General features: G+C 43.6%; 1 protein-coding gene across 1 annotated transcript; it reads right to left on the bottom strand.

Moving 5' to 3' along the window:
• Positions 1–40,743: 40,743 nt before the first annotated feature.
• On the bottom strand, positions 40,744–66,727 carry LOC145820835 (uncharacterized). The gene is made up of 4 exons (XM_082917378.1): positions 66,470–66,727; positions 66,289–66,387; positions 65,732–66,079; positions 40,744–40,779 (listed from the first exon to the last, which is right to left on the bottom strand). The coding sequence occupies exons 1-4, from the start codon at positions 66,725–66,727 to the stop codon at positions 40,744–40,746; spliced, it is 741 nt and encodes a 246-aa protein (XP_082773504.1).
• Positions 66,728–72,089: the final 5,362 nt, after the last annotated feature.

The following is a 72,089-nucleotide window of genomic DNA, read 5'->3' as shown; positions in this document are numbered from 1 at the left end:
TGATAGATACAATGTGGCAGCTAGGAAGTGAAGGTACCTCACAGGGGCAATTGGTGATGACTCACCTTAGCAATGTCTCACCTCATGCTGATGTGGGAATCTTCCCCTTCTTCTCGGTTGAACCACAGGTACTACTTTTCTCCCTGGTTATGGTCGCAGCTTTCTCTATTCTTCAACAGGGTGACAGACTAGGTTGGTTCTGTATCCAGAATTGAGGCGCATACCCAAGGATACACCCTTGGGTATTTAAACCAGACTTTAGTCCCGGAAATCCCAAACCTTTGCGTTCTAGGCATCGGCCATTCGAACTCTAGTTTCCACCGTCTCAGTTGATCTCTTAGGAACTCATCGAAAACATAGGCAGGTGGCTATACCAGACCACCGGAAGTCGTTCAGGCACGACAAACACCAAAGGAATTGCACCTTTGGAGGATTTAAGGTCTCCTAGACCAGAGAGTGCACAAGACAGTGTGAGTGGAGATGCAGGATTTAAGGTCTCCTAGATGAGAGGATTTAAGGTCTCCCAGACCAGAGAGCGCACAAGACAGTGCGAGTGATACAAAAATACAATGTGCACAAGACAGCGTGATGCAGAATGAATGCACAAAACAGTGCTAAGAAGATGCACAAAACAGTGCGATGCAGGTTGAAATGCACAAGACAGTGCTAACAAGATGCACAAAACAGTGCAATGCAAGAGTGCATGCACAAAACAACGCTATACAGGTGCACAAGACAGTGCGATGTGGATTAAATGCACAAAACAGTGCGATGCAATGCACTAACAAGTACAGGTAATGTGCGTAAGATCGTGCGATGCAATGCACTAACAAGTGCAGGTAAGGTATGCAAGATAGCGCGATGCAATGCACTAACAAGTGCAGGTAAGGTGCGCCAGATAACGAGGAATGCACTAACAAGTCCAGGTAAGGTGCGCAAGATAGCGCGATGCAATGCACTAACAAGTGTGGGTAAGGTGCGCAAGATAGCACGATGAAATGCACTAACAAGTGCGGGTAAGGTGCGCGAAACAGCGCGAGCAATGCACTGACAAGTGCAGGTAACGTGTGCAATACAGCGCGATGCAAGTTCAATGCAAAAGATACAAGCATTTTCTATGCGAGATGAGAGCATGTAATGATATGCACAAGATAGTGCGATGCGCGAGAAAGCGCGAGTGTAAACTGCACAAAAGAGTGTGATACGCCAAAAAGCGCGAGGGTAAACTGCACAGAACAGTGCGATGCGCAAGAAAGTGCGAGTGTAAACTGCATGAAAGAGTGCGATGCGCCAGAAAGTGCGAGGGTAAACTGCACAAGAAAGTGTGATGCACAAGAAAGCGCGAGTGTAAAATGCACTAGAAAGCATGAGTGTAAAGTGCACAAAACAGGGCGATGCGCAAGAAAGCGTGAGTGCAAACTGCACAAGAAAGTGCGATGGAATGCATGTTTTATGCAAGTAAGGTGCACAAAAAAGTGTGATGAAATACATTTTCTATGCAAGTGAGGTGCACAAAAAAGTGCGATAAAATGCATTTTCAATGCAAGTAAGGTGCACAAAAAAGTGAGATAAAATGCATTTTTTATGCAACTGAAGTGCATTTTCTATGCGAAAGATACGAGCATTTTCGATGCAAATATGGGGGCGTTTTCTATGCATGAAACAAGAGCATATTCTATGCAACGTAGAAAACATATTCTATGCATGAGGCAAGCATATTCTATGCAAGAATCATAAACGATGCGCCGCATGCAACAAAAGCATATATGAAAGTGCAAATTCTATGCAATAGAGGGGCATCAAATATGTACTTTGGTGCCTCCGACTTACCTCTCAGAGGACTTGGCAACACGCTCAGCTCAAAAGGGTACACCCTGTTCATATTGGCGAGAGATAACATTTGCATGTGAAAACCACGAATGCCGCTTTTCTTCTCGATCATATTCACAACTTTCCCTATTCTCCAACGGGGTGGCAGACTAGGTTGGTTCAGTATCCAAAATTGAGGCGCATACCCGCTACCTCAACCTATGGGGCTTCCATACAGATTTCAAGCCAGGGATACATCCCTAGGTATTTAAACCAAACTCTAGTCTCGGAAATCCCGAACCTTTGCATTCTAGGCATTAGCCATTCGAACTCTAGTTTCCACCGTCGCAGTTGGTCTCCTAGGAACTCATTGCAAACACAGCCAAGATGCCTCTGGCAGGGAATGGTACTCAGGGAGAGCACTTTGATTGCCGTTCTGGCTTTGAAACTGGCTTAAGCTTGAGCTTGAGGTAGAGGCACACTCATACTTCGGAGCATTGACAAGGCCTGAAGAGGTACATATGGAATGCAATCTTAGAATTTTCTGAAGTTGAAACAAACTCAGATTCTCCAATTTTTCCTCTTTTCTTTTTCTTAGCAGTCCGAAACCTATATAGCTTCAGATAGGTCCTAGTTTTACTGTTCTCACATTACCTAGGTTGAACCCTGCAGTTTTATGAAAGAACAAATCCTGTTTTGTACATATGTGGAGAATGGCACAGCACTCTGAGCACAAAACGATTTATTTTCGAAATTGAAATTGCGAATGAGTTTTTGATAGGGTACTGAGCCTACGACTAACCACAACAAAAACAACTTAACAACGAAAAACGAAGGTAAAACAACCTAAACACATCTATTGACACTCGAAACGACTCAAAACAAGAAGCGAGACATACAGAAAAGAAACACAGCAAAACACACAAGACTCAAATGTGCACAGGGAGCCTATTTCCCTGGGTATTGTTTGCCACCCTTTCTCACTTGTGATTCTCACATCACTTGGCACTTAATCTCTTTTTCTCTAAAAAAGCCATTTTCTCACTTTTTCTCTTAGCGCACATCTCTCTATTCTATAATCTCTCTTCTCTTTTATCCCTCCCCTGGGTGGTTGATGGATAAATAGGAAGTTGTGGGCCTTTGCCCCTAATATTCTACAAGATGCTCTTTCTTTCGCTCACAACTAGTGAGTTCTCCCACAGAGGGGTTGTGATGCGACTGCATGTACAGTAGATCTGCACTTGACATCGGTTGACAACATCCCTAGCTTAGCATGATCGACCCACTGGCCAGGTATATAATTGATTGGCCTCACACATTGCATTTTCTACGTCCCCATTTCGGGTCAGACGCCAATTTTTTGATTTGATCATCCAGATGAGGGAACCGGATATCCTGCTTCAGTTCCAGTTCATGCTTCACACTTGGCTTGATACCTCGCTACTTGAAGGATGAGAGAGCTTTCGGCCCTTTGCTGACAGCTTCAGTTGTGCCCTTTCTGGCAAGTATGGTGCCCTTTCTGGTGAATGCATTGATAAAAGGGGAAAAGACAGAAAATCTGACTCGACTGTGCCCCTAGTTCATCATTTTGACCATTTTTGTTTTTGAGCTTTCTACTAAAACAATTCTGATCAATATGAGAGTTAGATTAACATACTTGTTCGATTTTCTGATTCAAAATCATGCAAGTCAGGCTATGAGCACTGAAAATTTTCCTTTTTTGGGTCCAAGATATGGTCTAGTTTTGGAAAAATGAAGCAAATTTTTGAGAAAATTAGTCAACTTCATTAAAAATTCTCAAAACTTGTTTTTACAAATGGTCACTGATCAACAAACACAAAATTTACTCTTGAGACGCACAACCTTAGATCCAAAACAATGGAAAACTGCCCCTTGTCTAAATGGCACTGCACGACAACGGAAAGTTGCCCCTTGTTTGAATGGCAACTCACAGCAACGAAAAGTTGCCTCTTGTCTGAATAGCGCCGCAGCATACTGTAACCAGTCCTCATAGTGACAATCACCATTGAACACTCAGATAGAGCGAAGAGAAAGATGACCCATTCAATCTCATGGACAGGACAGTTGAATTTGAAGTGTTTATGGCTGGACTTTAGAATGAAGTTGCCTGCGTATCTCGAAGATGGGAATCAAGCCTTACGTAGTTCGGTTAAGGTACACTCAGGTATTAACCTCTCCTTTTGCGCTCTGAGTTTTGCCCAGGCCGCCCTTCTGGGTTTTCAACCTTACGAGTTCTGTTTTTCTTTTCATTTCATTTCATTTCTTTTTCTTCTTTTCTTTTCTGTTCTTTTCCTTTTCATTTTTTCATTTTCTTTATTTTTTTATTTTTGTTCTTTTCTCTGCTCTAACGTTTGCCTGGGTCGCCCTTCCGGGTTTTGACCCAGCGAACCTCTCAAGGATAAAAAGGTTTAACTTTGTCCATGTTGATTGGTTTGAGATCTTGAAGCCATCTGAATCCAGGAGAATGGCTGCTGTTCACTGATGATGTAGAAGTCCATCCAATGCGGGCTGAATTGCCCCTAGTGTTGTGGATAGGAACTCGATTGTCCTTCAACAATAAACTTTCTTCTTCCAGCTACTGGAATTTGGCTTTCTTTCCAGTCTTCAATGGTTTGCGGAATGACTCATCTTTTGAATCTTTTGAGCACATCTGACATTTTTGCCCCTAGTTCAAGGGCTACTTCTGATCTAACTTTGCAAGCTTCCTTTGATAACATCTGATCTTCTTGATTTGACTTTCTTGCCCCTAGTTCAAGGGTTTCTTCAAATCTAGCCTAGTGGGCCTCCTTTAATGTCATACAACCTTATTGCCCCTAGTTCATGGGCTGCTTCAAATCTGGCCATGCAAGCCTTACATTATGGTTGACCGTTGAACATTCTGAATCCAAGTTCAAGGTTTGAAAGCAAGAGGGGTTGAGTCTCGAGGCTGAGAGCGATCCCATACTGCACAATCGCAAGAGTGATTCCACACAGGTCTTCGCAAGACTACGCAAAACATTTTTTGAAATCTTTTAAGAAAACGACTAGTCGCTCGCGCTGAAGACAATGTAGAACCAATCTAGATCAAGCCAGAATCCTTCTCAGTACTCACATTAACAGACATGATTTCATTCATTAAGGGCTTAGCATGCCTTTCTTTCTCTCCATTGATCAAATTTTTGCAAATCCCGAGGAATTCCTTCCTCTTTTTTTTCATCACAATGTTCAAAAAGTTTTGAAAAACTTAGGTCAATGCAATGATTTAAAGGCACAAAAAAGTAGGTGAAAATCTCTGCCGTTTCATTCAAATCTTCTGGCACAACTGGGTTTAAAGGCAGAAGAGAAGTAGGTGAAAAGCCCTATCTTTCAATTCAGATCTTCTGGCACAACTGGCTTCATGGCAGAAACAAACTCAAAAGAAAGAGTGCAAAAGACAAACACAAAACAACATAGTGATGTCTGAGATAACACCCCCGAAATCACCTGACTCCAACACAACCGGACTGACTCGATACAACAAGATAGACTCGAAACAAAATGACAAGACTCAATATAATACAACACAACAAAATTGACACAATACCCAAGTCAGAAAAGAAAGTGAACAACATTCGCAAATGCTCAAAATAGTGCTTGCCATCCCCATATCTAGAGTAAATTGAACGCCATCCGTAGGTGGTTCATCCCCCGTTCACATAGTCATATTATCCCCCAAGTTCACTGATCCAGTGTCGATAAACTTTGCAGAGCCTGGTGCGACGATGACCTTGTTGTCAATCAGATCTTGTATTTCGTAGCAAAGATGAAAACACATGTCAGTGTCATAACCAGTTTGTTGATGGAAGGCACAGTACTTGGCGGCATCATATGAGAGAGGGAGGTTGTTTGATAATGGTCGCGGCTCCAGGGGCTTGAGATGGCCTTGTCCTATAAGGATTTGGAAAGCTTTGGAGAAAGTCATATAGAGGGGATTGAAGGCCATCTGGCCTCGGGGCGGGTACTTCGAGGTTTGTGGAGTTTTGCGGGATGCACCAGCAAAGGGATTGGTAGGCACTGACTGGGTATGCTGATCTCTTTCGAGTGCAGGATTAGAGCTGAAAGGAAAGTTCCTGGTATGACAGCCCTTCTCCCGGCTTGCTCCGTGATTCAAAGTACCCTCATTTGGAGTGGCAAAAGTGCTGTCCACAATCTTTGCAACAGCTGCAATCACTTGCTGTTTGTTCAACCGTACGGCTGTCAAAGCCTCAACCGCCAACCAAAGGTGTTCATGGGGACCAATGCCTACCCCCACCTTGTTCTTACCACTTGCCTCCACTCTGCCAAGGGATTGGCCTTCTTCAAATGCGACCCGTCCCAAGATTGGGGAGCCTGTTGGCGTGAAACTTCTAGCATGTGATGTGGTCGATGATGGAGCCAATATCCCAGAGGCCAGATCTGCCACAGTTCTCTGAAGATCTTCAACCATTCTCGTCAGCTCAGAAGTGGTGGGATCATGGGTTTGAGATGATTGGGACTCGAGTGCATCCATCATGCACAATTCTGTGCTTTGTGCAATGAACACCTCAGGCTTAGGTAAATGGGCTGGGGTGATGTATGTGCTGGGGTTGTAGGTGGATGGCAGTATATGGATTAGATTGAGGTGTGCGGCAGATATTTGGTCATTGGGGTCTGGAGGTAGAGCTATCGTCCGGTTGTCGATGAGATTCAGGTCCTCATGACGAAGGCGGTAGCAACGATCGGTGCCATGATCGCGTTACTGATGATACACGCAGTATTTAGTGGGGTTATGAGTGGGTCAGGCAGAGGTTGAGGGTCGAGGGGTTTGAGATACCCTCTTTCCATCGAGACTTTTAGTGTGCTAGTCAGGCTCATATAGAGGGGGGTGAAAGTTTTTCCCTGAGCTCGGGCTAGGCCGGCTGTTTGTGGCTTGGATTGGCAAAAGGGTCAGCTGTGGCGACTGTATTGATTTCGGTGGGTTTGGGAATAACAGTACTTCCAGCATTGATACTCCCTGAAATCAACCTCCTTGTCGGTTCACTTGTTCTGGGAATGATCCCACTGTTGAACGCATTCTCGATCTGAACCCCCAGTGCATGCAAACTCTTGAAAGTGGATAGTGGAATGACTATCAACTTTTGCAACATCTCATGCTCGAGGTTTCGCACCACTATTCGCACTTGAGCCCTCTCAGAAGGCTGATTTGTCATCTGTGTTGCCTTTGTTCTCCACCTTGCAACAAATTCCATGAAAGATTCTGCAGGATTTTGGTGGGTTGCTTCAAGCTCTTAGGTGGTCATTTCAACTTGCGTATTGTAAGAATACTGAACAATAAATGCCTCAGCCAATTCTTTCCAGTTCAGCTTCACTGAATCCTCCAACTTGGCATACCAAGTGGTTGCTATACCCGACAGGGTTCTTCCCTGCAAAGAGAGTTTCTGCGGCTTAGTCAGATCCATTAGTTTCAGAACATCCAAGAAAAGTCGGATATGTACCATAGGATCTCCAGACCCGTCGAAACAGTCAATACGTGGCATTTTGAAATTGTTTAGGAGTCATATGGCAGACTCGGGGTACCCATCCTTAATGTCGGGAATAGAGTTAAGGCCCTGGGCCTTTTTGAATTGCTTCTCAAGGTTCGCAATTTTCACTGCGGTCGGATCGAGATCATTAGCATCAAGGGGATAAAGCCTCTCATTAGGCTGCACCAGGGGTCTAAGAACTCGAGCTTAAGCTAACCCTTCTTGGGGATCGGGACCCTGCAAATCTTCAGCTGGTGGAAGTGGGTCAAAGTTTGGCTGGGGTCCCGAGACTGGATATATGGTAGACGCCCAAGATGGGCGTTGCGTTTTGGCATTCGTCTTATCCTGCTTGGTGATTCCCTGGTTTAATGCTACTATCACAGCAACAACTTCTTCCGAACTCTGTGCCATCACGGGTCTGCTGAGTTTGAATAGAGGTGATGTGACTGGTGACTATCGGATCGGTTGTACCGGTCAGCCCTGACTGGCTTTTCTTTGCCTTGCCTTAGTGAAGGAAACACTGGTTGCCCTTGAATTGAATCTATGACCTGACAAAGTCTATCAACACAAGTCCAATGTACCAGGGGGATATCGGAGCCTTCTGAAGCTATAATTCCAGGACTACGTTGCAAAAGAGAAAACATGCAGTATCTCAGCCCAACTTCACCAGAACAAATTTGAGCATAGCTGAATGACTGTGCTCTCTACTGAATTCTGCCCCAAAATCAGATACCAAACTCGCAACTGATATGCACATCCCTGTGCAATTTCACTGTAAAGCACATACCAGTTAATTGAGAGCCAAAACACCCCTATGATGGGGTAGGGTTTCCCTGTCCTATCTTGTCAGGAGCTAGGGTTTCACTATGCACACAGCGGTTTCAAACAACCTACATTCAGGTAAGCAACCTGTCCTAGTTTGGAATGGTCTCTATGGCTTCCGATATGCAACTAGGTCGAATGGTCAAAAAGAGTGCCTCGGCAAAATCGAGGTTTGTGTTTCCATCGTGGCAGAGCCCGTAACCGGTCAGCCTTATGACATGCTTTTCGAAGCAAGCCTCCGGCAAACCGTTCATGAATAGCGGACGGCAAACACGGTGTCCTAGGCGCACCAATGCAAATGTAATGCAGAGAAACACATAAGTGTAAACAAAACAACATATCATTATGTTCGAGTCAAGTTCTTTAAATCCCTAGCAGAGTCGCCAGAAACTATAGGACGCCCGAACTCGCTCCGCGCGACCCCCTTTCGGAGAAGGCGTGGATTGGGTTCAAGCTACTACAGTTCAGACTCCTGTCACGGTTCTGTATCTAATCTCACAAAGTGTAATGTAAGACTTATAAATCACCAAAGAGTCAAAATCCGACAAATCATTTTGAAAAATCGATTTTAATCAAAAAGCGCCAAAGATGGACTGCTTTGCCAAATTACAGAGTCGCCACCTAAATATTTTGTTTTTGGGAAATTTAGGAAACCCTGACTCGTGCCAAAGGCCACGTGTCCGTCATCACCAAAGTTGCCTCGGCTCGGGAAGTTGGGTACGAGAGGGGAAGGTCCGGAAATGAGCACCCCCGCTCGCGCGATCAGAGGATCGGCCTCTACTAAGCATGATATGTTGTTTTATAAACTTCAAGTGTTCTTGTTCCGGTTATTTAGCTAACTTATTACGTGATGCGCACAACATACAAATATAGACTCAATTATTCAAGTTGGAGCAAAACATCTCATGTTTGTTTTTCGAAAAGTGGTTTGAAGTTGCTACCCTCAATTAGGCTAAAGTGCGGATTTGCCACCCTCAAGTGGGCTTAAAACTCACATTTTGATAAATTGTTCCAATTCAAGCAATGAAGCCTTCATCCACAGGCATTCATCCAGTTATAGCAATTAAGCAAATAGCCTCATGGCAAGCATGCTATCATGGCAATATGCAATCACACTCATGCAATATGCTAAAGCGTAAACACTTACAGTGTACTCCGAGCCAAAACAAAAGCTAGTTAGTAATCATGCATGATCTTAGCTATGTTAAGATGCCTAATGCAACGCATGCAAAATGCAACTAGATAGGCTCGGCTATCTAATCATGGCATATGAATGCAACACTTTGATACATGTATTCAAATAAGTATTGAAATAAAATGCAGTTTGTATGATGCGCCGAGCCCGGTACATGCAAGACCGATGAATGATGCACGCATGCAAGCATAAGGTATGCTAATCGAGATATCCCCTAAACTAACCATCAAAAGCTGATATGTTAAAGGGAGAAAGAAGAGGGGGTTGGAAGACATGCACACACGCACGCACCCTTATTACAACAACATGCCCTCTCGACGGAGGGTCCGAATGAAAGAGAGCTAACTAGCTACGCTAATTATGGTAACTATTACAAACCAACTAATTAACTAACTATTCTAGCTAATTAATTACAACACAGTCGAATAACTAGCTAATCTAAGCTAATTAGTTACAAACCGAATTAATCAATTAGCTAATCTAAGCTAATTAGAATATTACAAAATGAATTAAGCTAAATTAATTACAGCACATATAATTAACTACAACTAGGTAATAAAGCGATAAAACAGTCTTGCAGACGAAGGAAGCATGCGTGCTTAGTCGTGGCCTCTCGGAAATCCACTACCTTGCCTCTAAATGCCTCTGTTTGCACGCTTTTGAACTTCTGAAAATTGTGCCCACTTCCAGATTACTTCTGTTTAATCCCAGGAACATGCTGATGAACTGATCGGCTAGAAGTGATGGCCATCGGCCAGTACTAATGGCCGGTCGGTTGCTTTGGTGGCCAGTCAGCTACACCGATAACCGGTCAGCCACTGCTTCCCTGAAATTCCTCCTTTTGCTGCAACAGAGAGCAAAGAGAGGCATGGCAGTGTATTTGCAAGGAAATGTGTGTACTATTGCACTCCTTATCATGTCTCAAACTCAAAGGAGTGTAGCACTTGGCTCTCAAGCCACCAACCAACCACTATCAATGCATGGTGGCCAAAGAACCAAGCTTATTCAAGCTTTAGTGAATGCATAAGCAAGACTCGATGAACCTCCACCCTATCATGCACGATCAAGGTGTCGGTGACTAAGAAATGAGGCACGATTCATCACTTCAAGTATGAAACATCTCTCATTTCTTGTGTTTGGATTAATGTCTGATCCAAACACATGCAATGCAACACAAACATGTTATCTTGGCATGTTTTACTTTGATTCATTTTGTTTACTCATTTTAGATTACCGATAAGTCCTTTAATCGGCTAAGTCCAAAAGTGAGAGTCCTCTAATTTTGAAAGAGGATTTAAGCCAGAAGCACCTTGAGCATGGAAGAAGCCTTATGCTTTTGGTTAGTAGAAACCCTCAAGAGAAGGCTAAAACCATTAGGCATGAGAGCCTCAATTCCATGCTCAAGCCAACAAGGGGCTTAAGACCTCTTTCAAAGTGATACAACAAAAGAAAGATGGCATGCGATGATATACATTTCAACACTGAAATAAGATGTTAAATGACATTAAAGCATGAAAATGATGCATGCAAGACATGCTTGAAGTCAAAGGCATTGAAACTAGCAAAGAGCATAGCACTATATGCATACAATACTAAGCCTAAATGACCAAACCAACCCTGGACAGAGGTTAAATATGCCAAAATAGTGGCTAAAATATGCTAAGATCAGGGCATATAACACAAGGAAAACATGCTCATTTTATGGCTCGCAAACAAGGCACGAAGATTTAACTCTCAAACACAATGAAAGAATGATATATGTGAGAGTGAGGCAATGATATATGCTCTGAAATTACATTCCAAATGGTGTCATACCATGAAAATGTCACGTGCACAACATGTTAAAGGCCCCAAAACTCAAAGCTAGTTAAGGCCCTTTACACTACAACCAAATTAAGCAATGCTCACATGACCTTAACCATTCAAAACAGATCTAAGGCAGGTCAAAATAGTGGCAAAAACATGCTAGACTTGTAGCATAGATGGCAAGAAAAATAAGCTCGTGTATTGGCTCACAAACAAAGCATAATGCTCAACTTTTCAAAAGCATTGAAAGAGTGATTTAAGTGGAAGTATGGAAAATATATAAGCTCTGAAATTACCTACCAAATGATGCCATATCATGCACACATCCCAAACATAGCATGCTAAGCGCCTCAAAACTCAAGACTAGTGAAGCCAATTACACTATAGCCCTACAAGGCAAGCCATACATGACCGAGGCCACTCAAATCAGACCTAAAGCATGCTAAAACATAGCCAAAAATATGCTGGAGTAGAGCATACACATGATAGAACAATAGGCCAAAACACTAAGTATGCTAGGCTAGTGAGTGAGATTGCACTACAAGTGCAAAAACCAAGCAAGAGGTGACCTCACCAACCAAAATCAGAGCTAAAGCATGCTAAAACTACAATAAAAGCATGTGAGAGCATAGCTAAAATAAGGTAGAATGATGAGCCAAAGTAGCAAGCATGCGAGGCTAAATACCAAGATTACACTACAAGTGTAAGAAGCGTGCATGAGGTGACTCAACCAAGTCAAAATAGAGTTATGCCATGCTGAAATAAGGCCAAAAATAAGCTGAGAACAAGCCAACACATGCTAGAAAAACATGTTCAATAATTAGGCCAACAAGACAAGCAAGCAAGACAAGAGGAGAGGGGACCACCCTCTCCTATTTGGGACCTCAAAACAAGTTTTCTCCAACTAAAATTCCTCTGGAATTTAGTGGTTTTAAGGCCAAAAAGAAGTTGTTTGAAAAGCTTGAAAGTTAGCTGAAAAGGCCTTACAATCCAAGAAGCAAAAGGGAGGAAACACCCCCTAGCCAAACAAGGCTTAAACCAACATTTCAGAACCTGAAAATTAGGGTTTTTTATGGTCCAAAACCAGCCCCAAAATAGTGCAAAACAATGGGAAAAGGGGGATAAAGCAAGTGTTGAAAAACAAGCTTGAAAGGGGGAAGTGCTTACCTTTGAAGCACAATAGCAAAATGGCCAAAATTCTGAGCTTAAACTAGCTTTGAGAGCTCAAAATAGGCTCCAAGGGACCTCAGCCCAAAGATATACAACTTTGATGAAGGATGCCTAGGGAAAGGAGAGGTGTATCTCCAAGTGTATCTCTTGTATGCATAGAAGGGCAAGAGGGAGAGCAAACTAGAGAGAGAGGCTGAAATTTAGCTCTGAAATTTCTAGAGAGATGACTTTTTAGAGAGAGAGGCTCCCAAAATTGCTTCTCTTGTTCTTTTTCAAAATGATAGATATTGCTTTCATATATAGCAATTGAAGAGCTTTTGGTCGAAAATATCTGAATTGGAACAGCTGCAGCTTGGGTGGAACAGCTGGAGGGAAAAGATCTGCAAATTCTAAGTTTTTTGGGCATTTCTGGCTGACCGGCCATCTTTTTAGCTGACCTACTACTTTGTTGGCCGACTAGCTACTAATGTTGGCCGACTGCAAATTCTGCTCTACAAGTCCGACTTCAAATGGGCATAACTCCTTCATCTAGACTCCTTTGCAGGTCATTCTTATGTCTAAAATGAAGCCCCAGAAGTAAGCTTTCCAATGGTGGAAACCTCACCTCAAAATGACAAGTGTGCTAAGAGATATCTCTCTTTTAGGGAAAACTGCTCATTTCCAGCTCAATCGGATTGATGCCTAACTTCAACCAACCGTATCTCCCCCATCCGGACTCGGTATTAGGATATTCTTGAGTGTAAAATGAAGCCTCGGAAGTCTTTTTTCCAATGGTGGTGGCCTCATAGCTTAAATCCAAGTATACAAAAGGATAGGCCTAATTTAGCGAGGACTACTTGTCTCTATCTGAACAATTCATACCCAACTTCTTCCTCAACTAGGTTTCTTCCCTCCACTCCTCTTTTCTTCAACTTCAAACCCCTAGATAAGGTGTTTTGAAAGATTTTTTTAGAGATTTCACCTCTCTTTCATTCATTTCCACTTTGTCCTTGCTCGGTTTGCTGAAAAACACAACATTTAACAAAATGCGAGCGTCAGAACATCTCAGAAACTTTGCATAAAAAATGTTTTGAAAGGGAGGGTTTTAAGGTCTAAAATCTTTGGTCACAATAGGTTTAGTCCAAAAATGGGGTGTAAGGTTAGTATTTGACTCTCTTCTTGCCGCAGAAATTGAAACTTTGCACTGCACACTTCATCACCAAGTAAACAATCAGTAGCGCCCAAGTCTTAAGGGCTGTCAACAATGGGGTGTCTACACCTTGTCGCACAGCTTATGTTATTGGCCTGAAACTGGTCGATTTTGTACCTACAGCCCAGGTGATCTGGGCATATGACAATACAAGCAGAGATGTGATGGGAATAGTTCAGATTAGAGTACAGGTTGGCCCAGCTCAACAGGACATCGAGTTCCATGTCTTGGATGTTTTAGCCACTTTCAACTTACTGCTTGGACGACCCTAGCTACACCAAGTGAAAGCTGTCTCTTCCATCCTCCACCAAATGTTAAAGTACCCCCATGGGAAAGGGGTGGCTATAGTCTTCGGGAATTCATCTATACATCCTCCGCCAGAGGTCGCTACACTTGTGCTGGAGATCGTACATGGCGAAGAGGATGTTTTCTTTTCTGGGTTTACCTTAGCTGAAGCCCAGGCAGTGCATAATATCTTGGCCATCGATGAGGGTTGGTATGTCAGTGCCCAATCTGTATACCTCATGAACAAGCCACAACACATGCCCGGAATGGGATTAGGAAAAAGTGGCTGGAAGGGCGTTACTGCGTTGGCCGGTGTGCCACATAACTCACACGTTAATGGTCTTGGCTATACGCCCACCAAAGAGGACTGGGTGAGGAAAAGGAAAGAGATAGCCGGAAGAGCTAGAGCTAAGTAGACCGAGAAGCGCTACGAGCTTGTGCACCAATCGATTTGGGGAACCCTAAATGGTTATTTTGTTCGGGAGGGAGAAGACTTCCCATTCTATGGTTTCCCCGAGCCCTGGTTCAACTCTGAGAGGCAACGGGTTCCTGGCTTTGAAATTTTCTTTGACTTGCAGCTGCAAGACAGTGATACAGAAAAAAAAGGCTGAACCAGCTGCTGAAGTTGAGAAGAGCATGGAAAATGACTCAAACAGCAGTGAACTTGAAGTAGGGTAGCACTGGCATGTCTCTTTTCAGATCCTTCAGTCAACTCAAAGAGCTTTGGGGATAACCTGACTATCTCCATGATCGGGGACCAATCGGGTATGAACCCTTCTAGCAGCATTTTGGATGCATCTGAAGCACCATCTCTCGGATGGTAGTTGGAGGAGGGCTACCTGTCTAGTGGTACTGAGTCGGGTACTAAACCAGAATCTGATTCCACAAAGTCTATAGAGTCGGAATCAAATTCTTGTTCTTCTGAGTCTGGGTCCGGTATTCCTTGGGTTGATAACACGGATGTCGAGGTTTTGTTCAGGTCATCCTTTTCTTTTTCTTTTGAGTCAGTTGTAACTGAGGAATTGGATGAGCTTGACCTTATGAATGAGAATGCCACTGCAGATTCTGAGTATTTCTTTGTGCCTCTTATTTATTGCATTGATCATGATTTTTAAAATTTTAATGAAAACGATGAGGAATGAATTCCTCTGGTTTTGAAAAATTTGATTAATTGAGAGGAAGAGAGGTTTGCCAAACCCCTTGCTGATGAAATCATTACTACTAATGTGGGTACTGAGAAGGATCCGTGTTTGGTCCAGATCGGGTCCACGTTATCTTCGGAGGAGTGCGAACGCTTAGTCACTTTATTAAAAGATTTCAAAGATGTTTTCGCGTGTTTCTATGAAGACATCCCTGGAATCGATCCTAAGATTGGACAACATCGGGTCCCCCTTGACCCTGAGGCCCGACCCATCAAACGGAAGTTGTGGAGAATATGCCCAAATTGGGCTTTGAAGATTAAGAGGGAGGTCACCAAGCAGATAGACGTAAGGTTTTTGCTAGCATTTGAGTACCCAACTTGGTTGGCCAATATTGTTCCAATGCCAAAGAAAGACAGTAGAATTCGGGTATGTGTAGACACCCCATTTTTGACTATCCTCAAGACTTGGACGTCATCGTTTGAACACTCGATGATCATCCATGCTCGTGTTCATTTTGAGTTCTCGGAGGTCTCAGCTACGCGCCTTGCCTCAAGATCTCTCAACTTGTTTGTTTTGTGCTTGGTTGTGAACCAAACACTTGTGTTTTTGCTTCTAAGGGAAGAGGGCGGCTTGTTTGCCATTCCCTCTACCCACCGGCCAAGGCTTGAGGCCACTGGCCCTGTTTTCTTTCTGTCGGCCAAGTGTATTGGCCGATCAGTACTGTTTTTGGTCGGCCGGCCATTGTGTTGGTCGATCGGCCATTTTTACTGGTCGAACCCTGTTCATCTGCTTTATGCAGATATTTTGTGCCAGTTGGCACAGCTGGCATCCACAATTGCCCCCCTCCATACATGTGTATGAAGGGATTTACCGCCTTTGCGTAGCTTCTCTTAGATGCTTTGGATTAAACTTCTATAAAGAAAGAGTTCCTCCTCCCTCCTCAGAGGTTCAAAAAAATTGTTCTTAAGAGGATAGATATAGTATTGTATCTATTCTTCTTTTTTTAGCCTTCTTTTGTGCCCAAAAGTGTAGTATTGTCTTACTATTGTACACAAACACACACTAGAACACCATCCCTGGTTCCTGAGATGCTAGGAGGTTGATTTTAGTGTTCTTGGGTTAGTTTGAACTCAGAAAACCTGCTGGAACTTCCTTCTTGAAGAGGTTCTACAAGGGTGAGTTCCTTGCGTTAGATACCCCTTTCTTGCTTAAGCTTTTAGTCCTTCTTGCCTATTGTTTTAAGTTTAACTTATAACTGATAAAAATTATGATTTTTAGTGCTTGAGATCTTTGTTTGAGGTCATTTTTGTGTTTGGGGTTGTCCCCCTCTCTTAGGCCTTGTTTGGCCTTGTTTTTGTGCTTTATTTTTAAGCTTTGAGATCACCTTGTTTAGGCCTTTTCACCACTGAAATCCAGGGGGATTTCAGTGGTGGGGATGGTGTTTTAAGGTCTCAAATAGGAGAGGGTCGTCCCCTCTCATCGTTGTCTTGAAAGCTTGCATAAATGGCTTATGTTGGTAGCTTGTATGCTTAGCTTTTTTAGCTTCATTTCAATATATATTAGGCTTTGTTTTTCCATGATATAACACTGTTTTAAGTTGGTTTAGACATACCATGCATGCTTCATGTACTTGTCTTGTAATCCCATGATTTGCCTTAACATGCATCATGCTTTAAGCCATGTTTCTAGCATGATTTTGGCTCGACTCCCTGAAGCTTTTAGCCATGTTGTGACATGCTTAAGTTTTGATTTTGGTCTTCTTGGTCATGCTTGCATTGTTCTGTATAGCTACCATGTAATCTAGCTTGTTAGCTTCGAGTGCTCAAGTCATTAGTATGCTCTATTTCGACCATTTCAGTGGTTTGGCATCACTTGTTATGCTATTTCAGTCCATATAGTATGCTCATATGCTTGCACTTGTGACTTCTTTAATGCTTTAAAGAGTTGGTATGTTATACCTCATGAATGTGTCATCATGTATGCCACCGTGATTAGGCATTTGGGATGCCATCTAAGTAGGTTTTTGGGCTCATTTCGGCATGCCATATCTCTATTTCCATTGACTTAAAACATGCCATGTTTGGTTGTCTTAGGTGTAATGTAAAACCTCTTTGGTAGTCTTGCATGTCCCATGTTTTTGCCCCTTTGTTTTAGCTTGTTTCGGCTTTGGTCATTGCATGTTTCAGGCTTACTTTGCCATGCTTCAGGACTATTTTGGGTCATGCTTGCCATATGCTCTTTGTTTTGTGTAGCTTTGGTTCAAGTCTCTTTACTAGTCTTAGGCTTTAAGCCTTATGCATGCTATGATTATGATTTGTTTATGTGATTTGGCATCACTCCTAGCCTCATTTCAGAACATGCAATGTTGTTACATTTGCATGCTTTTTATTCCTTTTAAGTATTCGCAAAAGTTGCCCTTTGATGCTTAAGTGTTAGGCCAATTACCATGCATGTTTGTATGTGATTTTGTCCCTTAGCATATTGGCCACTGATTTGGGCCTACTTGAGAGCTGTCCTTATTGGTTTAAGTCCATCATTTGCATGTTGTTGCATGCTTGCCTCGCATGTTGTTACATACTTGGCCTATTGCATGTTGTTGCATGCTTAAGTTGTATTGCATTTGGCATGCCCATTTTGTTAAGTTGCTTTGCATTTTGCATACTAGTTCCATGGCATGTTGTTGCATGCTAGTCCTATTACATCATGCTTACATGCTCGTTGCATGCTTGACAAATTGCATGTTGTCAGATGCTTGCTAATTAATATGTTGTTACATACTTCCCCTTTTGCATATTGCTAGATGCTAGTTGCATTACATGGCAATATTGTTAACATGCTCATATTGCATTAGCTTTGCTAGCATGCTTAGGTTGCATAGCATTGCGTGTGCATTGCCTTGACTCCTGATCAAGCATGACAGAGGTTGGGCCCCTTATGTCTTTTTGTGCATTTTATTCGATATTGAATTGCACTTGGCTTCTTTGGCCATCATGCATTGAAATGTGTGATTGGTGGCCCGAGAGTCGAAAACCATACTCCTTTGAACTTTAAACATGATAAGGAGGGTGGTTGTGCAAACATTTCCTTGAAAATGCGTTGCCATGCTCTGTTTGTCCTCTGCTGCAGTAAAACAACATTCTGCAGGAAGATATGGTCGGCCGGCCATCTATAGTGCCGATCGACTAGAAATTTGTGGCCGAGAGCCTTACAAATGGTCGATGACCAATTCCTCATGGCCGGTGTTCCTATACCTTGGCCGGTAACATCCCACAACACCTAGAAAGTGATTCAGAAGCATCCTTGAGACTTTTGACGTTTTCAGAGGTGCAGAGCAGTGCAAACAGAGGCAACATGGCATGGCCATGGATTTCCGAGGGAAGTCGACTGAGCATGCATGCATCCCTCTTCCCGAGGTTGTTTTACTGCTTTAGTAGCTTAATTAATTTGTTTAATTAGTTAAGTGTTGAGTAGTAATTAATTAGCTAGGATAGTTAGTTAATTAGTTGGTTTGTATTATTCTTTCGGTCCCTCCGTCGAGAGGGCTCAATTGTGTAATAAGCGTGCGTGTGTGTGATGCATGTCTTCCAACCACCACTCATTTCTCCCTTTTACTTAACCGCTTATGATGGTTAGTTCTAGAGCACATTTCAATTAGCATCCTCATGCCATGCATATTTGCATCATTCATCTGTATTGCATGCATCGGGCTCGGCGCATCATACTAACTGCATTGTATTTCAATTCCAAGTTGAATACATGTATCAAATTGTCGCATCTCATATTCCATCTTAGATTAGCCGAGCCTATTCTAGTTGGATTTTGCATATGTTGCATTAGCCATTGCTAACATGAACTAGGGTCATGCATTGATTTCTAACTAGTTTCTTGTTTTGGCTCGGAGTACACTATGAGTGTTTATGCTTTAGCATCTCGCATATGTGTGAATGTTGTCATGAAAGCATGCTTGCCATGAGGCTAATTGCTTAAGTGATATAACTGCCTGAATGCCTGTAGGTGAAGGTTGGGTTGCTTGTATTGGGACGATTCATTGAAATCCGTGATTTAGCCTACTTGCGAGTAGCAAACCTTGAACCGTTTTTCAAATAAACAAACAAAAAATGCCTTGTTCCAACTTAGGCAATCCAATCTATACTTGTATGCTATGCGCATCACATAGTAATTCTAGGCTAATACACCGAAATAAGAACACATGTGTTTTCAAAACAAAATATCATGTTTAGTACAGGCCGATCTTTCATCGGGCGAGTGGGGGTGCTCATAGATGACCTTTCCCAATCGTACCCAAGTTCCCAAGCCGAGGCAACTTTGGTGATGACGGACACGTGGCCTTAGGCAATGTGTCAGGGTTTCCTAAATTTCCCCAAAATAAAATATTTAGGTGGCGACTCTGTATCTGGCAAAGTAGTCCATGTTTGGCACTTATTTCTTAAAAATCAGTTTTCCAAAATGATTTGCCGGATTTGGACACTTTGGTGATTTATCAATCTCACATCGCACATTGTGAGATCAGATTAAGAACCGTGACAAATGAGTCCGAATTGTAGTAGCATGAGGCCCTCGGGGCACGTCTACAGTGTGTGTGGATTTCAGAGATCTGAATAAGGCTAGTCCGGAGTACGGCTTTCCACTACCACACATTAATGAATTAGTGGACTTTACCACGGGCCATGCATTGCTCTCCTTCATGGATGGATTTTTCGAGTATAACTAGATTCTGATGGCACCCGAAGACAGAGAGAAAACTGCTTTCACTACGTCGCGGGAAACCTACTGCTATCGGGTGATGTCGTTTGGGATGAAGAATGCCGGGGCTATCTATCAACCGGCTGCAACTACAATTCTACATGATATGATCCATAAAGAGGTCGAGGTGTACGTGGACGACATGATTGTCAAGTCCAAGGAAAGAGAGGGCCACTACACTGCCTTGAAGAAATTCTTTCAACGGATCAGAGAATACTAGTTGAGGTTGAATCCGCAGAAATGTACTTTCGGTGTAACAGTAGGGAAAATACTGGGTTTCTTGATCACACAGAGGGGCATCGAGGTGGATCCTTCCAAAATCAGGGCCATCTTAGAAATGCCACCACCAAGGACTGAAAAGGAGGAGCGAGGCTTTCTGGGTAAAGTACAATTCATAAGACGGTTTATTTTTAAATTAACCTTGACTTGTCAACCACTATTTGGTCTCCTGAAGAAAGGAAAGAAATTCCGATGGGATGACCGATGTTAATTCGCTTTTGAGCAGATCAAGTAGTACCTTCAGAACCTGCTCGTGTTGTCGCCGCCAGAGCCGAGGAAGCCCTTGATTTTGTATCTGTCAATAACGGACACAACAATGGGATGCATGCTTGCTTAGGAATCTGGGAATTAGGTGGAGAAAGCCATCTATTACTTGAGTAAGAAAACGCCGGATTACGAGACCCGTTATACCCCGTGGGAGAAAGTTTACATAGCCTTGGTATGGGCTACTAAGAAGTTGAGGCACTATTTGTTAGCTCACTCTGTGATTCTAGTTTTGAGTAATTCTGGTTTCGAGATTAGATCCCATCAAATGTCTCATTGAGAAACCAGCGCTTACGGGTAGGCTAGGACATTGGTTGCTTCTCCTTTCCGAATTTGATCTGAAGTATATTACTCGCAAGTCTGTCAAAGTGAGAGCGGTAGCTGAGTTCCTAGAAGATCACCCGGTGGAAGGGGATGAAGCGGTAGAGTACTTGTTCCCAGATAAAGCTATTCTATAAGTTGAGGAAGAGATCTGGATAATGTACTTTGACGGAGCGTCTAATCAATACAGTTATGGGATAAGGGGGTTGCTGATAGCACCCAACAATTCCCACATACTCGTAGCCTTCAAACTCCGGTTCAAGGTATCTAATAACGAAGCAGAATACGAGGCATGCATCGCTGGTTTGGAAGCCACCCTGGAACCAGGGGCAAAAAGATTCGACGTCATTGGGGACTCGAACCTAGTTGTGTCTCAAGAAAAAAAAGACTGGAAGGTCAAAGAAGAAAAGGTGAAGATCTATCACCAGACCCTAGATGTTCTGATTCCTAGGTTTGAGAAGCTGACTTTCACGTATCTACTAAGAGAGAACAATAGGTTTGCTAACACCTTATCAACTCTATCTTCTATGATAGACATCTCGTTTGGAGTCCGAATGCGCCCGATCATTATTGGACAGAGATATACGTCGGCCTACGAGTCTATCGCCGCAATAAATGAAGTGCAATATCAGAACCCTTGGTTTTATGATATCTGGAACTTCTCGGAAAATGAGGTTTATCCACCAGGGGCAAATGCCAAAGATAAGAGAGCAATACGACGGATGGCCGTTCAATTTATCATCTGCGGAGGTAAACTGTACAAGAGGGGTCATTTGGGAATGCACAAGTTATGTGTCGATGCGGAGGAATCGAAATGCCTAATGAAGGCCATCTATGGGGGAGAGTGCGGAGCACACATGAATCGAGTAATGTTAGCCCGAAAGATTTTCAGGCAAGGTTACTACTGGTCTACCATGGAGGAGGATTGTATCGGTTTTGTTCGGCAACGCCACAATGTGGACTCGCCTTTGCCCGCGCCTCGCCTTTCGGAAACGTTTGAAAAGAAGGCCTCATAGTTCGAACTCCCATGGTTTTGAATCTAGTCTCACAAGTGCAATGTGAAACTGATAAACACCACAGAGTCCAAATCCAGCAAATTGTTTTAAAAAATTGATTTTGAATCAAAAAGTGCCAAAATTGGACTGCTTTGCCTGATACAGAGTTGCCAACTAAATATTTTATTTTGGAAAAATTTAGGAAACCCTGACTCGTGCCAAAGGCCACGTGTCCGTCATCACTAAAGTTGCCTTGGCTCGGGAACTTAGGTACGAGAGGGGAAGGTCATGAATTGAGCACCCTCACTTGCCCAATCAAAAATCGACCTCTACTAATAGTGATATGATCTTTTATAAACATTATGTGTTCTTGTTTCGGTTTAGTAAGCTAGCTGTACGATGTGATGCGTACAAGCAAGTATAGACTAGTTTGCCCGAATTGGAAAAATTCAATTTCATGTTTGTTTGCGAAAATGGTTTGAATTTGCCACCTCAAGTGGGTTTAAAGTTTGCGGATTTGCCACCAAACATAATGGGCTTAAAAAATGATTTGCTACTCAACAAAGTGGGCTTAAAACGCACATTCGTTGAATCGTTTCAATTCAAACAACAAGCCATCATCCACAGGCATTCATGCAGTTTTGCATTTAAGCACATAGCCTCATGGCAAGCATGCTAATCATGGCAACATTCATAGTCATGCGAGTATGCTAAAGCATAAAAACTTGCCTAGTACTCCAAGCCAAAACAGAAACTAGTTAGAAAGATGCATGATCCTAACTATACAAGATGTCTAATGCAACACATGCAATATGCGTTTAATAGGCTTGGCTACTAATATGGCATATGGATCAATTTGATAACAAGCGATTAAACACGTATTCAAATAAGTATTGAAATGACAATGCAGTTTGAATGATGCACCGAGCCTCGGTGCATGCAATACGAAATGAATGGATACAAGCATAAGGCATAAAGTATGCTAATTAAAACATGACCCTAATCTGACCATCAAAATCGATTAAATAAAAGGGAGAAATGCGTGGCGTTGGAAGACATACATACACGCACGCACACTTATTACAACCTTACGCCCTCACGAAGGAGGGTTCGAATGAATAAACTAGCTAGCTAAGCTAAGCTAATCAGACTAATTATTACAAACTAAATGAATAATTTAACTAGATAAGCTAATTAAATATTACAACATCATTTGCTATGCTAATGAAACAATTAAATAACCAAACGCATTTGATATGAGCATAACGGAAGATGGATAGAGGTTGTATGCACATCGCTTGAAAGCTGCTCTGTCTATCCCAGACTGCCTCTGTTTCTACAAAATTGCACTGTTGGCCACACACCAAGGGCCGATCGTGCATTATTGATGGCCGGCCTAGCCTATAGAGGGTCGGCCGTGCATTGATTTGGTGCAAACTCTATTTTTGTGCTCTGTGGTCAAATCAGTGCAGATAGAGCATTTTCAAGCTCTGTGTGTCCTTCCTTCCTTCTCTGTCATAAAAAAGCCTCAAGAGAAGGTTGGGATTGACTCTAAAACCATCAATGAGCGATATGATCGCTTGATGATCTCGGATGACATTTTGGACCAGAAATCAATGAATGTAATGTTAAAGACCACCCTTCCCTTTTTGTCATGGAATGAACTCAAAAAAGGAAGTTGAGACTCTTCAAGCACATCATGAACACCATGGATTGCTGTTTGATGACCCTTGACACAAGGAACTTGGCATGACGTTCGGCCAAGTTCAAGTTTTTATAGCCATTTTCTTTAAGTATTTTCATTCGAGTTTTAAACCAATTGTTTTAGGCCTTGCCATTCATTAGTCCATTTGTCCATGGTGATGTTTAAAGTCCTCTAACTAAGAAGTGACGCCAAACAAGAGGTCCTTCTAAAACATGAGAAGGAGACTACATCGTTGACGATGAATCCCCGAAGAGATTATGCCATTAAGTGTAGATCTCCTTTACATGCCTTGAGTTACTTCAATTGGTTGAAACCATTCTCATGAATGAAATATATGGATTAATTGATTGATTAGCAAATTTGAGCCTCAAAGCATGTGCAATGAACCAAGAAAGCATGTTAAGCAACAAGTATGCCAACTATGTAACCTCAAATGTATCTACCAAGGTATGAACCAAATGGAAAAGCTTAGATAACCTTAAAACAGTCCCAAATACATGCAAATCAGAGGTGAAACATGCATGAAAAGAGGGTGAAAAGCTAGGCAATAAAGATAAGAATTGAAGCTAACAAACAAGAGTGAAAAGGAGAAGAGTTTGGGTTATGAAATAAAGATATAGAAAGAGCAAGCTCTTTCTACCCTTTTGGTAACCCTTCAAACTCAACTCCAACACTTTAAACAAGCTAAAAAAAAAACCATAATCGCAAGATGGATGGAGTAAAGAACTGAAATGAAAGCAAGGAAAGAGAAAGCATGCTTATACCTTTTAAGAAGCTAGCTCGTTCTTAGAGTTTCCAACCCAATTTCAATGCAATCTCAAACTTGAAATACACTTCCTCGAGATCAACCAAGGCTTTAGGATGATCAAACAAGGTTGTATATGATGTGTATAGGTGGTGTAAGCAAACTAGGTTAGCTCAAAGGATGCCTTACAATGGAAGAAGGAGAAGTCAAGGCTCTGAAGGTGTATATCTGTCTTCTAGATATTTTGTTCAACCCTCAAAAGAATCCTAGAGCTACGGTTTCATAAAATTCGAGCGGCAAAGGTGACAAATATCTTCAAAAATGGACAGTTGGCGGCCTCCCGCCCAGAACAGTGTTTATCGCCATCGAAGACCGGCCGGTCATTCATAGCCACGGCCGGCCATCACCGATGCACGACCGGGGCTTGATGACCTCCCCTATTTTTTGGTCCAAACTCAGCTCAGGGTGAGAAATGGTCCAGAAATGAAACTCAAGGGTTCAAACAAGGTGAATATGGAAGATGGGAAGTCATTTCGAAAGCCTGATTAATTATGAATCGTTGCGAAGTCAAAATCCAATGTTCATCATTGAGTGCATTGAACCAAGCGTCTGAGTCTTGCGAGTTGTCAAAAATGGGGTGTCTACAGTTGCCCCTCTTTGACAGAGCTCGAAGTCATGAAATGACGGGAGTGAATGTCAAAGCCCAGAAATGACCCATTTTGACAAGGCCGCAAGATTTGGATAAGAAAGTGAGACATAAAGTAAAATGGTTGCGCCCACAGGCTGCTTACGTATCCCTTTGCAAAGAATCAAACCAGCGTAGTTTTGGGGCAAGATGCAAGTGATATGCATGATGCAAGAACATAACTTATGATCATACAATGAGGCTGTGCAATGAAACATTTAAATGCAAATGCAATGCAATGGAAATGCCATATTTAACCAGCCCAACCAGTCCGAAACAAGGTATATCAACCTCAAGCACAAAAGTAAGTAAACACGGCACACGTGGAAATTACGAACCAAACCACATTTCATGCAGTAAGGATGTAAGAAAATTATGCAAACTTAACTATGCGACGCGTAGGAAAAGTGAAGAGCGACCATCGGGCGCACCCGAGGTCTCAACAGAAACCCTAATGTGTTGCACACATAAGAAGGAAAAGGGTGGTCTGAACACCGGGACACACCCGAATGTGTTTAACGAAAAACGAAAAACCCAATGCATCTCACGTGCGAGGGGAAAAGGTGGTGTAAACACCGGGACACACCCGAATGTTTTTAACCAAAGCGAGGTGTGAACACCGGGACACACCCCAAATGCTCTTAACCAAGAGGAGTGATATAATCACCGGGACACACCCAAATATTTTAACCAAAAGGAGTGGTGTAAACACTGGGATGCACCCAAATGCTTTTATACAAAAGGAGTGGTGTAAACACCGGGACGCACCCAAATGCTTTTAACTGAAGGAAGAGCAAAAAAATCATTGGGTGCACCGAGATGTCAAACAAGATCCTAACACGTTGCATGCGGAAGAAAACGAGGATGGTGTGAACACCGGGACACACCCGAATGTTTAACCGAAGGACGGTAACCAAAGGGTTTATCCTAACGCATTACACGCTAGAGACAGGATAGTAAAAGATATGATTCGAAGGGCACAGATGATTTTATCTGGAACTCCTCGGAATGAGCCGAACATACAATATCATCTGATAAGAAACGATGAAATGAAGTGAACCATGATTTAGTCCAAACACATTTGAACAAATACAGTTTAAATAAACAAACTTCAAACGAAACAAATGAGCTCACACAATGATAACAACAACTCTTCTTTTCTCTTTCTTTTTTTTCACTCTTTATAATTTTTTTTGCACTTTTTCTTGGTGTTTTTGTTATTATATTTTTCTTCTTTTCTCTTTTTTCCTCATTTTGTTGCCATACAACTCTTGATTCGAGTCAAACCCAAACTAAAACTTAAGCAAATTCAAGAATCGAAACATAAATTAAATCTAAAAACTTGAGACCAAAACTCAGAAATTAAAATAATGGTAACATACAAACAGATTAGCAATGCACAGATCATAAATTAGCAATCTAAGTATACACCCAAACGAATTAGCAATGCACAAAACAAAACAAAACAAAATAAAATAATAATAAAAATAAAATAAAAACACATAAAAACAAACAAAACAACAACAACAAAAACAAAACAAATTAAATCACCAAAGAGCGGCCGGGCCTCGGTGATGCATGGCCTGGTGTCGAAAGAGTCGGCTGGCCTTTGACAACGGCAAGGGACAGTTTGGTCAAAAGCCACACCCGTGGCTTTTAAAACACACAAAACACTCATTTTTGATCTCACTCTAGGTCAGAAAACCCTCCTCCTTCTCTCTAAACCACCCTTCTCTCTAGATTTCCTCTCTTTGTTGAGTTTTCACAACAACCCTCACACAATATTTCCTAAAACAAGTTGTTTTCCTTTTGATTGTGAACCGATTGAAAAATTTTTTGGTTAAAGTTTGGGTTTTCTCTTTGTTTTCTCTCACTTCTTTACATTTTTGCCCAATCTTGCCTTATTCTCTCTTGATTTTTTTTCATCCCCTCTTCATTTTCTCTCTCTTAGGGATTGAAACTCCAAGATTTCACCTACTATTACGCATCCTCTTCACTTTTCCTCTCCTTTTCATGGCTAGTGACGAGGTTCCCATTCCAGAGCCTACTATAGGTGTTGGCGCTACCCTTGGCGCAGATATGGAGGTGGATGAAGCCCCTACATTACTCCCTCTTGCCGAAAGGCCTTTTGACGCCACCATAAACCGACCACGTACACACGTGCCACATCCTGGCGACATCCTGAGATATGAGGGTTTCATTCCTGGGCTAGATGAAGATACTTTACAGCGAGAGCCCATGGAGTATATCTTTGTCGATGCTTCCACGGTGCATGTAATGACCCCAAAATGCGTATCATAAATTATCTTTATTTAATTATGGATTAATGTGCTTTAATTTAATAATATTTGTTTGAATTGAGGAATTATTTATTGAGTTACGACTTTAAAACTAAATTGAAGCTAACGAGAATACATAGATATGTTAACGGGAATTTTTAGATTCAATTGGGAAAGTTAATTGAAAATTTGATTTGTCTGATTCGTTAAGGTATGTTTGGGTGGTTAACTTTGCACTGCAAATTGAAGGTCTTAGAGGCTTCAGAAACCAGAATGGAACATATAATTATGATCAGCATAATTTTTAGAGTCATCTGTGAAGTTTACTTAAAAATTAATTTCTTCTAATTCGCTAAGTTAGGTTTGGTTGGCCTATATAGATACATAGACTTGTTATATATATATATGTATATATATATTTGAGCCTTATATGTTGTATAGACTCAACCAAACACCTAAAAAAACTCCTAGAAAAGAGAGAGAAGAGGAGAAAAGAGAGAATGAGAGAGCTCACCTTAAGGCTTGTGGATTTGAGAAATTGGAAGGGGAAATCAAGAAGATAGCTCAAATTAAGTTTTACATACCCTAAATCTTTCTTTAGTTGGTTAGAATCAAACCTTAAAATGAAGTTTCCTACATGTATGAGAGTTAGGGTTTTGGGTTATGATCTCAACTTAACTAATTTCATGAAATTGAAGATGTAGTTTTTGGATTTGGTTAATTTAAGGGTTGATTTTTGTGTTTTGAGTTAGAGTGTGGGTCACTACCTTTTGATCTTTGGTTTTTATCATGTTTTGAACTCATACATATATGTATGTATATATCAAGATGAAGAAGATGAAGGAACTATGGAAATTAGAGTTATAGATGTCAAATTAAAATGAGTTATGACCCATTTGAGTATAGGTTTCATGTTTATTATGCTTAGATGTTATGCTTGAAATGAATTTTGCTTGATTTGGGCCATATGAATATCTTCTGAAAGCTTGAAATTGTTGATGTTTCGGACTGCTCAAACAGAGCCCTAGACCGCATGTGCGGGGTCACAGTCGCACATACGGGGCTCACAACCGCACGTGCAAAAAATAGGGAGACAGACTGAGGCTTACTTCAATAAAAGTACGTGCGGACCGCACGTGCAGCACACCTTCCCGCACATGCGGCTAAGGGGGAGAAATTCTATCAGCTTCCTTTTCCCTGTTTAACCTTCTAAAATTGTTAATGTGTATATTTGATCCTTCTAAACCGTTTAAAACTAAATAAGAATTTACGAATCGGACATAAGGAAAGGCTAAAGGAAAGTGAATAATTTATAAGTTATGTGTGTATGCGTTGTGTAGGTCACTTGCCGGAGGAGACTACCACGCGACCAAAGCACTGTGAGTAATAATAGTGTAATGATATATTTGTTCCTGTATTTCTGTTTTTGAATTATTATACCTTGATTGTACTTGGCATGTTGGAATCATTGTGCTATGGTTTATAGATTATAATTGTGAATGGCATATTTGGGATGAGTAGTACTAAGATTCATGTATTTTTGTTGGATACAAATTGTGTTCGTTGCAATGGAGTACATTATATGAATTAAGTTTTGATGGAAATGATTAAACAATGGCATTGACATGGACCTAAGGTCGTTTTGTTCTATTAATAATGATGGGCCTAAGGCCATTAAGATATGGATTACTTATGACTCATGGCCCAAGGCCAAGGGAAGTGGAGACATATCGATGTTCCATCTACCCTCTAATGTTCCAGGCAACTTTTGATATGTCGGGCCCGAGGCTGTTTTGTATTATGTTGGGCCCGAGGCCGTTTTGTATTACATTGGGCTCGAGGCCATTTTGTATTACATTGGGCTCGAGGCCATTTTCTATTCGATTGGGCCTGAGGCCATTTTGATACACCCGAGGCCGTTTTGATACATGTGGGCCCGAGGCCGTTTTGTTATATGGTGGGCCTGAGGCCATTTTGTAAACTGGATTATGAATAATGTTGTGAATGATGTAAATGTGGAAGAGTATGATGTTATGCTTCTCTTGAATCTAGATTATTTACTTGATTCACTTCACTTTATTATTACTCATTGAGCTTCGCTCACTCCGTATTTTATCTGTATGTAGGTGATCAATCCGGAGACCATCCTTAGGTCGGCCTCAGGAGTTCGTTTGTGAACCTGCTAAGTCAAGCCACCCAAGATGCACCTTTGTGTTGGGGCTTTCACCTTGTATTGTTAGAATTTTGTATTTACTTAAGCTTTATGTATATGTGTGTGATATATATATATATATATGTATATTAGTGTGTTTACATTGTTTTAATTATTTCAGTTATTATGTATGCACAAGCTCAATGGACATTACTATTTGATTTGCTTCCGCTTTAGGCCCCGATGTCATTTAAATATTTTGAAATTTTATCTTTGAGGCCTAAGTACAGGCCGGTCGTGGCCTAAACTTTTAGGGGCAGGTTTGGGTCGTGACAGTACACAACTCCTTCTCTATTTTGCTTTGCATTTTACATTACACACATGTTGAAATGCTGAACTTGATGAACAAATCACTTACCCATGCTGCACATACACTGATAAAACTCTCAATTGATAGGTGATCGCCAGGAGGGTAGGCGGCTACGGCTCTATCTTCGGCCCTTGGCATTGGTATGAGCGATTTCCCATGGAGATTCGCACTTTGGTAGATGCAGCTAGCTTTGGGCCCTTTTGCTCTGAACTCATAGAAATAAGGGCTAAGTCTTTGCTTTACGGGGCCCTAGTAGAGAGATGGTGGGACATCACCAGCTCATTTCGCTTCTTTTCTACCGGGGAGATGACACTGGCCCCATATGATTTCTGGATGTTGACCGATCTGCGGGTTGGCGTCAGCGGCCCGGTCCCTTTCGATCCAGATATGATTCAGTGGAGAGATGCATAGCTTCAGCTTCTCGGGGAGATTCCGGACACTACTAGCCATGGGATGGTGCGCTACAGCTGGTTTTATGGCCATTTCTCTAGTACACAGCCGGTTATTGCAAACGAGGTTGCTCAGTACACTCGCGGCTTCCTCATATATCTTCTCGGTGCTACCCTATTTGCAAATAGGGAAAATAACGTGGGATTATATATTCTCGGAATGCTGGTACATCTTCCTCAGGTAGTGGATTACAACTGGGGCGGTGCAGGTTTAGCCACCCTATACTGCTATATGAGCTTCGTTTCCCGTAGCAAGGTGGATTCACTTGGCGGCTACTGGAGGGTTTGGGAGGTACATCCTACACTCACCTTCCTGATGCACTTTATATTATGTTCACTGTTGCCTTTCTTGTTCATTTGATCTATTTTCTCAAGCCATTTATCTGTATTTGATTTGTAGCTTTGGGTCTACACATACTTTACTTCATTGGCCCCAGTTCCAATGAGATCGATCAAGTTGTCCGTACCACGTTCTTGGTACTACAACTCATGATTTGAGCGGCGTCGCCTTGTGGATCGCAACTTTCCATACTTTTGCCATTTCTTCGACAATATCACAGCGGATCAAGTATTGTACTATTTCCCACATTAAATGATCATTCTTATACTGTTGGACTGTTGCACTATACAACATTGCCATTCTCACATTGCACTAATTTCTAACACTGCACTGATTCTGACATTGCACTGATTCTGACACTGGACTGGCATTCTGACACTGTACTGCCATTCTGACATTGCACTGATTTCCTCAAGTCGACTGGCACCCTAGAGCAGGCATTCCCCACCTGTCGAGGGCGACCTATACCGCTTCCTGGCATGATTCCACGTTGAGGATCCTGTTTGAGGACCCTTTTTGCCGAGCATACTACCTGGGGAAGAGATTCATCTGCCAGACTTGGGCATGGCTGACCCTGATGTTCCATATCCTCCTCCTGCCGGCATGAGGGTCGTAGATGATTCATAGGATGGTCCTGATCTAGACCTCCTGATGATAGGCGAGGATGGCGATCGTCACCATGAGCCCGGTGACTTCATGACTTTCTTGCGTACACAGGTGATGGCCCCTTTTACCCTGGGCGGGTTCGAGCTATACCAGAGGTTACTGCTGCTCCTGCTGCTGGGGTTAGCAATGCGCCCATTGGAGGTGCACCTGCCATTGCCCCCATATCTGGATTGCCCATGCTCCCTATTAAGATTATGTACATGCTCCCAGACGGAGTGATTGAGCAGATCCCGCTCAAGCCCATCGAGGAGAGGGACTGCAGACTTGTGTTTGCCCCTGGCATTGAGCAGGTACACTTTCTTTTCATGCTAGTCCAAGTTGCACTTTAGCTTATTCCAAACCATTACTATTTATTGTTCAATTACTACTATCTGTTTTTCTCAATTTCCATTGTTTTGCAGATTCCTCGGGTATATGGCGACGAGCTCCTTCAGACGATCGACCGACTACTCATCATGGTACGAAGGAGGTAGACTGCCTTAGTCACCCATAGGATTGAGGTACATTCTGTGTGTAGCTTACTGCCATTACCATGTTGTACACTCTGGGTCACTCTATTTGATATCTGATATCCTTTTAAGCTTGAGCTGGCGCTAGCAGTACCTGCAGGACCTTCCGCAGCCAGTAGGCGGAGACGAGGCCCACTGAGAGGCCAAGGAGGCGCTGATAGGGGAAAGGTTGAGTGAGGCAGTGCTCGCCTTCCGAGGAGTCTTTTGATGGGTCCACGACCCCAGAGGATGAGGAAGATAAGATAGACCTGTAGTCGAGCAGTCCTAGTGATGATAGCGATGCGCCTCCTCCATAACTGAGGAGGAAGAGAACGAGGATGGGCTATTGATGGCGATGCTGACTTCATTTTACTTTGCTTTTGTTTTCATTTTGTTATGTAGTTATAAAACTAGCTTTGGATTGTCGCTTTTTTTTTCAAAAGCTTTCTTTTATTTTGGTTGTATAAAACAATGATCGGAGTTGGGCCCAACAGTTATGAAAAGCAAGTTTTGTTGAATGGCCTCTTTGTACACCATGATTTTTGCATTTGTCGAAACAATAAATGCTTTGCTCTCGGATTGATTCACGAACCGGATAATAACTTACAATCGATCAAAACACAAAATACAACTCGATAACAGAAAATAAAATGAAAACAACTCAAAAAAGCTGACAAACACTTGATACAAGAAAAACAAAACTCAAAAGTACAATTGCAATTTATCCATACAAAGACCAGGCATCACTCCAGCAGACCTGCACTAGGCTAGCACCAAGACCCGACCGGGCATCAATGATGCACAGCCAGCCATTGGTGTGATATCGGTCAGTGCTGTCCAGGTGTCATGCTCAGTTGCTTCCCAAACTCTATAAATAAGACTTCCATGCTGTTTTTTTGGCAAACACATAAGTTCTTGATATTTTGCTCTCAAAATGGAGATATTATTCGTCAATAGACTTCGAGACTGGATAGCTGCTTTAGATGGCTCGAAAAAAGTGAATTTTCGTGGTTTCGACCTCAAGGCCCATTTCCCTTTGAGCTGAGCTGCTCTTTTCTTTCCGTTCCTCCATGTCGCGGCTAGATGTTGGAACCCAATTACGCATATCTTTAGCTTCGGGGGACAAGAGCTATGCCCGACAATCGAAGAATTTCAAGCACTAATGGAGTCCCGGCACGATGAGGAAATCTTGCCTCAGCCCCGTTTCGGTCACGCCCAATCTTTAGGACGGATGTGTGGGCTTACTCTATATGAGGCTCGATCCTTAGATCACAATGGAGAGTTGGACATCCCCAGTTTGATTCATCAATTTTCCGACGCCAGTGACTGAGGGGATCACCTTTGGCGGGGTTTTCGGTAACATGCCCTTCTTTTGTGTACGCTAGTACACTTCCTCCTTGCCCCTAGTTTCAGCGAGTCTAGCACCCAGCTAATTGAAGTGGCACAAGGCTTGAAAGAGGGCAAGAGTTGCATTGGCTTGACATTAGCTGAGACCTTGATGGGATTGGACACCTTTCATCCGCGAGAGACAACCAAATTCGCAGGAAGTCCACTACTTTTATAGGTGTTTCTAATATGTGTTTCTCACATCTCTTGGCACTCACGCTCTGTTTTTCTCTCAAAGCCTTTTCCTCACTTTTCTCTCAACATACACCTCTCTATTCTTGAATCTCTCTTATTTTTCATCCCTCCCCAGGTATGGCTCATGGACAGGTTGAAGGTAGTGAATTCTTGCCCTGTATATTCAGCACAGGGCTATTTCTTTCGCCCATGGCTAGTTGATTTCCCGAACGAAGGGAGGTGGTGCCATTGGATGTGCAACAGGTCTGCTATTGACATTGCTTGGCTTTGCCCCTGGTTTGATTTGCCCGAGATGAGCTACATCATGACTTGGTAGCTGGGCATTTAGATGATTGGCTTGACATAGTGTGTGTTCTACTTTCCATTCCGGTTCAGGCACTAGTTCAGACAGGACCAAATTTGCCTAGAGGAGGGGGTAGAGTACCCGACTTCATTCCCAAGGAGGACGAGAGAGCTTCTGGTTCCCGTCCCTAGTTTCAATTATGCACTTTCTGGTGAGTGTTTGACTTGGCATGAAGATGAGGTGCAATCCGGGGCCACTTTAGTGCCAGAAGCTTCCACAAGCACAAGCGGGAGACACAGGAACACCTGACTCAGCTATGCCCCAAGTTTATTGCTTTGATCTTACTTTTCAAGTTTTTTGCATGTAATAAAAAGCAACTTTGATTTGTATCAAGAGTCGGAGAACTTTGTATTAAAATCAATGAAATTGAAGTTGTGAGTATTGAAAATTTTTCTTTTGGTCCAAAAATGGTCTAAGTTGTAAAAGGATCAATTTGAACAAAATCAACTTTTATTAAAACTTTTCAAAACCATTTTCGATAAGGATCGCAACTTGACACACATGGAATCTATCCTTGAGATGTACAACCCCAAATCTAAAAATGGAAAATTACCTCTTGTCTGAATAGCACTGCTTAGCACTGTAGTCAGTTCTTTTCTCAGAGCACGGATCACAACCGAACATTCAAATAACAAATAGACAAAGATGCTTCGATCAAACACATGGACACAGTTGATTTGGAGGTGTTTACAGCCGAGCTTTAGAATAAAGTTGCCTACGCATCCCGAAAATGGGAATCAAGCCATACGTAGTTCGGTTGGGTTCACTCGGGTATTAACGCTCTCATTTTGTGCTCTAACTTTTGCCAAGGCCGCCCTTTAGGGTTTTTAACCTTGCGAGCTCAGTTTTTCTTTTTTCTAATTTTTTGTGCTCTAACTTTTTCCTAGGTCGCTCTTCCGGGCTTTTGGCCTAGCAAGCCACTAAGGGGTAATATTTTTCAACTTGTTCATGTTGATCGGTTGGGAAATTCTAGGCCATCCAGGTCCATAAGAATAACAGCTCCACCCGACTAGACAGTCTTGATAATGTAAGGACTAGTCCAATTGGGTCTGAACTTGTCCCTAGGGACATGGCTGGGAGCTCAGTTGTCTTTCAATACCAAACCCCCTTCCTTAAGATTCCGAGCCTTAACTTTCCTGTTAAAAGGCCTAGTAATCCTGCGTTGATAGCCTTAAACATGGTACAATGCTTTCAGCCTTCTCTCATCGAACAACATTAGTTCTTCAAACCTGTTGTGCTGCCAATCCGATTATGCTATGTGGCACTCAGCGATAACCCACAGCGATGGAACCTCAATTTCAATCGGTAGAACAACTTCCATCCTATAAACCAGAGAGTACGGAGTTGCCCCAGTAGATGTTCGAATTGAAGTTCTGTAGCCCCAGAGAGCAAATGGCAATTTGTCTGGCTAGTCCCTGCAGGTCTCAACCATTTTCTGCAAAATGTGCTTGATGTTCTTGTTGGCGGCCTCAACAGCTCCGTTGGTTTGCGGCTGATATATAGATGACTTATGAAAAGCCACGTTATATTTCTCCAACAAGTCGATCACTACTTTCTTGAAATGGAAGCCATTGTCTAAAATGTTCTCATTCGGGACTCCATAATGGCAAATGATGTTGTTTCAGATGAACTTAGCCACATGCGCTGCTTTTAACATTGCATAAGACTAAGCTTCCACCCACTTCGTAAAATAATCAATTGCCACCAGAATGTACTCATGCCCATTTGAACCTTTCGGCGTAACTGCCTCGATGACGTCAATTCCCTAGACTGTGAAAGGCCACGGTGAAGTCATGTTGTACAGCTTCGATGGCGGGATATTCATGCGATTTTCATGGATTTGGCATTTGTGGCGTCACCGAACAAAACCAATACAATCCTGCTCCATGGTAGACCAGTAGTAACCTTGCCTGAGAATCTTCTAGGCTAACATTACTCCGCACATGTGTGCTCCGCACTCTCCTCTATGGATGGCCTCCATTAGGCGCTTTGATTCTTTTGCATCGACACATAATTTGTGCATCCCTCTTGTACAACTTACCCCCACAGATGATCAATTGAATGGCCATCGGCCAAATTGCGCTTTTATCTTTGGCATTTGACCCTAATGGATAATTCCTCTTTTTCAAGAAGTTCCAGATATCATAATACTAGGGGTTTTGATCTTGCATTTCATCTACTGCGGCAATAGACTCGTAGGCTGGCATACGTCTCTATTCAATGATGATCGGATGCATCTGAACTCCAAAAGGGATGTTTATCATAGAAGATAGAGTTGATAAGGCATCAGCAAACCTGTTGTTCTCTCTTAGTAGATATGTGAAGGTTAACTTCTCAAACTTAGGAATCAGAACGTCCAGGGCTTGGCGATAGATCTTTATCTTTTCTTCTTTGACCTTCCAGTCTCCTTTTGCTTGAGACACAACTAGATTCGAGTCCCCAATGATGTCCAACCTTTTTGCCCCTAGTTCCAGGGTGGCTTCCAAACCAGCGATACACGCCTTGTATTCTGCTTTGTTATTAGATACCTTGAACCGGAGTTTGAAGGTAAAGGTATACAGGAATTGTGTGGTGCTATCAGCAACACCCCTATCTCATAACCATACTGGTTAGATGCTCTGTCAAAGTACATTGTCCAAATGTCTTCCTCGACATGTAGAATTGTTTTATCTGGGAATAGGTATTCTACCGCTTCATCTTCTTCCACTAGGTGATCTGCCAGGAACTCTACTACCGCTCTTCCCTTGACCGACTTGCGAGTCATATACTTCAGATCAAATTCAAAGAGAAGAAGCAACCAACGGGCTAGCCTACCCATAAGAACTAGTTTCTCATAGAGAAATTTGATGGGATCTAATCTCGAAACCAGAATTACGGAGTGAGCTAACAGGTAGTGCCTCAACTTTCTGGTAGCCCATACCAAGGCTAAGCAAGCCTTCTTGAGCGGAGTGTAACGGGTCTCATAGTCTAGCATTTTCTTGCTCAAATAGTAGATAGCTTTCTCCATCCTATCCTCAAATTCCTGAGCAAGCACGCATCCCATCGTTGTGTCCGTTACTGATAGATACAGAATCAAGGGCTTCCTCCACTCTAGCGGCGACAACACAGGTGGATTCTAAAGGTACTGCTTGATCTGCTCAAAAGCATACTGACATCGGTCGTCCCATTGGAATTTCTTTCCTTTCTTTATGAGACCAAATAGTAGTTCACAAGTCAAGGTTCATTTTGAAAAAACCCGCCTTATGAGTTGCACTTTACCTAGAAATCCTCGCACCTCCTTTTTCAGTCCTTGGTGGTGGCATTTCTAAGATGGCCTTAATTTTGGAAGGATCGACCTCGATGCCCCTCTATGTGATCAAGAACCCCAACATTTTCCCTGCTGTTACGCCAAAAGTGCATTTCTGTGGATTCAACCCCAACCGGTATTCTCTGATCTGTTGAAAGAATTTCTTCAAGGCAGTGTAGTGGCGCTCTCTTTCCTTGGATTTGACAATCATGTCGTCCACGTACACCTTGACCTCTTTGTGTATCATATTATGTAGAATTGTAGTTGTAGCCCGTTGATTGTGGATCATATTAAGCAGAATTGTGGTTGTAGCCCGTTGATAGGTAGCCCCAATATTCTTCAATCCAAATGGCATCACCCTGTAGCAGTAGGTTCCCCATGGTGTAGTAAAGGCAGTCTTCTCTCTGTCCTCGGGTGCTATCAGAATCTGGTTATACCTGGAAAATCCATCCATGAAGGAGAGCAACGTATGGCCAACGAAGAAGTCCACTAATTCGTCGATGTGTGGTAAAGGGAAGTCGTCTGTTCAAATCTTTAAAATTTGCACACACCCGAATTCTGCCATCTTTCTTTGGCACCGGAACAATGTTGGCCAACCAAGTCGGATATTCAGATACTAGCAAGAACCCTGCATCAATCTTCTTGGTGACCTCTTCCTTAATCTTCAAAGCCTAATCCGAGCGTATTCTCCGATGCTTCTACTTAATGGGTCGAGTCTCGGGGTCAAGAGGGATCCGATGCCGTGCAATCTCAGGATCGATTCTAGGCATGTCTTTGTAAGACCACGCGAAAACATCTTTGAAATCTTTTAATAAAGCGACTAAGCGCTCGCACTCCTCCGAAGACAACGTGGAACCGATCTGGACCAGACTTAGATCCTTCTCTGTACCCACATTAATTAGAATGATTTCATCAACAAGGGCATTATAAACCTCTTCTCGTCTCGATCGATCAACTGTTTTGAAACCAGAGGAATGCCTTCCTCGTCGTTTTCCCTCAAATTTTGAAAGTCATGATCAATGCAATATACAAGTGGCATAGAGAAGTACTCAAAAACTGCAGTGGTATTCACATTCAGAAGGCCAAGCTGATCCAATTCCTCGGTTACAACCGACTCAAAAGAAAAGGAAAAAGATGACCTGGACAAAACATCGGCATTTGGGTTATCAACCCCAGGAATACCGGGCTCTGACTCAATGGAACTCGAATCTGATTCCGACTCCACAGACTCTGTGGAATTAGATTTCAGCTCACTACTTGACTTAGAATTGCTAGACAGGTAGCCCTCTTCTAGCTGGCAAATGAGGGACGGTGCGTCAGATGCATCCAGAATACCGCTAGAAGGGTTAGCACCTGGTTGGTCTCCGATCATGGAAACAGTTAGGTCATCCCCTAAGCTCTCTGAGTTGATCTGAGGATCCGAAAGGAAAAATGCCGGTGCTGCTCCTAGCTTAAGCTCGCTGCTGTTGGAAATAGTTTCTGTGCTCTGTGCAGCTTCAATAGTTAGTTTAGTCTATTCCACTGTGTCACTCTCTTGCAGCTGCATGTCAAAGAAAATCTCAAAGCCAGGAACCTGCTGCTTTTTAGAGTTGAACTAGGGTTCGGGGAAACCACAGAATGGGAAGTCTTCTCCCTCCCGAACAATATAGCCATTCAGGATTCCCCGAATTGGTCGGTGCACAAGTTCGTAGTGCTTCCCGCTTTGCTTTGCTCTGGCTCTTCCGACCATTTTTTCCCTTTCCTCACCCAGTCCTCTTTGGTGGGCGTAAAATCCAGACCAAAGGCATGAGGGTTATGTGGCACGTCGGCCAATGTTACGATGTCTTTCCAGCCACTTCTGCCTAATCCCATTCCGACCATGTCCTGCAACTTATTCATGAGATATACAGATTGGGCACTGACATATAGGCTCTCATCAACAGCCAAGATATTCTGCACCACCCGAGCGTCAGCCAAGGTAAACCCCGAAATGAAAACATCTTCCTCATCGTGTACAATCTCCAACATAGGCGTAGTGACCTCTGGCGGAGGATGTATAGATGAATTCCCGAAGACTATGGCCACCCCTTTTCCATGGGGGTACTTGAGCATTTGGTGCAAGGTGGAAGAGATAGGTTTTACTTGGTGTAGCCAGTGTCACCCAAGCAATAGGTTGAAAGTGGCTGGAACATCCAAGATGTGAAATTCAATATCTTGTTGCGCGGGTCCAACCTGCACTCTAATCTGTACTGTTCCCATCACCTCTCTGCTTGTATTGTCATACACCCGGATCACCTGGGCTGTAGGCACAAAATCGGCCAATTTCAGGCCAATAGCATAAGTCGTGCGGCATGGTCAGACGTTAATTGCTAACCCAGTGTCGACTAATACAACTGGTATCCACTTCTTTCGCCACTCTACAGATATGTATAGAGGCTTGTTGTGTGCAGAGCCTTCCAATGGTAATTCCTTTTTGGAAAAGGTTAAAGTTGGTACAGTGCCTCTTGGGAAGACTAACCCCACTAGTTGTTCCAGGGTGGTGTCGATGGACAGCTTCGCTTTATCCATCACTGTCAATATAGCATGTCTGTGCACACGCGAAGCCATAAGTAGCCCCCAGATAGACATGTCAGCTTGAATCTTCTTCAACTACTTCAGCACAGCCTCTTCCTTTAACTGTTTTTCCTTTTGTTTCTCTACTTCTTTGTCCTTCCCAGATGCCTCGAGTTGGTCCAGGTGCGGTGGTTTGAAATATCAGCCACTTCTTGTCATGTGGTCGACTTCCTCCACATACCAAGTATTGTCAGAAATGCCTTCACCCCAATCCTCATTAGTGTGGACAAGATGCAGATCATCATTTTCCCAACTACATACCTCAGGCAACCGACAAGCAGTTGTTTAGTTCTGGCCAAAGTGTCCTTCAGCAGTAACATTCCCCATAAGGTGTTGAGCTATTCCAGCTTTTTGATCACTTTCACTCATTTCTCACCCTCCAGCGCGGTTTCTTGTTCTGTGCGTACAGTGTTAACAATGCCTGATTCCTGAGTCAGGTGTTCTTTACCAGTGCTTTCCGGTAGTTTCCCTTTCCTATCGGGCATTCCGGCCATTATAGCGGTTCCCACTTTCTGCTCTCCAAGCTTCGATTCAGTTCCCTCATCTATATCGGGTTCATCACTTAGCCACCCAGAATTGTCTATTGACCCATTTAGATCAAACCAATTAATATGCACGTCTCCTTGGTCTTGCTCATCAAAGAACTGCAAATTATCTATATCCTCCTCCAGGTCAGCTAGATCATCTAATCCCTAATTTGGTCCATCTTCACGAACTACACTGACCTTCATCCCATTCGGCAACACCACTTCCGGCTTTTCTTGATTGATTGGCACAACATAGCAGTTCGGGTCGTATGTCCCTGCAGATAAATTCTCAAAGTCCTTAGGTAACGAACTGGCATTCTCCACGAAGGCTGACCTCCCCTTATCTTCCATTGTCACCACCACAGGTTCGGGTTGGAATGAGGATGCGCTCATCATGCACAAGCTTGTGCTCTTAGGGATGAACAACGTCGGCTTAGGTAGGTGGGAAGGAGTGATATATATACTGGGGTTATAAGGGGCGCTATAGACACCCATTTTTAACCGCCCTTAAGACTTGGGCGCTACTGATGGTTTACTTGGTGGTGAAAGGTGTGCAGGGCAAAGGGTCGATTTCTATGGCAAGGAGAGTGCCAAATCCAAACCTTACACCTCATTTTGAACCAAAGCTATTTTGCATGGTTTTTAAACCTTAAAACCCTCTCTTTCAAAATATTTTTGAAATAAAGTTCCTACGATGTTCCGAGGCTCGCATTTCGTTAAATGTTGCACTTTTCGATAAACTGAGCGAGGATAAAGTGGAAATGAATGAAAGACAGATGAAATCTTTGAAAAATCTTTCAAAACACCTCGTTTAGGGGTTTGGAGTTGAAGAAAAGAGGAAAGGAGAGAAGAAAACTAGTTTGGGAGAAGTTCGGCATGAATCCGGGCAGGACCAAAACTAAGCGGCTTCGCCAAAATAGGCATAACTTTTTTTACAGTTGGCATTTTTATGCAAGGCTGCTACCATTGGAAATCTTACTTCTGGGGCTTCAGTGTTGACACAAGATTGACCTGAAAAAGAGTCCAGAAAAAGGAGTTATGCCTATTTGAAGTTGAACCTGGAAAGCAGAATTTTGCCTGTCGACCAGAAAAATGGGCTGCCGACCAGAAAAGTATCCAACCGACTGCTGAGGTGGTCTACAAGTGGTCTGCAGCTGGAAAATGTGGTTAGCAGCCATGCCACTACCTTCCTCTCTCTGTGCAGACCACCTTTCCCCTCTTGCCGACCACTTTCTCTTCCTGCAAACCACTTTTTCTGGTCAGCCAACTAGTGCAAGTAGCTGGCCGACCACTTCAACTGGTTGGCAGCTTTCCTACATTTTTTGCAGGTGTTGTGGATGCCAACTGTGGCAGCTAGAGAGCACAGATTGCATCCTCCATACACGTGTATGGATGGATTGCTTGGAGCCTCTAGCTTGTCAAACAAGCTTGGAGCATGGATTTCTATAAGAGGGAGCCTCCTCCCTCTTGTCTCAGGTTCAAAATTTTTCATTGGAGATATAGATACATCTCTATCTCTATATTTCTTCCTTTGCTCCATATTTGTGCTTAAAAGTGTAGTTTCTTCATATTCTTGCACACAAACACCTACCTAAACACCATACTCTTGGAGCTGAGGTACCTTGAAGCTGGTTTTGGAGTTTTTGGTCAAAAAAGGTTGCTGGAATTGCTACTTTGAAGTTGTTCGTCATGGGTGAGTTTCTAACCCCTTAAACCTTTGTTTTTTATTAGGCTTTTGGCCCTATTTCCATGATGTTTTAGGCTTAACTTTCAACTGTAAAAATTTCTAATTTTAAGTGTTTGAAATGCTTGTTTCAGGTCTCTCTGGTGTTGGGGGTGGTCTACCCCCTTTTGTGCCTTGTTTGGCTTTGTTTTGTGCCATCACTTTAGGCCTTTGTGATCACCTTTATTTGGCCTTTCTACCACTGAATTCCAAAGGAATTTCAATGGTGGAAAGTGTGTTTTGAGGCCTCAAATGGGTGGGGGTTGTCCCCCCTCCTCTTCTCTTGTTTGCATGTGTTGATGGCCTTCCAAAAGAGCATGTGTTTCTACTTCTTGGAGGCTTTGTTTATACTCATTTTTGTGGCTTTCCAGACCTGCCATAACTCTGTTTTGGGCTGTCTTGGTCACCTCTTGCATGCTTCTTGTACTTGTAGTGTAATCCTACTTGTAGCCTTGCAAAGTAGCATGTCTTTCTAGCATGTATTGGCTCCATTTCAGCATGTTTTTGCCATTATTTGACATGTCATAACTTTGATTTGGGTTGGTTTGGTTGCCTCATGCATGCTCCTTGCACTTGTAGTGCAATTCCACAAACTATCCTAATATGTATCATGCTTTGGACCATCATTTTGGCATGATTTTCGCTCAACTCCAGGAAGCTTTTACTTATGATTTACCATGCTTAAGCTCTGTTTTCTATTGTTTTGGTCATGCATGCCTTGCTTTGTATAGCCATAGTTCATTCTTGCTCACTAGCTTTGTATTCCCAAGTCACCAGCTTGCATTGCTTGGGCTATTTGCATGATTTGGCATCATTTGCTATGTGATTTCAGAGCATGTTCCACTGCCATGTCCTTACATCTTTCACTCTTTCACTGCTTTGGAGGATTGGGGCTTTATGCCATAAGTATGAGCCAATATGTATGCCATCTTGCCTAAGCTTTTGGGTTGCCATATCAGTGTATTTTTTGTGTTGTTTTTCCATGATACAACTCTGATTTTTGTTAGTGAAGTCATCTCATGCTAGGTTTTGGTAGGTGTAGAGTAACCATTCTCATCGGCCTAGCTTACTTGATGTTTTGGCTTACCATGCTAGCTTGTTTTGGCTACACTCTGTGCATGTTTTAGCCTTCATTTGACATGCTCTAGGACTGTTTTGGGTTGTCTTGGCCATATGGTTCATGTATTGCATAGCTATAGTGCAAGTGCCTATGTTAGCTTTAAGCTTTGAGCCTCCTAGCATGCTTCATTTGTGACATGTGCATGATTTCGCGTCATTTAACATGATATTTCAGAGCATATAGCATTGCCATGTTCTCACTTCTTTCACTCTTTGAGTGCCTTTAAGGGTTATGCATTATTGCCTTGTTTGTCAGCTATTATGTATGCATGCATGCGTAGACTTTTGAGCTCCCATCTTATCATGCTTTGGTCTTTGTTTTGACCTAATTGAGCTCTGTCTATGGTTGGTTCAATCACTTATGCCATGTATTGGATGCCTCTTGCGTAGTCCCATTTGGTAGCCTTGTGCCTTAGGCCCTCTTGCATGCTATACTTGTGTTGTTTGGGTGATTTTACATCATTTCATACATGATTTCAGTGCATATAGTGTTGTCACACATGCATGTTTGTCATTTCTTTATCATGTTTGAGAGTTGTGCTCTTATGCCTAGTTGATGAGCCATCACATGAGCATGTGTTCTTGGCCCTTTTGTGCTTAAGTTTTGGTGTTTTGGCCACTGTTATAGAGCCTCATAGGTCTGTCCATATTTGGTTTAAGTCCATTAAGCATCGTATTGCATGCCTCGTTGTAGACACCCCATTTTTGACTGTCCTCAAGACTTGGACGTCACCGTTTGAACACTAGGTGATCATCCATGTTCGTGTTCGTCTTGAGTTCTCGGAGGTTTCGGTAGTGGGCCTTGCCTCAAGACCTCTCGACTTGTTTGTTTTGTGCTTGGTTGTACACCAAACACTTGTGTTTGCCTTCTGAGGGCAGGGAATGGCTTGTTGGCCATCCCACACCTCATCGACCTTGGCTTGAGGCCACCGGCTCTGTTTTCTTTCTACCGGCCAAATATTTTGGTCAGTCAGCAGTGTTTTTGGTCGGCCGGCCATTTTTTTTTGGTCAATCAGCCATATTTTCCAGCCAACCCCTTTCCATCTACTTTTGGCAGATATTTTATGCCAGTTGTCACAGCTGGCATCCACTTTACACCCCCTCCATACACAGAGGGAGCCCCTCCTCCCTCCTCTAGGTTCAGAGAATTAGGGTTAGGAAGTTTATATCTATCTATCTCTATAATTCCTTCTCTTTGCCTTTGTGTGTGTGTTTTGTGCCCTAAAGTGACTTTTGTTCACACTATTGCACACAAACACCTAGTGTTACACCATCCTTGGTTGTTGAGGCTCTAAGGAGTTGTTGTTAGGGTTCTTGGGCTGGTTTTGATCCAAGGAAGGTGCTGGAGTGGTGTTCTTGAAGGGTTTCTTCAAGGGTGAGAAACTACCCTCTTTATCCCCATTTTTGCACAAGCTTTTAACCTATCTTGCATATTGTTTTAAGCTTGGACTATAACTGATAAAAGTTCTGTTTTTATGTGCTTAAAATAGTTATTTAAGATCACTTTGGTGTTTGGGGTTGTTTACCCCCTCTTAGGCCTTGTTTGGCCTCTTTTTTTGTGCCTTTTTTGTGAGCTTCGGGACCACCTTTTATTGGCCTTCTCACCACTGAAATCCAAAGGGATTTCAGTGGTGGGGATGGTGTTTTGAGGTCCTAAGAAGCAGAGGGCCATCCCCTCTCCTTGTTGCCTTCAATACTTGTCATATTTGCCTCATATACGAGCACCTTTGTTAAGTTCATGTTGACTGTGTCTTAGCTGGTATTTGTGGTTGTCTTCCCATGATATAGCAATGTTTTGAGTTGGTTTAGACATGCCATGTATGCCTCATACACTTGTCTTGTAATCCCATGTTTTAGCCTAACATGCATCATGTTATAACATGTCTTTCTAGCATGATTTTGGCTCGACTTGAAGAAGCTTTTATCCATGTTTTGGTATGCTTGAGGTCTGATTTTGGTTGTCTTGGCCATCCATGACTTGCTTTGTATAGCTACCATGTAATCTAGCTTGTTAGCTTTGAGTGTCCAAGTTGCTAGCATGCTCTATTTGGTTCATTTCAGTGATTTGGCATCACTTGTAATGCTATTTCAGTCCATATGACATGCTTGTATGCTTGCACTTTTCACTCCTTTAATGCTTTAAAGAGTTTGTGTTGTATGCCTCATGAATGTGTCATTGTATATACCATCATGCTTAGACCATTTAGCTGCCATCTAAGTGGTTTTTTCAGGCTCATTTTAACATGCCATATCTCTTATTTTAGTCGCTTGAGTCATGCCATATTTGGTTGTATTAGGTGTAGTGTAACACCTCTTGAGTGGCCTTGCATGCCTCATGATTTTGCCCCTTTAATTGAGCTCGTATTGGCTAGTTTCGAGCTCACTTTTGGTCTTGTTCAGGCCTGCCTTGGGACTGTTTTAGGTCCCCTCGGCCCTTTGGGGCTTGTTACATGTAGCCTTGGTTTAAGCCCTTTGGCTAGTTTCAAGTTTTGGATTTTATGGCATGCCTTGCTTGCATGGTTTGGTTGATTTGGAAACATCCTTAACATGATTACAGAGTTTATCATGTTTGTCATTTGCCCATGTTTCTCTCCTTTTAAGTGTTCTTAAAAGTTGTCTTTTTGTGCTTAAGTATTGGATCATTTAGCATGCATGTTTGTACGTATATTTGTTCACCATTTCTCAGCATTTTGGCCACTGTTTTGGACCTATTAGAGAGCTGTCCTTCTTGGTGTAAGTCCATCCTTTGCATGTTGTTGCATGCTCGCCTTGTATGTTGTTGCATACTTTGCTCATCGCATGTCGTTGCATGCTTAAGTTGCATTTTACATCCTTGTTAGCTTGCATCTTGTCGTGTATTTGATATGTTGATTACATGCTTGCATGTTTGCATGCTTGTTCACATGCTTGAGTGGTTTGCATGCTTGTTTGCATGCTTAGGTTGCATAGCACTGTGTGTGCATTGCCTTGCCTCTTGATCACACATGATAGAGTTTAGGGCCCATTATGTGTTTTGTGAATTTCATTTGATATTGAATTGCACGCTTGACTTTTTTTTGGGCCATCATACATTGAAATGCGTGATTGATGGCCCGAGGGTCGAGAACCATGCTCCTCTAAGTCTCAAACATGCTGAGGAGGGTGGTAGTGCATAAATTGCTTTGAAAATGCATCGCCATGTTTTGTCTGTCCTCTATTGCAACAAACCAGTGTTCTGTAGGAGGAAATGGCCGATCGACACCTTTCAGTGCCGACCGACTACCAAAATAGCGCCGGTGATCCCATTTTTGGTTGATGACCATAACTCCATGGCCGGTGTTGTTTTCTCTTGGTCGATGACACCCCATTGTGCTCAGGGAGTGATTCTGAAGCTTCCTTGGGACTTGTGATGTTTTCAGAAGTACAGATCAGTGTAAACAGAGGCAGCATGAACATGGCGACGAATTTCCGAGTGAAGCCGAGCACTCATGCATCTGTCCTTCTTCCTGAGGCTGCTTTACTGCTTTCTTAGCTTAATTAATCTGATTAATTAGTTAACCGTTGTGTAATATTTAGTTAGCTTGTTAGTTAATTAATTTGTATTATTCTTTCGGTCCCTCCCTCGAGAGGGCGCAATTGTGTAATAAGCGTGCATGTGTGTGATGCATGTCTTCCAACCTCCAATTCTTTTTTCCTTTTACTTAACTGCTTATAATGGTTAGTTCTAGGGCACGTTTCAATTAGCATCCTTATGCTATGCATGTTTGCATCATTCATCAATATTGCATGTACCGGGCTCAGCGCATCATACTAACTGCATAGTATTTCAATTCTAAGTTGAATATATGTGTTGAATTGTCACATCTCATATCCCATTTTAGATTAGCCGAGCCTATTCTAGTTGCATTTTGCCTGCGATGCATTAGCCATCTTAACATGGATTTGGATCATACATTTGATTACTAACATATCCCTTGTTTTGGCTCGAAGTACACTGTGAGTATTTATGCTTTAGTATCTTGCATGTATGTGAGTGTTAACATGACAACATGCTTACCATGAGGCTATTTGCTTATGTGATATAACTGCCTGAATGCTTGTGGGTGAAGGTTGGGTTGCTTGAATTGGAATAATTAATTAAAATCCGTGTTTTAGCCTACTTGCGAGTAGCAAACTTCAAACCATTTCCAAACAAACAGATATGCGATGCTTTGTTCCAAATTAGGCGATCTAGCCTATACTTGTATGTTGTGCGTATCACATAGTAATTTTAGGCTAATAACCGAAATAAGAATGCATAATGTTTTCAAAACTCGATATCATGCTTAGTACAGGCCGATCTACGGATCGGGCGAGTGGGGGTGCTCATAGTTGACCTTCCCGAATTGCACTCAAGTTCCCGAGCCGAGGAAACTTTGGTGATGACGGACACGTGGCCTTAGGCAACGAGTCAGGGTTTCCTAAATATCCCCAAAATAAATATTTAGGTGGTGACTTTGTATCTGGCAAAGCAGTCCATGTTTGGCACTTCTTTCTTAAAAATCTATTTTCCAAAACGATTTGTCGGATTTGGACTCTTTGGTGATTTATTAATCTCACATCGCACATTGCGAGATTAGATTCAGAACCGTGACATATTGAGTCCGAACTGTGGAAAAGCATAAGCCCTCGAGGGCGCTTCCACACTCGTGTGTAACATGTTTTACTAGCTTTGATGCATTTGCTTTTAAACATGCCATACATGCATTGTCCATATGATAGAATCTTGTGCATGCATTGCATTATGTGTGTTCCATATTGTTTGCATAGGGTGTTAATCCAAACACAAGAAACGAGAGACGTTTCATACTTGAAGTGATGAAACGTGCCTCATTTCTCGGTCGACAACCCTCTTGATCATGCATGATAGAGGTTAAGGCCCTTATGTGTTATTTGTGCATTCATTGACATTGAATGGTGCAATCTTGGCTTCTCGGCCATCGTGCATCGTGATGCTTGGTTCGTGGCCCAAGAGTCGAGAACCACACTCCCTTGAACTTAAGAGATGATAGGGAGACTGGTTGTGCACACATACCTTGCAAATACACTGATGTGCCCCTTCTTGTTCTCTATTGCAGCAAACTGGAGTTGGGCAGAATTTTCTGGTCGGCAGACCAGATAAACGTAGCTGGCCGACCACTTTTTCTGGTCTGCAGCATGCTTAAGTGGTCGGCAGGTGGTCTACACCACCCTTTTCTGGTCGGCAGCCTTCCTGGAGCTCTCCATGATGGAGTAGAAACCACCTGGAAGTTTGTGCAGTGTTCTGAAATCAAATGCAAATAGAGTCAAGTTGGGGCATAGTGATGGATTTCCAAACAAGGCAATCGAGCATGCATGCACTTCTCATCTTGAGGCTCCTGTTTTATTGCTTTGCTTAACTAGTTAGCTATTTGGTTCTGTAGTTAAGTAGTTAATGCAGTTAGCTATTCATTGGCATTGTAATAACTAATTAGTTAACTAGGATTAGTTTATTAGTTTCATTTTGTAATAATTAGTTTAATTAGCATAGATTAGCTAGTTAGTTTATTATTCGGACCCTCCTTCAAGGGGGCACAACTGTTGTAACAAGTGTGCGTGTGTGTGGAGCATGTCTCCCAACCCCCATTTCTTTCTCCCTTTTACTTACCCGCTTTTGATGGTTAGTTTTAGGGCATGTTTCAATTAGCATACTTATGCTTCGCATGTTTGCATCCATTCATCTTTCTTGCATGCACCGGGCTCGGTGCATCATACAAATTGCATTGATTTCAATACCAATTTGAATACATGTTATCTAGTTGCATTCACATGACATCTTCCAATAGCCGAGCCTATCTTAGTTTCATCTTGCATGTGTTGCATTAGGCATTCTTGACATAGCTAGGATCATGCATGATTACTAACTAGCTTCTGTTTTGGCTCAGAGTACACTGTGAGTGTTTACGCTTTAGCATCCTTGCATGTGTGTAAGTGACTACCATGATAGCATGCTTGCCATGAGGCTAACTACTTAAGTGATTAATTGCTTGAATGCCTGTGGGTGAAGGTTTGATTACCTGAATTGGAACAACTCGATGATTGTGAGTTTTAAGCCCACTTGAAGTGGCAAAATCATGTTTTTCTAAGCCCACTTGAGGGTGGCAAATCCGCGTCTTAGCCTACTTGCGAGTAGCACTTTCAAACCACTTTCAAAAATAAACATGAGTTGTTTTGTTCCAATCCGCGTGATTGAGTCTATACTTGTATGCTGTGAGTATCATATAGTAAGCTAGCTAATAAACTGGAATAAGAACACATGTTTTTTCAAAAACAACATATCTTGTTAGTAGAGGCCAATCCTTTGATCGAGTGAGCGGGGATGCTCATTTCAAGACCTTCCCCCCTCGTACCCAAGTTCTCGAGTCGAGGCAACTCTGGTGATGACAGACACGTGGCTTTCGTCATGAGTAAGGGTTTCTTAAATTTTCCAAAACAAAATATTTAGGTGGTGACTCTGAAAATTGGCAAAGTAGTCCATGATTGGCGCTTTTTGATTAAAATCGATTTTCCAAAACGATTTGCCGGATTTGGACTCCTTGGTGATTTATCAGTCTTATATTGCACTTTGTGAGATTAGATTAAGAACCGTGACCGGAGTCCGAACTGTAGTAGCTAGAGCACTTTCAAACCTCTTTCAGAAACAAACATGAGTTGTTTTGTTCCAATCCGCGTGATTGAGTCTATACTTGTATGCTGTGTGCATCATATAGTAAGCTAGCTAATAAACCGGAATAAGAACACATGTGTTTTCAAAAACAACATATCTTGTTAGTAGAAGCCGATCCTTTGATCGAGCGAGCGGTGGTGCTCATTTCATGACCTTCCCCCCTCGTACCCAAGTTCCCGAGCTGAGGCAACTTTGGTGATGACGGACATGTGGCCTTCGGCATGAGTCAGGGTTTCCTAAATTTCCCAAAACAAAACATTTAGGTGGGGACTTTGAAATCTGGCAAAGCAGTCCATGTTTGGCGCTTTTTGATTAAAATCCATTTTCCAAAATGATTGGCCGGATTTGGACACTTTGGTGATTTATCAGTCTTACATTACACTTTGTGAGATTAGATTCAGAACCGCGACAGGAGCCCGAACTGTAGTAGCAAGAACCACAATTCGCGCCCTCACGCGCGGAGCGAAGTTTGGGCGGTCTACAAACGACGAGTGTGTGGATGAGGTTTATTTGCCATGGTGAAGGGGCTTGGTTATGTGGTGGGAGAGGATTTGTAGGGACGTTGGGTTTTTCAAGAGGTGCTATCACCTTATTGTCAATGAGATCTTGAATCTCATGAGGTAATCTGAAGCACTGATCAGTATCATGACCATGCTGTTGGTGGAAAGCACAGTATTTGGCCGAGTTGTGTTTCGGAGGGAGAGGATCGGGCAATGGGTGTTGTTTTAACGACTTAAGATGTCCCTTTTTGATTAGTACCCTCAGGGCTAAAGATAGGGACATGCAGAGCGGGGTGAAGACCCTTTGGCCTCGGCGTGATGCCTTGAGGTTTGGGAGGTTGTATTGGAAGTGTTGGCGAATGGGTTGGCAGTCTTGGGTGTGGTAGTGACCATTTCGAAGGTTGTGCAGAGGTGCCACCAGTCGTGGCTGCATTGGAGCTGCATGTAAAGGGCCTCTTGAGCTGTTCCTTCTCATGGTTTGTTAGACCATACTTCATTGCATCCTCAATTTGAACCCCTATTTCATGGAGCTCAGCAAATGTAAATAAAGGCAAGACTATCATATTATGTAATAGTCTTCCTTGCAAGTTACGGACCACCATTCTGATCTGGTCCTTTTCAGATGGTCGAATAGTCACCATAGAGGCCTTAGCCCTCCACCGGGTCACAAAATCTGAGAAGCCCTCTTTCGGCTCCTGACGAGTCACCTCGAGATCACAGGTAGTGACCTCGATCTGGGTATTGTAAGAGTACTGTGCTATGAAGGCCTTAGCCATTTCCTTCCAGTTTCTCTTCACAGAGTCTTCAAGTTTGGCATACCAGATGGCCGCTATACCCGACAGGGTCCAGCCAAAAAATGGCAACTTCTGTAGTCTAGAGAGACCCATTGGTCGTAAGATGTCAGAGAAAAGCTGTAGATGGGCCATAGGATCCCCGGAGCCATCAAACCGGTCTATATGTGGCATCTTGAATCTATCTGTCAGAGTTACTGCCGAGTCCGTATATCCATCCTCAATATTAGGTACTGAATTCACGCCCTGCGCCTGTTTGAAGAACTTTTCTAGCTTGTTAACCTTCAGTGTAGTGGGGTCAACCTCGAGTTTAAACGGTGCCTCCATTTGGTAAACTGTTGCCTTGGAGGTCTAAGGTGGGATGGGATCTACCTGAATGCTTGCATTTTCCTGGACATTAATTGTGACCCCGTGTGCCAGAATTCCCAATAGGGGTGCATGGGATGTAGAGGCTACTGTCGGTTATGGTTGTGGTTGTTGTTGCTGAAGCCTATCTATCACTTCTTCTTAGTGAGCTACAACCTCAGCTTGGCGGGCTGTGACCTCAGCTTGTCGGGCAGCATCTATCTACATGTTCTGAATAGTCTGTTGGAGTTGACGAAACATATCTTCAATGTTAACTAGGGAATGCTTAGTTATCAGAACTGATGAATATTCTCTTTTTGGAGTAGAAGTAGATGACTGGGCCTGAAAAGGTGACTGCTGAACTGGTGAGTTATGCCTGATCCTCCTCCGTCTGGTAACCGGTAGGAGTGAAGCAAACACTGGCTGTCCTCTTACAAGATCCCTGGATCGATAAAGTCGGCTTACTTGGGTCCAGAGTGCTTGGGGGGTAACAGGACTATTTGAAGCAACGATGGTAAATGTAGACACCCCATTTTTGACCGTCCTCAAGACTTGGACGTCCCCGTTTGAACGCCCGGTGATCATCCATGTTTGTGTTCGTTTGGAGTTCCCGGAGGTCTCGGCTACGCGCCTTGCCTCAAGATCTCCTAACTAGACTGTTTAGTGTCTGGTTTTGCACCAAACACTTGTGTTTTGCCTTGGAGGGGTAGGGAATGCCTTGAGAGGCATCCCCACACATCACCGGCCATGGCCAGAGGCCACCGGCTGGTGTTTTGATGCCATCGGCAATGTATATTGCCGGTCGGCATTATTTGTTGCCGGTCGGCACTCCATTTTGACAAAATGGCAATTTTGAGCAGCCGACTATTGTTCATCTGCTTTTACTGATATTTTAATACAGCTGTATGGCATTTTGTTCCCCTCCATACACGTGTATGGAGGGATGGACTTCTTGTTAGCTTACCTCCCCTCTTGGCTCTAGGTTAGACCTTTTAGAGAGAAAAGTTGTGTGAGAGCTCTGGTTTTAGGTTTAGGGTTCCATACATATTCTATCTCTATACCTCTCTCTCATTTGGCCTTTGTGTTGTATAAGTGTGTTTGTGTCTTACTATTGCACACAAACACATAGTGTTACACCTTTCCTTGGTTTCTTGAAGGACCAGAGGCTGTTCTTGAGGTTCTTGGGTTGTTTTGAGCACAAAGAAGCTGCTGGAGCATCATTGGTGAAGAGGGTCTTCAAGGGTAAGAAGTTGTCCCTTTATTCCCCATTTTTACATACTATTTTTGCCTATCTTAGAACTATTTTTGAGCTTAGTGTATAATACAAAAAAGTTCTGTTTTTGGGCCCTCTAAGTAGTTTGTTTAGAGTGTTTTGTGGTTTGGAGGTGTTTGACCCCTCTTAGGCCTTGAGAGGCCCCCATTTTCTGCTACTTTGAGTGAGCTCCGGGACCTTGGTGTTTGGGCCTCCTCACCACTAAAATCTTGAGGGATTTTAGAGGTGAGGATGGTGCCTTGAGATCCTAGGGAGGAGAGGGCCACCCCCTCTCCTTGTTGTCCTTGAAATGGACCATTTTTGGCCTCTTGAGGGAGCACCTAGCTAAGCTTCATGTTGACCATGCCTTGGCTGTTTTTTGTGCTTATTATGTCATAATATGCCTCTATTTTTTGTTGGTTTTGGTACACCATGCATGCTTAGCATACCTACCTTGTAATGCCATGTTTAGGCCTTAACATGCCTTAGGTTGTAAACCCTTGTTCAAGCATGTTTTAGGCCTAGCTTTGTGAAGCTTTTGTGCTTATTTTATCATGTTTGAGGTCTCTCCTAGGTTGTTTGGGTCGGCCATGGCATGCTTAGTATAGCCCCTTTGCATTTTTGGTTTGTTGGCCTTAAGTGTGTGAATGTATAGCATGCATCCTTGCCTTAATTTAGCGGGTTGGGACCATTTGCCATGCTATTTCAGCCCCTTTAACATGCTTGTATGCTTGCCTTGGGTGCCTCTTTGAAGCTTTGAAAGCTTGTCTTGCATGCTCCATGTTTTGGCCATTGTGCATGCTTTTGAATTTGAGCCACTTAGATGCCATCTAGGTGTCCCTTGGGTGTTGTCTAGGCCTGCCTTAGACCTATTTTAAGTCCTCTTAGCCTTGTAAGGCTTGGTTGACTTAGTCATGGTTTAAGTCCCCATGGTTTGCTTCAAGTACTTGGGCCATTTGCATGCATGTTTAGCCTATCTTGTTTGGTTGGTTTGGCACCATGTTCTCGCATGATTTTCAGAGTTTACATTGCATGTCATTAGTCCATGCTTAGCCTCTTTTAAGTGTGCTTGAGAATTGTCCCTTTATGCCTAAGTGTTGGTCTTTGTATACATGCATGCTTGCATGCCATTAGTCCTTCATTTTGGGCACTTTGGCCACTGTTTTTGGGCTTAGTGAGGGCTGCCTAAACCATGCTTAGGTCCACCCTTTGCTTGCTTGCATGCTTACCTCGCATATTTGCTTGCACAATTGCATGAATGCATTGCATTGCCATGTTGCATCCTTAGCTCACATGCCTAGGATTGTATCCCATTTGCATGCATGCTTGGCCTCTTGAAGTGCTTGTGATAGAGGTTGAGTCCCATTGGTTTGCTTATGTGCATTGCATTCCATATCAAGAATGCATACTTGATTCTTTGGGCCATCACGTATTGAAATGTGCGATTGGTGGTCCGAGAACCAAGGACCATGTCCCTTTGAGTCACTAACATGATAAGGGATAGGATTGGTGCATACATTGTTTGAATTTCATTTCCATACTCTGCCTTGTCCTCTCCTGCTGTCGATTGCAGGCTTTGCATGCTTTCTCTGCCGACTGGCAGTGTTCAGTGTCGACCAGCAATCCCTCCTAGGCCGATATCTTCACCAACAGCCGGTGACCATATACCACTGCCGGTGGATATTCTACTCAGCCGGTGGTGTCTCCCAATGTCCAGGGAAGCAATTCTGAGACTTTGACAGTCTTCAGAGGAGTATAGTAGGGAAAACAGAGGCAGCTCATGTATGGTAGTGTACTTCCGAGCAAAACCGAGCATGCATCGCATTGGGCTCTTTTCCCGAGGCGGCTTGTCTTTTTTTTTTTCTTTCCTAGCATAGTTAATTTGTTAACTAATTAGGTAATTTGTAGTAATTAATTAGCTAGGATAGTTAATTCATTATTCTAACTGTATTATTCTTTCGGTCCCTCCGAGCGAGGGTAAACTTGTAATAAGTGTGGGTGACTGTGTGCATGTCTTATATCCCCCACTTCTTTCTCCCTTTTACTTACCTGCTTTGATGGTTAGTAATAGGTCATGTTTAAATTAGCATACCCTATGCTATGCATGCGTACATCCATACATTTGTCTCGCACGCATCGGGCTCGGTACATCATGCTAACTGCATTTGTACTTCAATTCCAAATTGAATATGTGCATCAATTGATCGCATTTCACATGCCATGCTTAGGTTAGCCGAGCCCACTCTAATTGCATCCTGTATGTGTTGCATTAGACATTTAAACATGGACTTGGATCATGCATTGTTTACTAACGAGTTTGTTGTTTTTGCATGGAGTACGATGTAAGTATTTTCATGTTTTAGCATATCGCATGCGTGTGAATGCTATCATAACAACATGTTTACCATGTGGCTAGATGCTTATGTGATAAACTGTTTGAATGCCTGTGGGTGAAGGTTGGATTGTCTGAGTTGGAAACACTCGTTGAAATCCGTGTTTTAGCCTACTTGCGGGTAGCAAATTCCAAAACATTTTTCCAAAACAAACGGATATGCAATTTTTATTTCCAAATTAGACAATCTAGTCTATACTTGTTTGCTGTGCGCATAACATAGTAATTCTAGGCTAAAAATGGGATAAGAACACATAATGTTTTCAAAATGGATATCACGGTTAGTAGAGGCCGATCTTCGGATCGGGCGAGAGGGGGTGCTCATAGCTGACCTTCCCCAATTGTACCCAAGCTCCCAAGCCAAGGCAACTTTGGTGATAACGGACACGTGGCCTTCGGCACCGAGTCAGGGTTTCCTAAATTTCCCCATTTTAAAATATTTAGGTGGCGACTCTGTATCTGGCAAAGCAGTCCATGTTTGGCACTTCTTTTCAAAAAATCTGTTTCTCAAAACGATTTTCTGGATTTGGACTCTTTGGTTCAGATTAAGAACCGTGACAAAAATCGAGTCCGAACTGTAGTAGCAGGGCCCCCCATGCGGGCGCGTCTACAGTAAACTACCTTCCAAAAGAAAACAAAGCAAAAGACAACAAGAATCAGAAACCACATAGCACCTCTACTCAGAATCTAATCAATACACTTATGTTATCAAAGCAGTAGGACCATGCTCAATACTGAATTCTGCCCCGAAACTGATACCCAGACTTGCAAACTGATACTTACATTCCTGCAAAGTTTCACTCCAAAAGCACATATCAAGCAAGTGAGAGCCAAAACACCCCTATGATGGGGTAAGGTTACCTTGTTCTAATTTCGTTAGGAGATAGGGGTTCACTACACAAAACAAGCGGTTTCATACAATTCCTGCATTCGGGTAAGCGACTTGTCCTAGTTTGGAATAGTCTCTATGGTTTTCAATATGCAACTAGGTCAATTGGTCAACAAGGGTACCTCGGCAAGACTACCTAATATACCTCTCACACCTAATATTGAGAAGTGAAAGGAGGATCAAATGGTACAGTGATAGTCCAGATCCAAGGGTTGTGTTCCCATCGTGGCAGAGGCCATAACCGGTCAACCTTTTGGCAAGCTTTTCCAAGCAAGCCTCTGGCAAACCGCTCAGGAATAGCAGATGCAAACACTGTGACTTAGGCGCACCGATGCAAATGCAAATGCAAAGAAAAACATAAGTGTAGATAAAACAATCATATCATGAGTTCAAGTCAAGTTCCCTCAGTCCCCAGCAGAGTCACCAGAAACAATGGAGTCACATTTTCCTGCTCCCCGCCTTTTAGAAAGGTTGGAAAAGAAGGCCTCATAGTTCGAACTCCCGCGGTTCTGAATCTAGTCTCACAAGTGCAATGCGAAGCTGATCAACTCCAAAGAGTCCAAATCCCGCATATCGTTTTGGAAAATTGATTTTGAGTCAAAAAGTGCCAAAATTGGACTATTTTGCCAGATACAGAGTCGCCACTTAAATATTTTATTTCGGAGAAATTTAGGAAACCCTGACTCATGCCAAAGGCCACGTGTTCGTCATCACCAAAGTTGCCTCAGCTCGGGAACTTAAGTATGATATGGGAAGGTCATGAATTGAGCACCCCCGCTCACCCGATCAAAGATCAGCCTCTACTAATCGTGATATGATCTTTTATAAACATTATGTGTTCTTGTTCCTGTTTTTTAAGCTAGCTTTACTATGTGATGCGCACAAGCAAGTATAGACTAGTTTGTCTGAATTGGAAAAATTCAATTTCATGTTTGTTTGCAAAAAAGGTTTGAATTTGCCACCTCAAGTGGGCTTAAAGTTTACGGATTTGCCACCAAACATAGTGGGCTTAAAACATGATTTGCCGCTCAACAAAGTGGGCTTAAAACGCACATTCGTTGAATCATTCCAATTCAAATAACAAGCCTTCATCCTCAGGCATTCATGCAGTTTAGCATTTAAGCACATAGCCTCATGGCAAGCTTGCTAATCATGGAAACATTCATATTCATGCGAGTATGCTAAAGCATAAAAACTTACCTAGTACTCCAAGCCAAAATAGAAACTAGTTAGAAAGATGCATGATCCTAACTATACAAGATATCTAATGCAACACATGCAATATCCATTTAATTGGCTTGGCTACTAATATGGCATATGGATCGATTTGATAAGATACGATGAAACACGTATTCAAATAATTAGTCTAATAAAAGGGAGAAAGGTGTGGGGTTGGAAGACATACACACACGCACGCACACTTATTACAACCTTACGCCCTCGCGAAGGACGGTTCGAATGAATAAACTAGCTAGCTAAGCTAAGCTAATTAGACTAATTATTACAAACTAAATGAATAATTTAACTAGATAAGCTAATTAAATATTACAACATCATTTGCTATGCTAATGAAACAATTAAATAACCAAATGCATTTGATATGAGCATGACGGAAGATGGAAAGAGGTTGCATGTGCATTTCCTGAAAGCTGCTCTGTATGTCCCAGACTACCTCTGCTTCTACAAAATTGCACTGCTGGCCACACACCAAGGGCCAGTCGTGCATTACTGATGGCCGGCTTGGCCTACAAAGGGCCGTCTGTGCATTGATTTGGTGCAAACTCTGTTTTTGTGCTCTGAGGTGAAATCAGTGCAGATAGAGCATTTTTAAGCTCTGCTTGTCCTTCCTTCCTTCTCTGTCATAGAAAAGCCTCAACACAAGGTTGGGATTGATTCTAAAACCATGATATGATCGCTTGATGATCTCGGATGTCATTTTGGACCAAAAATCAATGAATGTAATGCAAAAGACCACCCTTCCCTTTTTGTCATGGAATGAACTCAAAAAAGGAAGTTCAGACGCTTCAAGGACACAAGGAACTTGGCATGACGTCCGGCCAAGTTCAAGCTTTTCTAGCCATTTTCTTTAAGTGTGTTGATTCAAGTTTTAAACCAATTGTTTTAGGCCTTGCCATTCATTAGTCCATTTGTCCATGGAGTTGTTTAAAGTCCTCTAACCGAGAAGTGACGTCAAACAAGAGGTCCTTCTAAAGCATTAGAAGGAGACTACACCATTGACGATGAATCCCCGAAGAGATTAAGCCATTAAGTGTAGATCTCCTTTACATTCCTAGAGTAACCTCAATTGGTTGAAACCATTCTCATGAATGAAAGATATGGACTAATTGATTGATTAGCAAATTTCAGCCTCAAAGCATGTGAAATGAACTAAGAAAGCATGTTAAGCAACAAGTATGCCAACTATGTAACCTCAAATGTATCTACCAAGGTATGAACCAAATGGAAAAGCTTAGACAACCTTAAAAAAGTCCCAAATACATGCAAATCAGAGGTGAAACATGCATGAAAAGAGAGTGAAAAGCTAGGCAATAAAGATAAGAATTGAAGCTAACAAACAAGAATAATGAGGAGTGGCTAATCCCTCCATTTTTCGACCTTCAAAGCATGATTTTCAGCCCTTTTGAACCTCTAAAAATTAGCATGAATACCAAAGAAAAAGAGTGAAAAGGAGAAGAGTTTGGGTTATGAAATAAAGGTGTCGAAAGAGAAAGCTCTTTCTACCCTTTTGGTAACCCTTCAAACTCAACTTCAACACTTCAAACAAGCTCAAAAACAACCAAGACCGCGAGAAGGATGGAGTAAAGAATTGAAATGAAAGCAAGGAAAGAGAAAGCAAGATTATACCTTTCAAGAAGCTAGCTTGTTCTTAGAGTTTCCAACTCAATTTTAATGTACTCTCAAACTTGAAATACATTTCCTCAAGATCAACCAAGGCTTTAGAATGATCAAACACGGTTGTATATGATGTGTATAGGTGGTGTAAGAAAACTAGGTTAGCTGAAAAGATGCCTTCCAATGGAAGAATGAGGAGTTAAGGCTCTCAAATTGGATATCTCTCTTCTTGATATTTTGTTCAACCCTTAAAACAATCATAGAGCTTCGATTTTATAGAATTCGAGTTGAAATGGTGACAAATATCTTCAAAAATGGATAGCTGGCGGCCTCCCGCCTAGAATAGTGTTTATCACCATCGAAGGCCGACCGGCCATTCATAGCCACAGCCGGCCATCACTGATGCACGGTCGGCCCTTGATGGCCTCCCTTACTTTTTGGTTCAAACTCAGCTCAAGGTGAGAAATGGTCCAAAAATAAAACCCAAGGGTTCAAACAAGGTGAATGTGGAAGATGCGAAGTCATTTTGGAAGCCAGATTGATTCTGAGCCGTTGCGAATTCAAAATCCAACTTTCATCATTGAGTGCATTGAACCAAGCATCTGAGTCTTGCAGCCCATTAAAAATAGGGTGTCTACACACAAATGCCAAATTCATGCAAATCGCATGAACATCCCACCGTCGAAGCTATACAATATGACTTCACCATGGCCTTTCTTAGTCTGGGGAATCGACGTCATTGGCCCAGTGACACCGAAAGGGTCAAATGGGCATGAATACATTCTGGTGGCAATCGACTACTTTACAAAGTGGGTGGAAGCTCAGTCTTATGTAGTGTTCAAGGTAGTGCATGTGGCTAAGTTCATCCGAAACAACATCATTTGCCGTTATGGAGTCGCAAACGAGATCATTTTAGATAATGGCTCCCATTTCAAGAAAGAAATGATTGACATGTTAGAGAAATACAACGTGGCTTTTCACAAGTCATCCACATACTGGCCACAAATCAACGGAGCTGTTGAGGCCGCCAACACGAACATCAAGCATATTCTGCCAAAGATGGTTGAGACCTATAGGGACTGACCAGACAAATTGCCAATTGCACTCTAGGGTTATAGGACTTCAATTCGGACGTCTACTAGGGGAACTCCATACTCTTTTGTTTATGGGATGGAAGTTGTTCTATCGATCGAAATAGAAGTTTTGTCGTTGTGGGTTATGGCTGAATGTCAGATAGTTGAGGCAAATTGGCAGCAGAGCAGGTTGAAAGAACTGATGTTGTTCGATGAGAGAAGGCTGAAAGCACTGTACCATGTTCAGGGTTATCTACGTAGGATTGCCAGGGCTTTTAACAAGAAGGTTAAGTCCAGGAATCTCAAAAAGGGGATTTGGTACTGAAAGACAATCGAGCTCCCATTCATGACCCCAGGGGCAAGTTCAGAACCAATTGGACTGGTCCTTACTTTCTAGTCAGGTGGAGCTGTTATTCTCATGGACTTGGATGGCCTAGAATTTTCCCAACCGATCAACATTGACAAGTTAAAGAACTACTATCCTTGAGAGGCTTGTTAGGTCGAAAACAGGGAAGGGAGACCTAGGCAAAAGTTAGAGCATAAAAAAATTAGAAATAAAGAAAAACTGAGTTCACAAGGTTGAAAACCCTGAAGGGCGACCTTGGCAAAAGTTAGAGCGCAAAAGGAGAGTGTTAATACTCGACTTAACCTGAACCGAACTACATAAGGCCCAATTCCCATGTTTGGGATACGTAGGCAACTTTATTCTAAAGTTCAGCTGTAAACACCTCCAACTCAACTGTCTTGTCCATGTGTCTGATCAGGTCATCTTCGTCTATTCTGAGAGGGGAGATTTGCGTTGTTAGCACGGCCGAGCAGAGATTGGATGGGTCTGTTTTGCTCGGTCTAAAGGATCGGCTGACCGGGCGTGAACTAAGCTTGGCCGAGCTGCGACTAGAAAACATTCGGCGGTGCACACGGTTAAGTGGCGAGACCGGGCTAGGGTTCCTGATCACACAAAGGGGCATCGAGGTCGACCCTTCCAAAATCAAGGCCATCTTAGAAATGCCACCACCAAGGACGGAAAAAGAGGTGCGAGGCTTTCTGGGTAAAGTGCAATTCATAAGACGGTTTATTTCTAAATTAACCTTGACTTGTGAACCACTTTTTGGTCTCCTGAAGAAAGGAAAGAAATTCCAATGGGACGGCCGATGTCAAGCAGCTTTTGAGCAGATCAAAGAATATCTACAGAATCCACCCGTGTTGTCGCCGCCAGAGCCGGGGAGACCGTTGATACTGTATCTTTCGGTAACTGAGACTACCATGGGCTGCATGCTCGCGCAGGAGTCAGAAGACAAATTGGAAAGAGCCATCTACTATCTGAGCAAAAAGATGCTGGATTATAAGACCCGCTATACACCGCTGGAGAAGGCTTGTTTGGCCTTGGTATGGGCAACCAAGAAGCTGTGGCACTACCTGTTAGCCCACTCTGTAATGCTGGTTTCGCGTTTGGATCCCATCAAATATCTCTTCGAGAAACCAGCAATTACGGGTAGGCTAGCTCGTTGGCTGCTGTTGCTCTCCGAATTTGATTTGAAGTATGTAACGCGCAAGTCAGTAAAAGGAAGAGCGGTAGCGGAGTTCCTTGCCGACCACCCGGTTGAGGGGGATGAAGCGGTTGAGTATCTATTCCCAGATGAAGCTATTCTACACGTCGAAGATGAAACTTGGACGATGTACTTTGATGGAGCGTCAAACCAGTATGGGTATGGGATAGGGGTGTTGCTGATAGCGCCTGACGATTCCCATATTCCTTTAGCATTCAAGCTCCAGTTCAAAGTTTCCAACAATGAAGCAGAGTATGAGGCATGTATTGCTGGCCTGGAAGCAGCCCTGGAACTAGGGGCAAGACGAGTGGACGTCATTGGGGACTCGAACCTAGTTGTGTCTCAAGCGAAAGGAGATTGGAAAGTCAAGGAGGAAAGGATGATAATCTACCACCAAACCTTGGATTTGCTAATTCCTCGGTTTGAGAAGCTAAATTTCACCCACCTCGTAAGAGAGAACAACAGGTTTGCAGATTCACTAGCAACTCTATCTTCTATGATAGACATCCCGTCCGGAGTCCGGATGCGTCCAGTCATTATTGATCAGAAGTTCGTGCCGGCATACGAGTCAATTTCCGCCATAGATGAGGTTCAAGACGGCAACCCCTGGTATTACGACATCTGGAACTTCTTGGAAAAGGAGACATACCCACTAGGGGCAAATGCCAAAGATAAGAGGGCTGTCAGGAGAATGGCTGCTCAATTTATCATCTGCGGGGGTAAGCTGTACAAAAGGGGTCATCTGGGAATGCATAAGCTCTGTGTAGAAGCTGAAGAGTCGGAACGCCTGATGGAAGCCATCCATGGGGGAGAGTGCGGTGCACACGTGAATGGAGTGATGCTGGCCAGAAAGATCCTCAGACAGGGCTACTACTGGTCAACCATGGAGGAAGATTGTATTAGCTTTGTTCGGCGATGCCACAAACGTCAAATCCATGCAAATCGCATGAACATCCCGCCATCAAAATTGTACAACATGACTTCGCCGTGGCCTTTTTCAGTCTGGGGAATTGATGTGATCAGAGCTGTTACCCCGAAGGGGTCAAACAGGCATGAGTTTATCCTAGTAGCGATAGATTATTTCACAAAGTGGGTCGAGGTCCAATCATACGCGGTGTTGAAAGCGTCGCATGTCGCAAAGTTCATCAGGAGCAACATCATCTGTCGCTACGGGGTGCCAAACGAAATAATTTCAGATAATGGTTCCCACTTCAAGAAAGAAGTAATAGACTTGTTGGAAAAATACAATGTGGCTTTTCATAAGTCATCTACATACCGGCCGCAGACCAACGGTGCGGTTGAGGCCGCCAACAAGAACATCAAGCATATACTACAGAAGATGGTGGAAACCTATCGAGATTGGCCAGACAAGCTGCCATTTGCTCTGTGGGGCTACAGGACTTCAATCAGAACCTCTACTGGAGCGACTCCATATTCATTGGTCTATGGAATGGAGGCTGTTCTACCCATTGAGATTGAGGTCCCATCGTTACGAGTATTGGCCGAATGCCAGATAGCCGAAGCGGACTGGCAGCAAAGCAGATTCGAAGAACTCATGCTCTTTGATGAAAGAAGACTGAAAGCACTGTACCACATTCAAGGCTATCAACGCAGAATCGCCCGGGCTTTCAACAAGAAAGTTAAGTCCAGGAATCTAAAAGAAGGAGATTTGGTGCTCAAAGACAACCGAGGCCCCATCCACGACCCAAGGGTTCAAACCTAATTGGACTGGTCCTTACATCATCAAAGCTATCTGGTCAGGTGGAGCTGTGGTTCTGATGGATCTAGATGGCTTGGAGTTCTCACAACCGATCAATATGGACAAGTTGAAGAAATACTATCCTTGAGAGGCTCGCTAGGCCGAAAACCCGAAAGGGCGACCTAGGCAAAAGTCAGAGCACAAAAAATTAGAAAATATAAAAACTGAGCTCGCAAGGTTGAAAACCCGCAAAGGGCGGCCTTGGCAAAAGTTAGAGCGCAAAAGGAGAGTGAAAATACTCGAGTGAACCTTAGCCTGAACTACGTAAGGCTTGATTCCCATCTTTGGGATACGTAGGCAACTTCATCTTGAAGTTCAGCCATAAACTTTTCCCCGATCAACTTTGTCCATTTCAATCATCTCAATCATCTTCATCCATCAGCATTTATCGCGATCTCCGGTACAGTGCTGTTCAGACTAGGGGCAACTTTCCGTTGCCGCGACGGTGCAAAGTTACTCAGACTAGGGGCAACTTTCCGTTGCTTTGCAGTGCTGCATTGTTCTTCAGACTAGGGGCAACTTTCCAGTTGCAGGGATCTGGGGTTGTGCATCTCAGTGACAGATCTTCGGCGTGTCCAATTCTGATCCACATCGAAAATAGTTTTGAAAAGTTTTAATAAAAGTTGACTTTGTTCAAATCAATCTTTTTACGACTAAGACCATTTTTGGACCAAAAGCGGAAAATTTTCAGTACCATAACTTTCAATTTCATTGATTTCAAAACTGAGTTCTCCTGCTCTTGCATTACAATCAAGGTTGCTTTTTAGTACATTCATAAAGAAAACTTGAAAATGCTAAATAAGCAATAAATTTGGGGCATAGTTGAATCAAGTATCTCTGCGCCCCCTCCCAGAGCTGGACGGAACATCTGATGCCAAGCTGGGCCCAACTTGTGCCTCTTCATTAAGCCAATCCACGCACTCATCAGACAAAGTGCAACTGAAAGTAGAAGCAGGGGCCAGGAGCTCTCTAGTCCTCCATGCCGTGGCATATCGGGCGAGCTGTGCGTCCCGGACCGAGAAAGCGGCTGGGTACTCAATCCCCTCCGGTGGACAAGTCTGATCATGGCCAAACTGACGCAGGAACCGGAACGGAAAATAGAATACGCAGTGGGTTAGACCAATCAATTGGATCCCAATCAGCCGAGACATACTATAGCTCATTGCCGGGAGGTTGAGCCAAGGACAACGCCAAGCAATGTCGTCTGCGGACAAATTGCACATCCAATCAAACCACCACCTTTCGTCAAGAGCATTGACAAGGCGCTGCCGAAAGAAGTAGCCTCGAGCTGAATAGGCCGGGCAAGAGTCCACAACCTGCAACTTGTCCATTAACCATACCTAGGGGAGGGATGGAAAATGAGAGAATAAAGAACAGAGAGATGTACGATGAGAGAAAAGTAAGACAAGGGTTTTGTGAGAAAAATCGAGCCTGAGGGTCGAGTGATGTGAGCAAATATACATGTGAGGTCGGGTGGGAAACATTACCTGCAGCAGCAGTGGACTCCCAGCAAACCTACTCGCCTCCCGGTGATAGACAGAATCTAAGCCCATCAGTGTCTCGGCCAAGGTCATGGCAATACAGCTCTTTCCTTCCCTCAAACCTTGGGCGACCTCAATCAGGCGAATGCTAGCCCCGCCGAAGCCCGAGGAAAGCAGAAAGTGGGACAACAAACATAAACAGAGGGCGTGTTGCCGGAAACCCTGCCAATAATGGTTGCTGCGGTCACCGGCGTTGGAAAAATGATGGATCAAGCCGAGGATGTCCAATTCCCCACTACAAATCAGAGACCGAGCGTCATGCGCCGTGAGCCCACACATCTGTCCTAAAGCCTGAGCGTGACCAAAACGGAGCTGCGGCAAGATTACTTCAGAACATTCAGACTCCATCAAAACCTGAAAGTCTTCGAAAGTGGGGCACATCTCTTGGCCGCCGAAGCTAAAAACATGCGTCACTGGATTCCAGAACCTTGCCGCGGCATGGAGAAAAGGGAGATGTAGCGGAGTACGGCTTAGCGTGAATAGTGCATTCAAGCCGAAACCCCGAAAATTCAGCTTTTCCGAGCCGTCTAGAGAAGAGATCCAAGATGTGATATTTTCTGCGAGAAACGCCTCCATCTTTGCCTAAAACTAAGATGAAATGAATGATCCCGAAGTTGAGGCTTTTATAGAAGGAAAAACACTGTTCACGGGGACACGTGTCAAAAATCTGGTGGCTGCAGGACTGAATGGCCGGCCAGCCACTTTTTCTGGCTGGCCAGCCATTTACTTTTTCAGAAATGGCCGGCCAGCTGTCTCTCTCCACCAAAAATGGCCGGCCGGCTCCCAGGGATGGTTGGCAATGCTGCAGTGTATCTCCCTGGCCCTGTTTTATACTTCGAGGGAGAGTTCCAAGTATTTCCATGCAACGGGAAAGTCAGAGGCCTTCATCTCCCTCCGTTTCGGGTGCGTTCCGATGCTCAGATTGTCAGAAGAACACTCTGTTGTTGTTGTGTTTTGATTATCGAGTTGTTGTTTTGCTTATCGAGTTGTTTGTCGAGCGGACGTGTTTCGTGTTTTTGAGTCATTGCTCTCTGTTTAAGCAATCTTTGTTAAAGTCTTGTTTATTTGCGTTGTTGCATTTATTTTATCGAGTTGTAAACTTGCTAAAGATTCTGTTATATCTTAGTAAGTTGAGTTGCTTAGTTTGTTGCGTCGGTTCACTACCTGACTTGGTGATTACACAATGCGCATTACCATTCAATTTCATTTTTTTGTGCGAAATAAATTGATGCGATACGATGCTAAAAGTTTAAAATACAAACATCTTTTCGAAAGCTATTTCATTCCATCATGCTTTACAATAAACAAAGGTACAAGTTTTACAAAAAATAAAACTGCCTAACAATGTGCAAAGTGCTACAAACTACTAGCAAAAAAAAATAAAAAAAAATAAAGCAGGAAATAATAACATCAAAGTCCCCGGGAACGGGAACGAGAAGCACGCCTAGTCCTCTTTTGCGGGACAATCTCCACAGCATCATCATCATCATCTGAGTCAGCGCCGTCATCCTCAGGATTCCCCTCAGCCTCCTCCTCCTCCTCCCCGGCGAACGTCTCGGACTGACGATCTATGGCCTCCTCCTCCTCCTCCCCGGCGAACGTCTCGGACTGACGATCTGTGGCCTCCTCCTCCTCCTCCTCATCAGACTCCACCTCCACAACGTGAGCCCTGCGTCTGCGGACAGGCCCCCCTCGAGCTCCTCGAAAAGGCCAAGATGGCCCAGCTCCTCGGGATGACCCCGCCCCCTGAAAAGGCCCAGATGGCCCAGCTCCCCAAGGAGGCCCAGGTGGCCTGGTCTGCGGCTGGCCGGACCATGAAGGCATCTGGAAAACAAAGAGTTCAATTCAAATACATCAGTCCAAATATATACATCAGATGCAGATACCAGCAAAGGCTACATGGAGTGGGTGCATGTAAATACAATGTACAAGTGGGGTGTGTGTCAGATGTGCTCTACACAAATAGTCTATCGATGCAGTAGAAATCAGCATGTCATCAGAAGTATGATAAATGCCAGAAAACTGAAGGATACCTGGATGCCCACGACAGACAACTGTGCCTCCCTACGCAGGACCATGCCCTCGAGTGTGGCCACCAGTCCAACCACCTCCTCCATGTACCCTCGCGATGGCTGCAAAAATGAGCTCATAATCATCAGTGAACAGAAGAGTATCTAAACATCTGAATGATGAATGAAAACAAGTGGAGCATACCGGCGGTGAGTCCGGATTAATGGCGTATCGATCACTGGGCATCGGAGGCTCTAGTGGAATCAGAGTCGGAGAGCTAGCCCCATACTGCCACGCCATCAACTCAGTAGGCATATCTGGCCATCCAGGATGAGGATGAACCGACGGAGCCGGAGGAACCGGTCTGCTCCCACCTCTAGATGTACCGGCCCTGCTAGAAGAAGGGACGTCTGTAGCTCGAGCCCGAGCCCGGTCCGAGGATGACGTACCGGCAGGCCTCATCATCGGGATACGAGCTTCCGCCAATGGAGGCATCAAGTATGTGTGACGGTAGGTGGCGTAGTCCCCCTCCTCAACATGCAGTAAAGCATCAGTGCCCAGCATGGCGCCGACTACCTCTGAGTAAGAGAGTCTGTCAACGGTCCGCATACTGGCTGGAGGTACTGCGGGAATATCCTGAGAGAGATACCCCCATACCTGGCGCAGAAAGCGCTCCCCCAGGAACCATGCCCTGCCAACCGGCCCTTCAAGCAGGACCCTATACTGGGAGATGTCCGATGCTCCAGTATACTGAAGTCGGAGACCATCACCCAGGGACACCCAGGGACACCCAGGGCTGCCATGTAATCTGCGGATGATGAAAGCATAAACCAATCAGAAATCAGAATGTACAAAGCAAATCAAAGATGAAAATGAAAAGAACTGAAAGTTCTGAGGTACCTCTGAGTGTCGCACAGTGTCGAAATACTGTCGCAGGCGAAGGAGGGTCTCTCGAGGTCTCGGCCGATGCGGGCCCTCGAATATCAATGAATATGGGGTCACAGGAATCCCTACCACCTCCAGCTCTGGGGCTAATGATGGGAAGTACACATAGACCCATAACTGAGAAGAGCAGTGCAGAATGTAAGTACGAAATGCTGAGAGCAAAATACAGACTGTAAAAGTGCGCTGTGTGCGTGCAATGTACAAGTAATGAGAAGCAGAAATGTAAATCAAGGGGACAGAAAGTACCTCCCAGGCTCTCCAGTAGCCGCCAAGCAAATCGCCCCGCCCGCGGGAGGTCGCGCTCATGTAAAAGTAAAGGGTAGCCAGGCCGGCGCCACCCCAATCATACCTACTGACCTGTGATAGGTCGACCAGAGCACTCAGCGGGTATAGCCCAATGGTGTTCCCTCTGTCGGCAAACAGGGTAGTCCCGAAGAGGAACATCAGGAAACCACGGGCATACTGCTCTGTCTCCTCGGGAGTCTCGGGCACCATCTCCGCCCGCCGAAAATGGGAAGAGAACCAAGTGTATCGGACTCTCCCTGAAACCCTATCAACGGGTGGACGAGCCCCCAACAGATACATCCAGGCGGCCTCCCACTCGCCCATGTCCTCGTCGTAGGGGATGGACCAACCTCCGACGTCAAGGCCGGTCAATACAGCGAAGTCAAAAGGGGTCATGGTCATATCCCCGGTAGCAGAGAAATGAAAGGAATTGGTGGTGTCCCACCATCTCTCTACCAAAGCTGCCATCAATGTCCTCCTGGCAAGACAACGTGACAACCCGACGCAGAAGGGCCCGAACCCTGCCAAGTCGACTAAGTCTCTGACGCCCTCCGGGAGCTCAGCATACCAATCCCTCGCGGCAGTGGAGCCATATCCCCGTACGCTACGAGAACCACCCTGCATTCAGAATGAATACATGTGTCAATAATGAAATGAAATGGGCGGTGAGCCAATGAGATGAAATGGGCTGTGTGCCAATGAGATGAAATGGGCTGTGTGCCAATGGAATGAAATGGGCTGTGTGCCGATGAAGTGAAATAAGCTACTTGCAAAATCTACCTGGGCTGCGTGTTCAGAAAATTTGAAATTTGGGCTACGTGTTCAACTTTCAGTTAATTTGTGGGCTGCGTGTTCACTATCTACCTGGGCTGCGTGTTCAGAAAATTTGAAATTTGGGCTGCGTGTTCAACTTTCAGTTAATTTGTGGGCTGCGTGTTCACTATCTACCTGGGCTGCGTGTTCAGAAAATTTGAATTTTGGGCTGAGTGTTCAACTTTCAGTTAAAATGTGGGCTGCGTGTTCACTATCTACCTGGGCTGCGTGTTCAGAAAATTTGAAATTTGGGCTGCGTGTTCAACTTTCAGTTAAATGTGGGCTGCGTGTTCACTATCTACCTGGGCTGCGTGTTCAGAAAATTTGAAATTTGGGCTGTGTGTTCAACTTTCAGTTAAATTGTGGGCTACGTGTTCACTATCTACCTGGGCTGCGTGTTCAGAAAATTTGAATTTTGGGCTGCGTGTTCAACTTTCAGTAAAATGTGGGCTGCGTGTTCACTATCTACCTGGGCTGCGTGTTCAGAAAATTTGAATTTTGGGCTGCGTGTTCAACTTTTAGTTAAATTGTGGGCTGCGTGTTCACTATCTACCTGGGCTGCGTGTTCAGAAAATTTGAATTTTGGGCTGCGTGTTCAACTTTTAGTTAAAATGTGGGCTACGTGTTCACTATCTACCTGGGCTGCGTGTTCAGAAAATTTGAAATTTGGGCTGCGTGTTCAACTCTCAGTTAAATGTGGGCTGCGTGTTCACTATCTACCTGGGCTGCGTGTTCAGAAAATTTGAAATTTGGGCTGCGTGTTCAACTTTCAGTTAAATTGTGGGCTGCGTGTTCACTATCTACCTGGGCTGCGTGTTCAGAAAATTTGAAATTTGGGCTGCGTGTTCAACTTTCAGTTAAATTGTGGGCTGCGTGTTCACTATCTAATCTGGGCTGCGTGTTCAGAAAATTTGAAGTTTGGGCTACGTGTTCAACTTCCAGTTAAAGTGTGGGCTGTGTGTTCACTTTCGGATTCGGACTGTGTGTTCGACAAATCAGTGTTTGAGCCGTGTGTTCTAATGTGGGCTGTGTGTTCGCAATTAATTTAATGAGCCGAGTGTTCAGAAATTCGAATGTTGAAAACTACATGTTCAAGATGTTAGCAAAGTACTGTGTCATAAGCTAACTGCATGTTCAAGCATGGCAAGGGTGCGAAATGTAAAATACAGAGGATGAGGTAAATACCTCTCGGGCCTCGTGAGAGAGATGCTGCTCCGGCTCTCTGAGAAGCAGATCCACGGGTGCTCGCTCGTCGAAGCTAGTAAAATGACGAAAGACAGCACGCAGGAGGATGTGTGCTGGCGGACGGTACCTCCCGGGAATAAAGGGTCGGGTCCTCGGAGGTAGGGTCATAGGGTCGAAATCATCTCCGGCACCTGAAAAACCTCCGCCGTGGGAAGAACTGCCCGCCATTTTCAGAAGAATCTGTAAAAGGGAGCAAAAATGAGCAAAATGAGCAAAGATCGGAAAAAGTCAACAAAAGTCAACCTCCGAGAAAATATTCCAAATATTAAGACAAATTTACCTCGAGTGGTGAAAATGCAAAAAGAAGCTCCGAAGCCGGAATTTAATCGCTCCAAAGTGCTTAAAACTGAGTGTTTTTACGAAAACAATTTGCGCGGGGCGTTGGAAAACGCGCGTGAAACTCAAATCTGGAGAGAAAAGTGTTGTAGGAAGCAAGAAATGAAGAGGACTCGGCTTCCTTTTATAAGCCTCAAGGCCTTGGATTGCAAGAGCATCAAAAAGGAGGGAAAAAGACCAAAATGCCCCCGGAAAAAGGCCATGGCCGGCCGGCCCCTTTTTCTAGCTGGCCAACCATCTGCTTTTTGCAGAAATGGCTGGCCAGCCATTAGCTTTAATGGAAAACGGTTGGCCACCTCCCCATGGGAAGATAAACGGCCGGCCATGCTCCCCACATGCTCACCTAGCTCTCTGCAAATTTTGAGGAAGATCGGAGTTCCCGGGACCTGAAAAAGTTCAAGAAAAGTACACTTCCGGTCGCGAAATTGCTCCGTCGGGACTTCGGTTTCAAGTTCTGACATGTGGCTCATCGTCACTCATCGAAATCAAAGTGTATCCTTTTTGAATGAGTTGTAACCTTTCAAGGAAGCGGATCAGAGGTCGTGATCGAGTTGCCTTCGCCGAAACGCGCATTTCCGTACTCGTTGATTCATGACAAATGGCACCCTGATTCATGCTCGTGTCACATTATCTTGCATTTTCATGAGCATACCTGTATTAGCATGTACATTTCTTGATATTTGTATACCTCTGTGTTTGAGCATGCGTTGTCACGCATATTCTGTTCTTGCATTGCGATGCATTCACCCACCGGCACTGCGTGTGTCGAACTTTCGGAATCACGTTTAATATATGTTGGTGGCATATTGTACTCGTTCAATTTCTCTCTTTTGCAGGCACGATATTGTATGTACGGTTCAATTGAGGCGGGTGCGACCAGACGAATCGCGCAGGTATCGTATCTTCTCCGTGTGAGACGTGGCGGGGATTGAATAATCCTCCGCATTCTTAACTGCATGAAATGTAGTTTTTGCTTTGCATTCTTGCTTAAAACTGTTGCATCTATTTGCGAATAATTGCTTCATTACAGCTTGCTGCATTTGCATGATCATTGGGTTACCTTCGGCTTCTTGCATATCATTTGCATTTTGCCCCTGCCTGCGGGCACATCTCTGTTTATCCTGTATGTTTGTCTAAGTCTTCGGCCTTGTCAAAAATGGGTCGTCTCTGGGCTTTGACATTCACTCCCGTCACTTGTGACTTCCGAGTTCTGTCAAAGAGGGGCAACTGTAGACACCCCATTTTTGACCGACCTTAAGACTCAGACGTCACCGATTGAGCGCTTGGTGATGTTGCATAATGTGCTCGTTCAGAAGTTCCAGAGTCGCGGCCGTGAGCCCTGCCTCCGGACTTCCGAACCCTCTTCTGTGCCTTGTCTCGGTTTGCGAACCAGACTCGGTTTTCTCTGTTTCTTTTCCTGAGGGGAGGGAGAGGTCCCGTAGACCATCTCTCAATGTCCATAGGCTACATTTGGTGGCCGTAGGCCATTCTGCTCATTTCGGAGTCCGGTTCCCGGTTTTCGTAGCCGTCAGGCCGTGTGCCTCGGTTCGGGACCGCTTAACCATCTCCTATTGCTCTGATTTTTGGCATACATCTTATTTCATCCCTTTTGAGGGACACTGGGGGCTGAGAAACCCACTTCGAGGTCGAATGCCATTTTCGGTGCTTAACAGCCCATTTTCGGGACCCCGAACTGCGTGTTTTGGCCCCGGAACATTCGTTTTGCAACTGTTTTCGTTCATTTTTGGCAGGTACCTCTGTTTTATCATAGGGAAGGCCACTGAAGGGTGGGAGGCCAGCAATTGTTGCAGCAGCCAGTTATCTCTCCTCCGGAGCCTCCCGGCGCCCGTTTTTCCAACTTCCGGGCTAATGTTGAATACCTTGGAGCTAGTGTTGCCAACTTTCAACCACATATCTGTGATCTACACACCTGAGAGGCCACTAAAAGTTGGTGGCCGGCCATTAAGGTCACCTGACCCTTTTGACCCCTTTCTTCCAGGCTAATGTTGAACCCCTTGGACCTTTTTTCTCGAACTTTGAACCACATATCTGTGATCTACACACCTGGGAGGCCCCTAAAAGTTCATGGCCGGCCAGTAAGTCAACTTGACCCTTTTGACCCCCTCTTTCCGAGCCAATGTTGAACCCCTTGGACCCACTTTCTTGGAATTTCAACCACATGGTTGTGTTGTACACACAT

The sequence above is a fragment of the Camellia sinensis genome, chromosome 3 (genome assembly GCF_055761805.1).
Source record: "Camellia sinensis isolate YWXY chromosome 3, ASM5576180v1, whole genome shotgun sequence".
Taxonomy (NCBI): domain Eukaryota; kingdom Viridiplantae; phylum Streptophyta; class Magnoliopsida; order Ericales; family Theaceae; genus Camellia; species Camellia sinensis.
The sequence above is the reverse complement of the archived record's forward strand: the minus strand, read 5'-3'. Positions and strand labels throughout refer to the sequence as shown.

What these genes read in the sequence shown, in the direction of transcription:
- LOC145820835 (XM_082917378.1), bottom strand. Translation starts at nt 66,727, where the DNA reads ATGAGGCCTGCCGGTACGTCATCCTCGGACCGGGCTCGGGCTCGAGCT. An exon ending in TGTCTGTCGTGGGCATCCAG is followed by an intron (nt 66,080 to 66,288) that starts GTATCCTTCAGT and finishes TTTGTTTTCCAG; the next exon opens with ATGCCTTCATGGTCCGGCCA. An exon ending in ACTCAGATGATGATGATGAT is followed by an intron (nt 40,780 to 65,731) that starts GCTGTGGAGATT and finishes ACTCTTTTTCAG; the next exon opens with GTCAATCTTGTGTCAACACT.